General features: G+C 55.7%; 2 protein-coding genes and 1 long non-coding RNA gene across 15 annotated transcripts; 2 read left to right on the top strand and 1 right to left on the bottom strand.

Moving 5' to 3' along the window:
- Positions 1-10,778: 10,778 nt before the first annotated feature.
- OLFM1 (olfactomedin 1) lies at positions 10,779-54,408 on the bottom strand. Of its 3 annotated transcripts, none has more exons than XM_078350737.1 (6): positions 54,104-54,408; positions 39,605-39,754; positions 34,443-34,598; positions 31,357-31,576; positions 23,094-23,200; positions 10,779-12,443 (listed from the first exon to the last, which is right to left on the bottom strand). In XM_078350737.1, exons 1-6 carry the CDS (start codon positions 54,167-54,169, stop codon positions 11,769-11,771), a joined length of 1,374 nt encoding a protein of 457 aa, XP_078206863.1. In that variant the 5' UTR covers positions 54,170-54,408; the 3' UTR covers positions 10,779-11,768. The 3 variants fall into 3 exon arrangements, with proteins under 3 accessions (XP_078206863.1, XP_035118154.1, XP_078206866.1); XM_035262263.3 differs by lacking the exon at positions 54,104-54,408 and adding an exon at positions 41,847-42,305; XM_078350740.1 differs by lacking the exons at positions 10,779-12,443; positions 23,094-23,200; positions 31,357-31,576 and adding an exon at positions 31,756-32,081.
- On the top strand, positions 12,849-32,083 carry LOC118145468 (uncharacterized). Of its 11 annotated transcripts, XR_004730581.3 has the most exons (4): positions 12,849-24,113; positions 24,210-29,213; positions 29,495-29,558; positions 29,765-32,083. XR_004730581.3 is itself a non-coding variant. In XM_078350768.1 (3 exons), the coding sequence occupies exons 2-3, from the start codon at positions 23,704-23,706 to the stop codon at positions 24,823-24,825; spliced, it is 1,026 nt and encodes a 341-aa protein (XP_078206894.1). In that variant the 5' UTR covers positions 12,849-12,917; positions 18,217-23,703; the 3' UTR covers positions 24,826-32,083. The 11 variants fall into 11 exon arrangements, 6 of the variants coding, with proteins under 6 accessions (XP_078206894.1, XP_078206886.1, XP_078206883.1 ...); XR_004730577.3 differs by having other exon boundaries at positions 24,210-25,536; positions 26,024-32,083; XR_004730567.3 differs by having other exon boundaries at positions 24,210-26,180; positions 26,543-32,083.
- Positions 54,409-54,692: 284 nt separating the features above from the next.
- On the top strand, positions 54,693-57,791 carry LOC144579528 (uncharacterized). Its single transcript, XR_013527288.1, has 2 exons — positions 54,693-54,923; positions 55,765-57,791. It is a non-coding gene; the product is annotated as an uncharacterized LOC144579528 (long non-coding RNA).
- The last annotated feature ends 10,680 nt before the right edge of the window (positions 57,792-68,471 follow it).

Here is a 68,471-nt window from a genome sequence, read left to right as displayed (position 1 = left end):
CCTGGACTCACTCCCTGGCGACATCCCGAGCATGCTTCTCCTGCAGCGGCCTCCTCTCTCTCTCTGCCACCATCAACCTCTCCCTGCCACTGCTTTCCTGCCACTCACCACCCCTGACATTGTCATCCACTGACCTGCCCCTTCCATTTCCCCTCCTGCATGTGAGGCCCAGGCCTTTCTGACTCAGTTTCCCACCATGTTCCCAGGCCCAAAACGTCATCAGGAACAAAGGGTGACTCCTGGTTATCTGGTTAGGGAGCTGATGAGTGGATGAGCAGATACCCATGGCCTGGATCCAGCAGCCGTCAGCCCATCCTGGCAGCTACAGCACCATGGTGTACTCTGGCCATTTACAAGGGCAGGAGTTCCTTCCTGCCCGTGCTGGGCGGGCAGCTCCCGCCTGGAGACTTCCACATGGCAGGAGCCCCGTGAACAGGATGGAATGCAGAGTGGCAGAAGGGAAGGGCCTTAGACCTTTGAGCAGTGACCCAGCCACTCAGGAGGGGAAGCCACGTGGAGACAGCCACCGGCCTCGGCAGTCCCGTCCAGGGCAGGTAACCCTGACCCACATCCCAACTCCCCGCACACTGTCCCGTGTTTCACCTTTCATGGTTGTGTGATGACCAGAGGTCAATGGTGCATCTCGTTCTCTGTGACGCCTTGACATCCGGTGCTGCCCGGACCCAGGCCCCGTGCCCACACCCCGCCCTACCTGCAGTGGCAAGTTCTAGACTCCCGAGGTCTTTGCGGGGTTTGCCTATTATCTGCACAATTGCTCTGCCCCCACTTTTTCTGCAGGGAGTGCCCTGTCTAGGGGCGAACATGAACCTTCGCAGCTAAGACTAAATGTGCGGTGCATTTGGAGACGGCCCCAAGCCAGCAGCACCAAATTTGGGATAATTTCACAATAAAGGGATGTGTACAGTCCCAAGCTGGCATGCGATGTGCCTCGAGGCTGGCCCTGATTGGGGTGGTGGAGAGCCATGGCTTGGGGTCAGGGGCACAGGCTATGGCCAGCATTGGTGCATGTAGGAGGTGCTCCTGCTAGATAATCAGAGGTGCAACTTCCTGCGCTCCACAGGGAGTTATTACTGCGCACTTGCCATCAGCCGGCCAGACGTGTGGCTGGGACAGGACCACACAAGTCCGAAGGACCTGTGCTCCCTAGAGTCAGTGATTCAGCAGGGTTGCCATGACATGGATGTCAGCAGGCCGGGAGCCAAATAGCCTGCAGAAGAGTACAGGGTTCTCCAGAAAGCTGTCGGGAGAAAAGCAACGTATGAGTATTCTTCTTGGAACCAGTGGTTGCATCTCATCAAACAGTGTTTTCCCGAACTCGCCGCTAATATGCTTCCACGATCAGCCTCATGAGTGCTTTCAAGCTGGGACCCCTTTATGATTGTTCGTCTCAGTCCTGCCTCTCACTTTGGCTGCTCTGAATAATTCACATATACCAAATTGCTTCTTCTACTGCCTAGACACAGGAGGGAGGGTCTGCAGGGCCAGGCTGGGGGCCAGCGAGCGGAAAGGAGGCACTGGCTTCCTCCTCCTGGTCCCTGAAGAGGGGCTGTGGACCATTTCAAAAGAGGGTCACAGGGCCAGACTCCATCTTCCCCAAAGGTTTCCTGTGTCAGGAACTCGGGGCTTCCTGGGTGCTTCTTCTCCTTGTACGTCATGGCCCAAGTCTCAGTTCTGAGAGGCAGAAAGGAGAATCCACACCATGCCTCAGAGAATCGCAGCCAAATGCACAGGGCACTCGGAGAAGCCCCCATTCCAAAAACGGAGTGTCAAGGTGAAGACAAGAGCCAGGACCAGCCCAGGCCCTGCCTCGAGGCAGGTGAGCAACCTCTTCCCAGTCCCACCCCCGAGGAGCTCCAGAAATGGACGTTAAGTTGCAGTGATGACTGGAAGGTTCCAGAAGCCCACACTGGCCACCCCCAGGCGTGAGTTTGCATCTGAAGGCCATCCAAGCCTTGCGTGCCTTCTCCGTGCTTTTCAGTGGGAGGTGTGTGCTGCCCTTCGTGTACTCAACACAAACGGACTGAGAACCTTCATGTGCAGGCACGGGGTGGTCCCGGGACCAGCAGAGGCTAGCAGGACCATGGGGTCTCCCGTCCACCCTGGAGTCTTCTGCAGACACTCAAGAGTGGACTCCTGTGAGGCAGGGAACCTGAGGCTGAGTCATGCCAACTTTTTTTTTCTGAGTCATGCTGACTTTTTTTTTAGTCTCGCTCTGTCACCAGGCTGGAGTGCAGTGGCACAATCTCTGCCCACTGCAACCTCTGCCTCCTGGGTTCAGGCAATTCTCCTGCCTCAGCCTCCAGAGTAGCTGAGATTACAGGTGCCCGCCACCATGCCCAGCTAATTTTTGTATTTTTAGTAGAGACGGGGTTTCACCATGCTGGCCAGGATGGGCTCGATCTCTTGACCCGTGATCCGCCCACCTTGGCCTCCCAAAGTGCTGGGATTACAGGCGTGAGCCACCATGCCCAGCCCACGCTGGCCTCTTAAAACTAAATCAAAAGGAAAATCCCACATCTCCACGCCCAAGGAACAAAAGGCTCAGAGGCTACCCACTTTGCAACTCTGCACTTTGCACAGCCTGGCAGAGGAAACATGGAAAGTACCTCTGATTGGTCCCTCCTACAACCAGTCAGACTGGCTGCCAGCCAAGTCTTCATTTGCATAAGGGTGTAAACTTGTAACTCCACTGTAGCCTCTGATTGGTTGCCTCTTGTAACAAATCAGATTGGTCTTGGGCCAATCTGATTGTACTTTATTTACATAGAGTGTAAGCAGGTAACCAATGGGAAACCTGTAGACGGCATTTAAACCCAGAAAATTCTGTGACTTGTGGTCTTTGAGTCACTTGCTCCAGCCCGTTCTCACTCTGTGGAGTGTACTTTTGTTTCAATTCATCTGTGCTTTCCTTTTTGTTTGCGTATTTTGTCCAATTCTTCGTTCAAAATGCCAAGAATCTTGACAACTCGTAGTCAAGACTCTCCACAGGTGACACCTATGGACAGTGCTTGGGAGGACCTGAGCTCACCTGCAGATGGAGTAGAGCAGCTGCCAGGCCAGTCCATCGGTGTCCCACAGCATGCCCAGCCCAGGGACAGCTGCGGCTCCCTCCCCAGCAGGTGGACTGGATACCTCACAATGGAGCCAACACCTGAGCTGCCTGTCTGGGATGTGAGGCTCAGTGGAAGTCACCTAACTAGTCCCAGCCTTAGTTTTCGAATATGAGAAACGGTGCTTGGTGGAGTGATGAGAGGAGGTAATGAACACAAGGGCTCAGCTGGCAGCCCAGTGCCCCCCTGCGCAGTGAATGGGGATGACGAGGAGCCGTGAGCAGTCAGCAGCCCCCAGGCCTGCACCTCACTGCCCCTGCATTCCCACCACCATCCCCACGGAGCGTTGGTGCACACCAGTCTCGGCCCCTGCCCTCTCCACCCACTGTTCCAGCCCCAGCACCCCGTGTCACCCTACCACCACCATCCCCACCCCACTATCCCAACTCAGGACCCTGTGTCACCCTGTACCATCCCCACCCCACTGTCCCGCCCTAGCACCTGGTGTCACCCCCTGCCATTCTGCTTTTCAGGGTTGGCTCAGGGCCTGCTCTCAATGGTCCCCGGGGTGGGTCCTGTGCGAATCCCATTTTACAGATTTGAAACCTAAGGCCCATTAAGCGACACACAGAGGACCTGATGGGTCCTCAGTATCCCCAGCCCTCACCCCTCTCAGTGTTCACAGAAACTCTCTTGGTGTTAAACGCGTGTGTTTCTTTTTGCTTTTTTTGAGGAAGATGGCTCCCCCAAAAGCCTGTGCCAGTGAGGGGAGCAAGAGAAGGTGAAGGGGTCTAAGAATAGCATGGTTTTATCCATAAAATCACCTTTCAGATTAATCTCGGCCTGTATGTATAGAATGGGTAAGGGCCCAAAGAGGCCGCCTACATCTGTCTGTGACTTTATTGCACTTGAATGGGCTAAACTAGCCGCTGGTTTCATAGCCAAGAACTGGAGACTCAGGAGCACCTTCTGGAATTGCCTGTCCCTGTCTGTGTCCTCTGTGCTGGACGCAGAGCGCCTTGAGGCGGGGGTGTCTAGTTCGAGCCCTTGGCGTGGAGCTGTGCGGTCATTAAGCCTCTGCAGAGCTGGGCTGCAGGGTATCCCCATAGAACCGTGCTCCCCTGGCCTGCCTGGGACCAGGGCAGACTGACAGCCTTCTGGTAGGAGGGACCCAGGAGAAGCTCCCCTGGCTATCACTCATCTCCAAACCTCAGGCCAGCTCCAGAATTCACTGGCCAGGCCAGGAGCCGACGGGCTGCAGTAAAAGTTTAACTGAATCTCTCCATTCCCAGCCTTTCTGGACCGCATGTCAGCTTCCTTTAATGACCTGATGCAGCCTGTTTTTCTTCTTGATTATGGCTTGCCACAGCCATTTTAACAGGGACAACAGGAGCCAGCCTAAGCGAGACAAACAGCCTGAGCACTGACCGGAGAGCCCATCCTGCTAACCACAGAAACGAGGAGGCTGGACGCCAGGAAGCTGCGATGCTGATGGACAGACAGCTGGACCTTTCAGGGTCTGCTGTGCTGGGGACAGTGCTGGAGGGGTCTGTGCTGGAGGCACTAGCCAAAGAAGGCACTTTTCAGGGAATCTGGATGAGCCATTGATGTCCTTGAAAGAAGCAGCTGTTGGGGGTGGAGCAGCGGCCGAAGGCTGGGGTCCACCAGGAATAACAATTCAATAAGCAAAAAAAAAAAAACTGAGGCAATGAGAAATGTGCAGCAGCAATGTCATTCTTGGCGACTTTGTTTTCCAGCCCTTAGCGGGAAGGGAAAGATCAATAAGGAAATTGCTGTTTGTTTTCATAGAGTCAGCTGCTGGAGTCTCCAGTGTTGCTACAGCCCAGCCTCTGGGGCCTGACTCGGGAAGGAAGAGAGTGGCCTCCGGGGCAGTGGGCTTCTGGTCCCCAGCAATTCTCAAAACTGTGGCCAATTAGAAGACAGTTGCTTTGACATCACACCAATTTCTCCAAACGTAGTTCTTGGGTAACAGCTCGAGGCTGGGTGTCAGGGGACTTGGGTTCCATCTCAGGGCCTCCTCTCCCTTGCTGAGCTAACTTGGGCTGGTGTTAACTGGTCTCTCCCGGCCTCGATGTCTCTACTTGCCGAGTGGGGATGACAGTGCCTTAGGGGCAGAGCCAAGGGCTGTGGGAGCCCCTGGAGGGAGCAACTGTGCCGGCTCAGGAGAGAAAGGTGGTTTGCCTGGAGGCCAGGAAGAGTCCAACTTCGAAGCCTTTTCCAGGTAAAGGGAGAAAAGGGACCCCTAAAGTCATCTGATGTGATGCCCAGTGCCCCTGCCAGCCTGGGGGGAGTTGTCACAAGAGTCGTGGCTGGCACTTCCACAAATGGGGAGCAGTGTCTGCTAGCACCAGACCCATGCTTCCCCAGCACAGCCCCTCACCATGATGCCAGCGTTGGCATCCTCGGGTGTTGGGCAGGGAAACTATGGCCCAGAGCGGGCTGCGTGTGTTGGAGGCAGGGTTCGAGCCCAGGTCTGGGTGACTTCATGCCCAAGCTTTGCTCCTCTTGCCAGGCTGGGGAACTGGAGCAGTGGGCAGTGAAGCCATGGAGCAGAAGTCTGCCAGGAAGCAGGCAGGGTGGGGTCACCACTCCTGTTTTCCAGGGAACAGATTAGACCAGGGAAGCAAAGTGAGTCTGTAAGCCCTGCTCGTTAACCTGTAGCTGCACCACTTCTGGTGGGGTGCTCGGTGTTAGCTGGGGTGCATGCGTGTGTGCGTGCGTGCGTGGGTGTGCCTGCATGTACCCATGGCCGTGCAGGTGGGTGTGTGTGGTGGAGCATGGGGATTGAGGGCGTGCAGAGGAAAAGGCCCAGCTCCGCCATCAGCAGAGGGCAGAGGTAGAAGTGATGCCGCCTGCTGGCTCGGCCTTCCTTAGCCAGAGCCTCACCTCCCTCTGCTGTGCTACTCCATGCTGGCAGCAGTGACTCACCAGCACAGAGCCTGGCTGGGCATGCCATTCTGGCACCTTCCGCTGCCTGCTGGGTGATGTATAAGTGACTGGTGACTCACCAGCTGGAGGACATGCCATGGGTGCCAGCAGGCCGGTTGAAGGCGGGAAAGAGCAGAGCCCAAGCTGGGCATCCCCAGGTTCGTACCCAGCACTGTGGCTTATCAGCAGGTCTGGGCTGCTATGTAATCTCCCCCTGCCAAGATGGAGGTCATGCCACACCCCGTGGGGTGAGGGTTTCCCTGAAAGATCCTTCCGAGGACAAGAACTCACCTTGCCATGGAATCCTGGCAGTCTCTGGAGTTAGGCACTTGGTTTAGACAGCCAAGAGTTGTGTCCGAGAGACCCAGCACCCTGGAGCCACTGCAGTCTTTACTGACCCGACAACACTGGTAGAGGCGAAAGATGGAGCTCAGGTTTCCGGATGATTCCTGGAGCAGGGCCTGGCAAGGACAGGGCTGAGGCATCATGATTCATAAGCTACTTAGAGATCACTTTAAAGAACAATGCAGGGCCAGGATCAGTGGCTCACGCCTGTTATCCCAGCACTTTGGGAGGCCGAGGTGGATGGATCACTTGAGGTCAGCTGTTCAAGACCGGCCTGGCCAACTGGGTGAAACCCTGTCTCTACTAAAAAAAAAAAAAAAAAAAAAAAAAATTAGCTGGGCATGGTGATGCTTGCCTGTAATCCCAGCTACTCAGGAGGCTGAGGCAGAAGAATTGCTTGAACCTGAGAGGTGGAGGTTGCAGTGAGCTGGCATCACGCCACTGCACTCCAGTCTGGGCGACAGAGCAAGACTCCATCTCAAAGAAAGTAAAAAATTAAAAATAAAAAACCGTATGGGAAGTGCTCAGGGTACTTCGTGAGTGGGTGCCTGCGGGAAGGCCCTGCCCCAGTGTGTCAGTGGGTCCTTGCCGTCTGGACGCAGCATCCAGCGCAGACCCAGTGAGAGGGCCCGGGGATGGAGCGCAGTACAAAGCAGGGGAAAAGCTGGGTCATTGAATAAATAGCACTGGGGCCAAGGAGCAGCCTTTGGAAGAAGACAAAACTGCTCCACATTCCACACTATCAACACCAGGGCACGGACGGCCCCAGGGTGACCAGGCAGGCTTCCTGAGAACCAGAGGAGCAGGGCTCACCTTGGGAAGCTGGCCCTAACTGAGACCCCAAACCGTGAGCATCACAAGGATGATGGATAACTCTGACTACACACACACACACACACACACACACACACACACACTCAATGCATAGCCAAAATCAAGAGATGAATGACAGACCAGACCGTACAGGCAGCTCGGACTGCAGAATCACGAAGGCTGACTTTCCACACACAGAAAGAACTTCTAAAATCTGAGAAAGTAAAGACGAACAATTGAATAGAACAAAATGGGTAGAAGATAGGAACTGAAAGCTCACAGGAAACAGAGGGCCAAGTCAGTCCTCCCCGCTGCCCTGGATGATGGCTTCCTCCTATCCCACACCCCGAAGGGTGGACACAGGTAAAATTATTCACTGGCCAGGCCTTGTAGGAGGCTGGCCCAGGACCTGACCCAACTCCTCTGCCTCCCGGTCCTCCTTGAGCACCAGGAACTGTCTGCTGTCCCTGATCACAGGCTCAGCTGATCTCCAAGCTTCAGCTTGCTGTTCTAGGCCCTTCTCCATGCTGGGCTGTGCTCATCTTGTGGACTGTGGCTCATGGGTCGGAAGCCCAGTGACCCAGGGAAACTGCTGGTGCCTTGGACCCTTTTCCCATCTAGCTCAGGGCCCGATGCCTCTTCAATGGGGCGGTGGGGTCCAAAGGCCGCCGGGGGAGCAGCATCTGCTCCAAGCTGCCCCTTGCTACTTTCAAAGGGAATTAGGTGAAACGTTCCAGTAAAAACGTTTTCATGCTCTACAGCTTCGTGGACTATGACTAGATGGCCAAAGGGTTTGTGGGTTGAAGAGTCCCTTGGGCTGAGACAGCCGGCCTGTTTGTGCTCAGAACCTGCCCCAGCGTCTCCTGGCTTGCTGCTGGCTGTTCCAGAGTGTTAGGCTATTGGAGATAACAGTGCCTTTCCTTTCTGGATCCCTTCCAAGGACAGAGCCGGGCTCCGGCTGTCCACCCAGCTCTTCCCAAGCATTGCAGAGACAGAGCACCCCACCCAGGGCTGCTACTCAGAGCTGGCCCTTCCTGCTCCCTGGTTCAGAGAGCAGAGCTGCCCACACCTTATGTGCCCCCACCAAGTGCTACTGAGCACCTGCAGCTCTGACGGGGCCAGGGAGGATTCCACGGGTTCCTGTGGGGCCACTCGTCACAGGCTTCCTTCAGGAAATTAGGAGACTGTCAGACCCAGCTGCTAACAGAACTGCCTCTTGCGCTGGTCTCTGAGCACGGTGAATAAATGCTGGATTTTGATTCTGGGCCAAACTTTTAATAAAGAAAATTCATCCACAGATGTTTCACCATCAGCCAGTATATTCGGTTATTGGAATCCGTGAGATTTAACGGCAGACTGGTTATTTCATTTGCTCTCTGGGTAGAACCATTTTTCTCGAGCAGGTGATGTCCTGGAGGAATGTTCTCCCCGGCAAATCCTCAGTCTGAGGCAGCAGATCCGTTCTGGGCCGGTCCAACCATTGTTTTGTCTTCTGGTGACTCATAGAACAGGTATTTGAACGTTTGTTTTTCACTATGTCATTAAGGGGAGATCACAAAGAAATCAGCCTGTAATCACAGCCTGTAATTACAGAATAGTTCCCACCTGATTCTGCTTGGACGGGTTTCTATCTCGTCAGGAGTAAAGTCACGGGCCCGCTCAACTGAGTTATGATTTGATGGAAACTTGGGGCTTTGCCGGAATATCCACTCCTGTGCCTTGCAGGGGTGTTTTGCATGGCTCTGCGCTCTGAGACAATTTGTAAACAGAAGAGTGTGGGTGTGCTTCCAGTCCTGAAGGCTCTCACTGTAAGGGAGTGTGAGGGCTGCTTTCCCGCCAGCGAGGCTGCAGGTACGGATTAGCCGTTTGTGCCCCACTCCCTCCCAAATGTTGGGGCTTTTTGTCTTGGGTTTGGAAATTCACCTATTTTGGACACTCTCCCCAACCCCCCAAATCCCAATGAACCCATCATGTCAGGTGCAAGAGACTCATAGACACTGGACACAGGTGCCCGTGAGAACCCGGGAACGGGATGATGGGGCCCCGGAGGAACGCAGGGCCAAGGAGGAATGCTCCCTACAGGTGAGAAGGAGTCACTTCCAAAATCATGGCCCCTGAGCTGGCCTCTGGGGGAGGGAGACGGGGACAGCAGGGTACACAGGGCAGGTGAGAGGCTAGGAGGCAGGTGGGGCCTGGGGGAGCAGATGGGAAGTAGCCAGCCCAACCGGGAGAGTGTGCAGGGCAGAGGCAGGCACTGAACCCGTGCAGGGGGTTCTAGGTAGCTCGGGACTGGGCTGTCACAGGCCCACTCCACCCACTATAGAAAGGTGACCCTAGTGGCCGGAGGAAGGGACCTGGGGCAGACTTCGGCCCCACAAGTGACCGATGGCCATGGGCCTGGGAGCCGGGCTCTGCACCTCTGCAGACACTTGCATCTCCTTCCCTTCCTGTCAGTGGGTTGGGGTTCACCTGTGCATTTGTCACCCGGTTTTCCTGTTTTCCAGGGCCAGGAAACAAGGGAGCTAGGCATTGTCCCTGAATGTCCCCAGCTGCCTCCTTCCCTGACAGGTTCACTGTTTCCGTGGCCCCAGCTTCTGTGTGGTTTCAGGAGCTGGGTCCTACCTTCTTGGACATTCTTGGATTTGGTTCCACCTTTGTCTGACTAAGTGCCATCCATGATTCCACCTGGGTACTGCCCGGCTGTCATTCCAGGACAAATGACAGAAATGCTGGAAGCTCATCCACTCACCGGTTTGAGCAGGTGCCACTGGGCCAGGCTCACAGGGTTGCCCGGCTTTCCCCAGTGCCCATCACTGACTTGCCATCTACCTTGTTAGCGGTGCCAGCTGCCCCGGAGCAGAGGGCAGGTGAGAGCAGGGTGGCTCCCAACCTCACACTCTACCTGGGCACCCAGATGAGCAGCCCTCTTCTGCCAAGTTGGTGCCAGAATGTTGTGTGGTGCAGGGAGCTGCTCTTTCTTCCTTCTCCAGCTGGCAGGAAGTTCCCGTACACTCCGGGAAGGCTGTGGGCATTGAGATACAGCCTGTCCTGTAGAGACTCAGGGCTTGCTGAGTGGCAGGGGCTCCACAAGGCTCCCAGAATCTAGTCCACGTGACACCCTGGGCTGCTCAGGGTGGCCAAGGGCCGCACACACCTGGCCACAGCCTCCAAGGCCTGGGGAGATATGGGTCCCCGACTGGGCACCACTCACCTCCAGGGTCTGCTGTAGCCCTAAGTGAGGGAATGTTTCCTCAGCAGGGTCTCTGCCCACCACACCAGGGCCGCCCCAGGCTTCTCCAGCGGTGACTGTGGAGGGAGTGCAGGGTGGAGATGGCGTGTGGGTGGGGTCCCCTGTGTACGGCCCAAGTTGGAGTAGTGCCCCAGAGTCACCTAAGGGGCTGGGGGCAGATTCTAAGCTGCTTCTCCAGGTTTGGGGGATGGGACGTTGGAGATCCAGCAGGGACATGTCCGTGGCCTCTTCCGAAAGAAAGGATTTGCTTCCCTTTCTGAAAGGGTCGATCAAACCCGGGAATGCGTCTGCAAGGACCTGCAAGTCTCAGTCACTTTAAAATCCCACAGAAACGACAAGTGAAGCAAACACATGTCCTAATGCTTTTATTGTTCCTTAGGTAACTGACAGTACAAAGTCTTCCTTTTTTACTTAAAAAATGTACTTTCTGCACACTGTGGCCCGTGTGACCTTCCCGTCCCATCGGGCAAAAGTTTCCCGACGCGAGCCCTTCCTATCCTCGGTTACATGATTTAGCTAATTTAACAAGAAGAGAGTAATTCCTTTGATTATTATCAACATGAACTTGACTATGTCTCTATAAGGGTGAACACTGATTTTTTTTTTTCTTTTTAGAAACAAAACCATCCACTTATTAATCCAAACTACGGCATTGCATTTACAACAATCATTGCATAAACTGAACATACGAAGTCACCACCTCAAGGGACTAACAGAAGGACGCTGCACAATCTATCTAGGGGGTACGCAATTTCAAACAACGTGGGCACAGCAAATGCACTCTACACACTCTGACCATCGCTTTAGTATGTACTAGACACGGTCCAGGAGCTACGTGGAGTCGCAGCACAGTTAGTCTAAGACACGGCAACACAGTCAAGAAACGGCACTGCGATGGGAGGTGAGTGACACTAACCTACGGCTGGGTGCGGCCCGGAGCTCCCACAGAGCCCGGACGCCGCTTCCCTCGGAGCTGACCACGATCTAAGGAAAGGTCCATGCGATCCTAACGGTGGGTTGTTCCCGGTGAGGACTGGCCAACAGTCACTGCCTTGCCTCTTAAATATGTTGTCTGACCAGAGGGGGATGGGGCTGGGAAGAGGACCGGGGCGCCGCGGGCTGCAGTTCCAGCTGCAAATACAGGAGTTTCTACCGACGTCTGTGGCCCGCCGGCTCGAATGGGAGAAACATAGAGGTAATGCCATCCCTCGACGTCAGAATCCGCACTGCTGATGATTTTTCACAATTCGTTTTGTTAGTATTGGTATCTTTTTGGCAGCGGTTTCACAGGAGTTTCCTCGCGGTGAGGACGTGGGCCCCTGGCTTCCAGGCGGAGGGAGCTACAACTCATCGGAGCGGATGACGTGGAAGAGGGTCACGTTGTAGAGGATCTGGTGGCCGTTGTTCCAGGCGTACAGCGCGCGGTCCTTGGGGTTGTAGTCCAGCATGGAGATGTGGGAGTATTTGTTCTGGAAGGGGATGTCGATGTACTCATAGGTGGAGGCATTGGTCTGATAGGCGTAGTGGACCTTGGTGCCCCCCGAGTAGCCGTTGGTGACATACAGCGTGCCGCAGATGATGAACGCCTCCCCGGCGCTGCGCTTGGGGTAGCTCGTGTTCCATGTCTGCAGCGTCTGCAGGGACACGGGGTCCAGTCTGCTGACCACGATGTTGCCGGCATTCTGGTTGGTGGCGTACACGGCCCACAGCCCACTCTCGTCCACCATGAGGTCGATGTCTGAGTGGCCGCCCCAGGCGTAGTGGTACATGTTGTTGTAGCCGGCATAGTCCAGGCTGCGGGTCTTGAGGATGGTCTCTGTCTTCAGGTCGAACCTGATGATGATGTGGCTCTGGAACTTGTTAAAATAGATGGACCCGTTGTACACCACCTGCCCCGTGCCTGACCAGGGGTGGGGGAGGCGGTGCGAGGTGAAATTGTCTGTGTTCATGAAGTCCACCATGGACTTGTACTCACGCACGAAGCGGTTGTTGTGATAGCCATCCATGTACCACACCTGCAGAGAGGGCAGACACAGTGGTGAGCGCAGATACAGGCAGTGAGCACTTCAAAAGACGCAGTGAGCGCGCCGCAGACCCAGCGAGCGCGTCCACAGACCCAGCGGGCGCGTCCACAGGCCCAGCGAGCGCATCCACAAACCCAGCGAGCGCGTCACAGGCCCAGCGAGCGCGTCACAGGCCCAGCGGGCGCGTCACAGGTCCAGCGGGCGCGTCCACAGGCCCAGCGGGCGTGTCCACAGACCCAGCGGGCGCGTCATAGACCCAGCGGGCGCGTCATAGAACCAGCGGGCGCGTCCACAGACCCAGCGAGCGCGTCACAGGCCCAGCTAGCGCGTCCACAGGCCCAGCGAGCGCGTCACAGGCCCAGCGAGCGCGTCCACAGGCCCAGCGAGCGCGTCCACAGGCCCAGTGAGCGCGCCCACAGGCCCAGTGAGCGCATCACAGACCCAGTGAGCGCGTCCACAGACCCGGTGAGTGCGTCCAAACGCCCGGCGAGCATTTCCAAAGTGGGGCAGGACAGGCTCCTTGGGCAAGAAGCCGTTCCACAACTTGGAATTCCCTGGGCCTCAGGAGAAGGAGCTGAAAGAGCCAGGAAAGAGTAGTCATGACCAAGGGTGCCGCCTGTTCCCTCCAAACCCAGCACACTCCTCAGAAGGAGACGCAGCTACTTTGCTGTCAGAGAAAGGACGGCCCAGCCTGAGGACAGGATCTGGTGGAAAGGTGGGATGGGAATACACAGGGCTGCAGCTGCCCCATGCCATTTGCCCCAACTCTGCCCTTTGCTTGCTTGGGATGCCACCAGGTTGTGAGGCAGCTGCTGCACCTGCCTGTTCAGCTACCTGCTATACCCCCAGCCAGGGACCTGGCCTGTAGAGGGGGTCACACACACGTGTAAGAAAGGAGCTCCTTCATTGCAGAACCCAGAGCTGAAGGGGGCCTTCGAAGGGGCACAGCCGCCTGGCTGAGAGCAAAGGTTCACAGCACCGGGCAGCTCTTGTCTGCAGTAAAGACTGGCTCTCAAGGTCGCTGGGAAGGGCCAACTCCCATACACCAACAGGACACCAGGCTTGAGGCCTCTCCTCCCACCAGGCTGTGGCAGCACGGATTGAGTCATCCCGTCTGCAGGGCGGAATGTCATTAACTTGGCATTTCGGGATGCTGTGTGAGTGTAATCACTCATTGTCACCCCTAATCCAGGGGAAAGCGCCTCTCCAAAAAGAATGCAGGCTTTGAAGAAGGCTCTGGTTGTTGAAATCAACCAATATAGCAGACCCAGTAAGGCACAAGTTTGGGGTTAAAGAGGAAGGCATTTCTGATGATTGCTTCAACGCCAGTTGACTTGAGAACTGCCTGGACTTTGCACAAAATGCGTTAGTCATTTCAACCAATGTGGGAGCAAATTAGAGAGCAATGCCTGAGGCAGAGGGAGCCTGGCAGGCGGGTGCTGCTCCGCAGGCATTTGCCTGGGAATGAGACAGCCACTTTAGCCATTGAGGGCTCTGAAGCTGTGGGAGGCTGAGGCTGAGGGAGCTTTCAGGCTTGGCATTACACATGCGCTAAAAATTAAAAGAAATTATAACCTTCTCCTCGAGACATCCATTCAGACACTTAGAGGCAGATGCGCTTTTTGTTTTTAATGAGATTTTTTTTTTTCAGCTGGGCCTCATTTGAAGCTATTATCCTTAGCCTTCCACAGACCAAACCTCAATGATGTAGGTCACAGAGTAGAACCGGGAGGGGTATTGGAGGGAACGGGGCTGTGCGCTGAAACTCCTTAATGACACCACTGAGAAGCTGTCCTCTTGCCCCCTCTTCGCTTGGCTATCTCCCCGGACAGGGAGCTCAATGCTTCTGAAACTCACATCCAATGCCATTCTTCCCTGAGTCCTCTCCTGACCTGCCTGGAGGGGGACCACCCCTGCCATCTCAGCGTGTAGAGCACCTTTGACTGTGTTCACTTATCAGCCCCACAGGCGAGCCCTTGACTTCGGGGACCTGGGGTGACCCACTCCGATACCCTGGATCCAGAGCCTCCTTCCCGGGGGCAGAACAGGGGGATGCCAGCATCAAGTTGCTAAGGATTTTTAAATCATCTTTTCTCCCAGTACACCAGCAAATCAGACACAGGACACTGTGAAGATGTAAATGGGGGCAGGAGGGAGAATTGGCACACAGTGCTTGGGCCCGGGCGGGGTTCAGGGGAGGCTGCTCTGAGCATTTGTCAGTTTCTGTGGAATAAAACTCCCTCAAGGCTGAGATCCAGTTACCAGCGGGAAGGTACCCATGCACAAGAGAGGCACACAGAACCCCAGAGGCCTTGGGGATAAGGAGCCTTGTGCTTTACAGGAGACTCCCCTGAGTTCATTCCCTTACCTTCTCATCTGAAATGCCTTTTTCTTCCCCTTTCTCCAAGTCCCAAGGCTCAGATCAAATCCCATCAATGTCTGCTGGTTTCTCCTCTGGGGAGGCGGCCCCAAATACAATGCTGGCTTTTAGGGAGATTAAGCACTTGCGCCTCCGGGCAGAACCTATCCGTTCTTTCTGAAAAGACCCAAGGGCACCAGGCAAAAGGCCAAGGGTGAAGCCGGGCTGCCTATGCCTGCTCACTGTGTAGGCATTCACTGTGATGGAAGCTGGCATCATCTCCTGCCTTCCATCGCCACGTGAGCCCGTGCACCCAGGGAGCCATGATCACCCCATTTTTAGATGAGAACATGGAGGCCAGGGAGGTCTGGTGACTTTCCAGTGGACAGGGCCAGGAGGGGACTCCAAACTCTGAGCTTGAAACCACCGATCTGGCCTGGGGTTCTCAGCCGGGGGTGATCTGCCCTGGAGGGCAGTGGCCATGCCTGGAAACAGTTTGCAGGAGGAAAGTGCTGCTGGTGTCTAGGGACAGAGGTCAGGGGTGCTGCTGCCCATCCCCACGCACTGACAGCGCCCCGAAGTGAGGCATGATCTGGTCCCAGAGGTCAGTAGGTGAGGCTGAAAAGCCCCAGTGCTGACGCGCTGCTGTCCACGCCATGAACTCGCCAGGTAAATGCCTGTTTCCCTCCATCCACTTATCCTTTCTGTCCCCAGGGGGACCTGCAGGGCAAACCCTGTTTCACACCCCCACTGCCCCCCCCATCACCCACCAGGCCTGGCCTTGGGCAAGCAATCCCATCCCGTGCTGGGCAAGTGGGGCCTGGCCAGGTGACGCTTTGGCTGGCCTTCTTCCTCTCCCTATGGAGGCAACCTAGTCGTGGACATGGGTTTGAAGGCCTGCGTGGTAAACCTGTAGGTGGGTGAAGATGGCACCCCTGGCTGCAGACTTCAGTGGCACCCACACTACAGGACATTTCTTTCCTAGCAGGGCTGAATTACAAAGAAGTACATTCACCCTTGACCTTTTGTGGCCCTAGCGGTCTTAAGAAAAGGCTCTGTGTGTGTCCAGCTCCGGCGGGGAAATCGTCCCAAATAGAGTGGACTCATTTGCAGGAAGAAGCTTGCTGCTCCTGCCTGGTCTCATCTTTCCTGCCTTAGAGTGGGGGTGGGTGGGGGGCCTGGATGACATCAGCCCCGGGAGACCACACTGTGCCATGTGCAAAGAAGGCTGTTCCCCACGAATATGGGAATAACCCATGTCCAGGGCCTGGTTCCTGCCCCCTCACTCCTCGGTGGTGCTGGCAGCTCCCTCCTGGCCCCTGCAGCTCTGGTGTGGCCTGTGTGAACCTTCTAGAATGCCAGTCCAGCCTGTCCCCCTTACCCAGTCCCCTACACACACCCTTCCAGATCCCAAACTCCAAAATTTCCTGCGCAGCCAGCACCTCCCTTGCTCCCCAGCCTGCCTGGCCCTGTCCTCCCGTCCTAGAGCTTCCCTCTCTTGCCCCTGTGCCTGCGGGAGCCACCCCACCACCCGGTCCCCCTCCCTGCCCCAGCCCACACTCACCCCCTTGGGGGGTATTTTCTCAGCCCCTGTGCCCGCAGGCAGGCAGGTGTCCACTCTTGTAGTCGACTGAATAGTGGTCCCCAGAAGACAGGTCCACATCCTAGGTCCTGAAAATAGGACCTTATTTGGGAAAAAGGTCTTTGCAGATGGGATTAGGGATCTCAAGATGAGCTCATCCTGGGTTAAGGTGAACCCTAAATCCAGTGACAAGTGTCCTTAGAAGAGGCAGAAGAGGGGACACAGACACGGGGAGGAAGCCAGGTGAAGATGGAGGCAGGCACTGGAATGACGGGACCACAGCCATGGAACACTGGGAGCCACAGGAGAGCAGGAGGGGCCTCCCCTGGCATCTTCAGAGTGCGGTTCTGCAGGCGCCCGGGTCTGGGGCTTCCAGCCTTCAGCACTGGGTGACAGTGACCCCTGTGGTGTCACCTGCACTGTGGCTGTGGGAGCTCCTGCAGCAGCCACAGGGCCTGGGGGCCTGTTGGGCTTCCACACCCGTGTGCCATCCTCCCTGTGGCTGGGGCATTGGGCACATGTCACCCACCTGATCGTGAGCCCAGAGGGGAGGCCTCGCCACCTTACTGTGACCCAGCACCCCACTTGGCTCGGGGCACACTGCGGGCCTGCCGGAGCTTTCTGGCCTCCCAGGCACTGCTACTCTGTGGATCCCACAGAGGGATGGGTGTCCACGTGGCTGGACTCCTGTTAATGTGGCACCACGAAGCGCCACCACCGCCAGCCTCCAGCGAGACCCAGGAGTTCCTACCCTTCTCTGTGCCTCAGTTCCTTCTGCTGTAAAATAGGCCCTCTGAGGACCTGCCACCTGCAGTGGTTCCATAAATGTCAGCTATCATTATTTCTGTCCTTAGCGCAGGACTGCAGTGGCCTTGGTGGCTCTGGGTGGGCTAGACACAGCCCTCCGAGCTTGCTGAGGCTCACCAGGCCCAGGCACCATCCAAAGGAAGGCGGCTGTAAGACCACCTGTGGGGATGTGGCAGTAGGGCCAGCCCATCCGAAAACAGACCACAGGAGGCTTGGTCTCCAGACTAGCCCAGGATGCAGCAAGACAGGCCATGACACCCTCCCTCCACAGCATCACAGAGGCTTAGGGACCCCGTGCCCAAATCCCCAATTCAGAGAGGCCCAGAGAGAAGGAAGGCCTCTCTCAGGGTTGCGTGGCCAGCTGTACTGGATGCCACCTGCTCTGTGCATTAGGAAGCGTGCACACTGGTCTAGGTCCCACACAACCAAAGCCTGCCCTGACCCCGACACGGCTCCTTTCCACCCAGGTTCCCAAGGCTGCTCTCCCCCACCCCATAAAGCGGCTTCCATCTATGGAGATAGCGGCTCCCCCAACCTGCTCCATGCTTGTCCCATTTTTCAGGTGTGGGGGACACAGGCCCTGTCCTCTCAAAGCTCCTAACCTCATGAGGGGCCGTGGCTCCATGCAAAAATCTGCTGGAAGAATTTTGGAGTCCCCCAGGCATAGGAAGGGGAGACTGGGGAGAACATTTTGGGAGTAGGAAGCCAGTGCAGCCTGGAGGGGACAGGGACCTTGGGCAGCAGAGATAGGAGACTCTTCTGTAGGCACCTCTCCTAGCTGAGAGTCTTGCAGGGTGGGCGGCCCCAGGGGCTGTCTGTCCACAGAGGCCTCTTGGCAGACCAGTGGCCAGCATGTGTCCCTCCTGCCCTAGCTGCTCTTTACTCACAGCTAGACGGGCTTCTGTGTGCCATGGGCTGAAACCTGGTGTATTAGAGCCACTGGTGCTGCCACCACCGAGTGTACTGAGAGCCCCCTGTGCAGCTGTGCCCTTTCTGATCATGACCCCGAGGAACAGAAGGTTAAGAATGTCCCAGAAGTCACAGAGCCAGGAGGGGCAGCAGAGAGACACAGACTCCAGTGTGCAGTGACTCGGAACCTCTGCGCCCAGCTCTGAACCACGCCGCCCACGGGGACCCCACGCAGGAGCTCGCTGGTGACATCTGACATCCCCAACGGCTCTGCAACACCTCTGTCCTCAGCACAGGCAGGAAAGGTCAGACTGGCCCAGCCCCATGGTCTTGGAGGAGCAGGGAGCCAGGGCGACCCCACAGTCTAGGAGGAGCGGGGGCCAGGGTGGGAGTCGGGCCTCCTGGAGGTTATAGGGGTCTCTGCACACCAATCATCCTTCTCTAATTCAATGGGCCACGAGCTACAGTCCCCGAGAGCCTGCGGCCTGACGGTGAGTGAGGCCACCCTGCTCCAAGCACAGCCTCACTCTAATTTGAAGACACAGGCTGAAAGGCCCCAAGTTCCTGCCCAAATCTCCTCCCCACCCATGAGGTGCCTTTGCTGGAAAAGATAAAATGAAGCAACGGGTGGGTTCTTCCTTCTCATACAAACACACAATGCGTTTGTAAATACCGTGCTGTCAGGGGACCAAGGCCCAACACCGCTTCCCATGTAAGAAAACCTGGCCGTCTCCATCTCTGGACCGTGTTCCATCCCAGGCAGTGCCGTTTACCGAGGATGTTCCTGATTGTCCTGATGACTTGCATTGGCTTCCCCGGTGAGGAGGGCCTCTCGGTTCAGGGCAGAGCTGGGTGGTGGGCATGGATCTGGCACCGCCTTCCCAAACGCCTCTGCTGCAGCCCCCGAGGGGTGGGAAACAGATGCTATTTAAAGGGTTGTGGCGGAGGGACTTGGGCCCACACTGGCACTCCTCCTTGGTTTGGTGAGCAGCTGTCACATGTCCTCCTGACAGAATTGCTAACATCAAGGAGCCTGGCCGCTGTACGAGAGGCCAGGAAGGGAGCTGTAGCTGAATGGGTGGAGGGAGGGAGGGAGGTGGGAGCCGCAGCTGGGTGAGTGGAGGGAGGGCGGGGGGCACGCTGGCAGTTCCTGCCAGGGCTCCACCAGGGTAGTGAAGGCTGAAGGGAAGCAGACAATGAATCCTGACCCTGGCAACGTCCCTCCCAGCACTGAGAAAGGATTTGAAGAGACGTTCATGTTTACTGCACCACCAGCAGCGGGCTGACCACTGCCCGAACCTATACGGTTCTGTGCATTTTGGATATTTCCACTTTCTGGAAAAAAGATGTCGTCAGGTCCTTGTAAAATATCTCGACGGCCTTGACGCTGTTGAGATGTTGGGAAAGGACCGTGACACGCTCAGCTGAGTTCACTGCTGTTTGTAAAATGACAGTGTTCTCCTGATTACATCGACCCTTCCAACATGAACTTCCTGGGGTGGCGGGAGCAGCGCGGCCCCCTTTCTCCCTTTCTGGTGTCTGGTGTCTGATGTGAGCTGACCTGAGACTTTACAGGAAGCAGGCCAGAAAGAAAGAGGGCCGATATCAGGCTCTGGAAGGCAGCGATGGTCAGAGCAGGCCAGGAGCCTCTGAGATGGGAAAGGGGTCCCAGAACTCACATGGCCTCCCAGCGGGCGGGGACACAGCCTGGCAGGGCATTCATGCCTCAGGTGGAGAGCTGGCCAACCTCCACCCAGCCCTTCCCTCCTCCAACACTGAGGCGATGGGACAGGCCAGGTGGGAAGGAAAGGAGGGGCAAAGAGGGCTGTGGTGTCTGGTGCCCTGGGAGGCGCATGCAGGGCTCTGTGCTGAGAAGCACGGGGGTGGGGTGGGGGGAGTTCTCAGTGCTCAGCACAGGCCAGGCACACAGTTGGTGCTTAATAAATGGAGAAAGGTCTGATGCAAAGGTATCCCAAGCTAAACTTGTTCTGACAGCTTAGCAAGACCCTGTAGGCTGGCTCAGGACTGTCCCTGCTGTGAGATTCTGCAGGTCCCCCTGAGCTGGGCTCTCTACGAGGGGGTCCCACTGCACTTCCTCCCCGCCCTTGGCCACACCCATCTTACAACGCCCTCCATGGTAGCCTGTGCTGAAGCCGACATCAATTTCGTTTTCTTTTTTTGAATCGAGTTATTGGTCTCCTGTGTGTGTGATCAAAACTGAATGAGGATCAGAAAATATCAAAACAAACCAACCACGGCTGGCCTAGATCAATGGCGGGAACTGGGGACATGTCACTTAGCACACTGGGAGCTGGAGGCTGTGCGGAGCGTGTGGCTGGGAATGGTCATGGCCGAGCGTGCCCTGAGCAGTCCCCTGGAGGCTCCTCTGCCAGCCCCAGCACTCATTGTCCCTACTTCCCTGCCAGGCTCCCTCCTCCCGGGGCTGCTTCTCCCCACACTCTACCCGCCACCAGAGCCTCTTTTCCTGGAGGGCGATTTAGTCATGAAGCAGAAAATAGATGTCTAATTATCGAAAGCATCCATCAGCACCATGACAGCTTTGCAAACCCACACCCTCGCTGCGCTGTGCAAAGCAAACAGCCAGGGCTTCCGGGAGCCCCAGATCCTTGGTACCCAGAAAATGAAAACTTGACTAGGCTCTCTATGACAGAGGCCAAGAGGCACATACCTACAGCGTTAGACACAGACAGAGCACTCCCGTCCTGGAGGGGGCCACTGCAGCAGCCAGGCGACTGCTTCCTGCTCACAGATCTCAGCGTGGACAGCGTGGGTTTGTGGGGTGGTGTTCCTGCTCTGCACAGTGGGGTGGCCCAGACTTCAGGCAGGTGGGAAGGGCACTTGAAGGGGGAGGGTGGTAAAAGGGGACTCAGCCTGGAGTGTGTGTGCTGCAGACAGGCACTCCACACTCCTGAGACCCTTCTGCTCCTGGGGCTGAGAAAACTGTCTTGTCATTGACACTGAGATGCTGATGACCATGCCACTGGAGGGTTCCAGGGAGGACAAGCCAGGAAGGGCATGCAGGTGGCTGCACTAAGGCCCCATCCTTCTATTAAGGGAGTTAATGCATGAAGAGAGAGTACTTCGGTCAGCGCCTGCGCACGGGACCTGCTTGCTTTCTTTTGTTTTGTTTTTTGAAACGGAGTCTCGTTTTGCCACCCAGGCTGGAGTGCAGTGGTGTGATCTCGACTCACTGCAACCTCTGCCTCCCGGGTTTAAGTGATTCTCATGCCTCAGCCTCCTGAGTAGCTGGGATTACCGGCATCTACCACCATACCTGGCTAACTTTGGTATTTTTAGTAGAGACAGGGTTTCATCATGTTGGCCAGGCTGGTGTCGAACTCCTGACCTCAGGTGATCCAGTTACTTCAGCCTCCCAAAGCTGGGATTACAGATGTGAGCCAGCACGCCCGGCCCTGCTTTCTACGTGCTGGGATTACAGGTGTGAGCCATGGCACCCAGCCCTGCTTTCTAAGTGCCTGCTGGCATCACCTGGTTTGCACGTCTGCATTCGGATCATTATCACTAACATCTGTAGCAAGAGCAAGTTCCTAACTCAACGTAAGTGGGGTTTTCCAGGTGGGGTATGGACTAAAAGAGTGGTCAGAGCCTTCACAGACAATTATAATGTTAGAAAACTTCCAAGCATCAGCTGTCACGATTCAGAAAATAGGACAGACAAATCTTCTCCCCTACAAGCACCCAACCCCAGTAGTGTCCCAGCTCTGCAGTCAGGCCAGCCCCTCCAGGTGGGGATGGGGGCTGCTCAGCAGTGGTGAAAGTGGGAAGCTCCCTCCCATGGGAGGCCGGGGGATCAAGACAAATGCACCAGGCTCCAGCCTGCCAGGCCTTGCCCCTCCCCACCTGTCTTCCTAGAAGGAGGGAGTGTGCCAGAGGCAGTGCCCCCCATGTTTTAAATATGAGATTGTGTCGAAATGGTGGAAATGGTGAAGGAGGGAGGCAAAGAGATCAGAAATCCGTGGGGGGAGAGCTGGGTGCATCCCTTCCATCAAACCCGCTCCAGATAAAGCCTAGAGGATCTCACATCACATTTCAAAGGCCCTTTCTCAGTCAGCCCAGGGCAGAGCTGGGTTGTTTGTTTTTAAGTGTTTATTTTCTAAGCGTCCTGCCAACCTCTGAAGAAAAGGAGGCTGGGTGAGCCACGCCCCTAACCACGGGGCTGCCCATTCTGGCAGCCAGAGGTGGGTTAGCAGATCACCAAGGGACAGCAAAGCCCAGACAGCTTCCCTCCTCCAGCGGGAGCCTTTAGAGGGTGCTCACTTTGGAGGGAGGAGGTACACCCATGCTGCCAGTGTCCACGGCCGGGTCTGGGGTCCTGGGGCCGAGTGGGGCTGGGCAGCCACCCTCACCTTCCCATTGTTCAAAGGGGGTCGAACAGTAAAACCCAACCCCCCAGATAAAGGCAAATATGGTGCTTGTTTCTCTCTCTTCTGAGGTTTCACCCAGGGGGGAAAAGCCTGGGAAAAAAGAACATGGCCTCTTTCCTAAATCAAAAGGAACATGAGTCTCTATCAGCCATGAAAGGAATGGCAAATGAAATACAAATGAGACGTCATTAAAACAAGAAAGGCCTAATGGATTCTCTTCCTGAAGCAGATGCAAGGACCAGAAAAGTCAGGGCTGGGTTTCAGCTCCAGAGAAACGGACTCGGGGCACCAGTCCAGCCCACTGGAGCCAGGGAGGGGGCCTTGAAGGGATCAGCGACCAAATCATGGACTACCATCATCCTCAGGTCACTCTCCAGTCCATGATCTACGGCTCTGGATCTGCACAGAGCCCTGGGTGCCTCCCAAAAGTCTTCTGGGAACAAACACCCCCAGGCACCAAGCTGCCCAGTCCACAGACCCTGGAGGGTGGGCGTGGCTGGTACCCATGCCCAGGGCCCACCAGGTATCCGAGCGTGCCCTTGACCAAATGACCCCCTGTGGGATAAGGGGACACTCACCCGGTTATCGCCTTCGGGGGCAAGAGGGTCTGTCATCCAGGATCCAAACCTCGAGCCGGAGGTCTTGACTGTCACGGGATCACTGATGCCCGTCAACTTCCCGCAAGCTGGAAAAGAGCACGCAGGTCAGGAGAGGGAGGGCAGGGGCCCTGGCCAGCAGTGGCCACCCAGACCTCGACCGCCCAGAGCACACCTTCCTCCTCTTGCCCTCTGGGTCTGGGGTGCTATGGAAAGCTGCTCACACCCTTGTTTTCACAGACTATACCCCTAGCCTTGGAGAAGCCACCTCCTCCCCAAAACAGAGCAGCTGTGGCCAGGATGGCAGGAAAGAGCCATGGGCGGGCAGGCAGCCGCCCTCCTGGGCTTCACCCCTCCTCAGAGAGCCTGCTGGACCCATGGCCTGGGGGTGGGGGTGCCAGAGCAGCACCTCTAGGAGAGGGGATCAGCTTTGCTAAGACTCAGTTTTCTCCTCTTAGAAATAGGACTAACAGCAGCTCCACCCCCAAGGGCATTAGAGGTCATACCCTGGCACAGCCCAGCCTGTTTGGGGCAGTTAGACCTAGCGTGAGACACTCCACCCAGGCAGGCCCTGTCCCACGACAGAGCAGCAATGCCACCAGTTGCCCCAGAACTGACCAGGACCAAGGCCATCGCCACCTTCCCACGGCGAGGGCCAGGTGCTTCTGTCTGTGGGAGGAGCCCCGAATGGAGTGCCGGGATTCCGAGTACCAGGGTGGATGGGACCCTGGATGTGACCTCAACAGCCCTCACCTCCTGCCTCACAGAAGGCTGTGGAGGTGACGAGGGACACACCCGGGCCACCCGGTCATTCGGGCTGAGGCTGGAGCCCCCTACACCCCCCTGGGCTCAGGGCGGCTTGCACACCCACTGCTTTGGAACTCCCCCTACCCGGAACCTGGCATGTCTGCACGGCCACGCAGCTCTTCCAGAATGCACGCGCCTCGGACACCCTCTGAAGGGCCAAATGCTCCTCATTCTAACAGAGACCCTGGATGGGAAGTAGGTGGCTTCCTTGCGGAGGGCAGAGGAAGGGCCCCTCCATCACAAGGCCCTGCACCCTGTCCTTCCCAGCCAAGCCTGCCGGTGACTTCCTAGGTCTGCGTGGCACCCTCGGTGGAGTTACATGGGCACATGTACATGGTGGTCCGCAGAATTCAGAGGCCATCCACGTGTGTGGGGAAGACTGTGGGTGAGTGTGCCTGGACCTCGGCTCTGCCAGGATAATCCCATAGGCAAGCAGGGCGGGGCAGGCTCCAGGCTGGCCCCCAGGAGGACGAGGCCCAGCCACTCCCATGCTCAGCGCAGGTCTCGGATGAGACCTCCCAGTCTCTCCCATGCTGAAGTGGCGAATGTGCCTGCTAGTGGCATCACACAAGACCAGAAAGATGAACCCTCCAGCCTCACATGGTGTGGAGGCATCTCTGCTTTTGTGGGTTTGCAGGAGAGTGTGCATTCGGGCAACAGAGGCTTTCTGAGGGATGAAGACCCCACTGCCCACAGAATAAGACTGGGTTTGCCCCCAAATTCCCATCGAGTCAGGCTGCACTGCTCCAAGGCCTGGCAGCCTGGGGAAAGCAATGTCACAGCCCTCTGCCTCCCCTCCTCCTCCATGTTTATTCCCCCGTCCCCACTTTCAGGAGGAACTATGAGCTTTCCCATGTCTACACTGTCCCCTCATGGGGGGAGGCTTCCCGGCAGTGGGGCTGGGTGAGAGGCTGCCAGGGTCTGCTCAGTCACGGTCCACACAGGCTCTGGGCCAGGACCATGCTCCCCATCTGTGGGAGGAGAAGAGGCAGAGAAAAGGGATGGAGAGGAGATGGCCATGGCTGACCTGCGTCTACAGGAATGAGATGGGGGCTCTGGGAAGTCTCACGAGAGGCTCCCCGGCCAGGAGACCCGGCCCAGCTTTTTACCCCTGTGCAAATCGGGGGTGGGGATGGGGGGCTCAGGGCAGTTTCACGAAGGCTCCTGTGCCTGGAGGAGCAGGAGGTGGAGGCGGGAGCCGTGGCTGGGCTCACCTCTCACCCTCTGGCTGCTTCGGATCCCTGGGCTTTGCGGGAGACAGTAGCTCCCTCAGCACTGGGCGCCGGAAGAAGCCCTTCACAGCCCCTCTCCAGCCCTCCCTGCTGTCTCCTAAGACAGCGTTGTGGCCCTGGGAATGCCCCGTGAGGGCTCCCCACACCGTGGTTCTGATAGTTGTCCTGAAGGAGAAGGCTAGACGGGTGGTGGCCCCACGCTGGGCTGTCGCTCAGGCTCTGACCACTTCACCCTCCTCAGTCAACACGGGGTTTTCTGTGACGCTGACGCACTCGAATGCCCAGTCCCATATCCGCAGCAGGCTGCTCCTGGCTGGATGACCTACCGGGAGACCAGGTGTCTGCCCTCCATCTCGCAGGCAGCTGGCAGAGGCCAGAGATGGCAGGTCAGCACCAGGCTCCGCTCCGCCACCTTGCCCGAGCCCTGCCCTGCTGGCCCACGCAGCTTTGTTCCAGCTGTCCCTCCACCTGCATGCCAGCCCCAGCCCCGCCTCCCCACCCATCTTCAATGGCTTGCCCCACTGATGCCTCTGCCTTAAAGATGTGTCCCTCCTTCACTCCACCCTGCCTGGCCTGCCTGGCCTTCGTGGAGCCAGAGCCACCCTCCCACCATACATCTCCTGGGGCTGCCAAGGAATGTCTGTGTCTTACTGCCCAAGGGAAGAAGTTTCCTGTACTCACCCTGTTTCCCCCAAAACAGCCTGGGGATTTGTACAGAATGAATGAATGAATGAATGAATGAATGAATCGCTCATTGCTCAGAAAAGCCTCCTAAGTCTAAGGCTTCACTCTGCACCTCAGTGGCAGGAATAGTTGGCCGGGGGAGGGTGACTCTTCCCTGGGGGATGCTCTGTTCTCCCTCTCCTTATCTAGAGATGGGGTAATAACAACAGTGCCCCCTTGGAAGGCTGCTGTGAGAATTAGGGCAGGGACCACCAGAGAGCTTCCGGGACAGCACCTGCCACAGAGTCAGTGCCCCACACAGGTCAGGAGGCATCATAGAGCTTCAGACTAAGGACGTGCAGAAAAGGTGAGTACAGGTCACATGGTCTTCACCTGTCCCACTTCATCCCGCCCACCCTGGACCTCGAAGGTCTGCTCTCCAGGGGATGGCTCTGCCCCAGGTTCACCCTGCCTGGGCCGGGGCTCCCTCCTCCCTCTCACACTGGCTCAGGGCTGAGTATCACCCTCTCCAGCTCCCTCTTTTAAAGGCAAAAGTGACCCCTTGAAATGAGCCTTAAAATCCTGGCTTAGTGAGGTCAGGGAGGGGCGGGGCTGGATCTGCACCCAGCTCTTCCAACTGCTGGCTGCAGGCACAGCTCCCAGGGCCCCTGGGGCTGGAGGCCACCTGCCCTCCTTGAGTCAGGGAGTTATTTTTGGTTCTCCATCCAGATCGCTTCTGCCAAGACCTCAGGAACTGACAGAATCTAAAAAAGCCCATGGCAGAGCCTCAGCGGAATCTTGGCACATCCAGTCCAGGAAAGCGCCCCTCTCTAGTCACGAGCACTTAGGATGCACTCACAAGGAGGGGAGAAGAAGGGAGAGGCAGGAGAGGGCTGACCAGGCTTCCTGTGCCACTGGAGGCTCAGAAAATGGCCTGAATGGGCTCCATCTCCCAGGAAGGCCTGGGCAGGGAGGGCCAGCATGCTCAGCTGGAGGGACTGGACCCTGAGGGCCCTGGATGGGCTCAGAAGGCAGGGCGCTGTTATAGGCTGGGAGCCTGGACAAGCCGATGCCCCTGCGGATGAGACAATCTGCCTCTTGCTATTCCCAGAAGGAAGCCACTTCTGAGCAGCAGCCTGAACGATCTCAGAACAGGCTCAGGGAGAAGCCTACCAAGGACCTCAGGTCGGAGACGGAGGGTTTTCAGGCAACCTGGAGACCCCGGCCATGAGGCTGAGTGCCTGAAGCAGGCTGACCGGGTTCCTGGCCTGCCGCCCGTCCTCTCAGCCTATCCTCCTTGGTCCCAGCTTTTATCGCCTGCAATCCAGGAAGACAAGCTGGAAACCAAGCACCATGTCCTAACCACGTCTGCAAAGCTGGGAACCTGGACAAACCAATGTCCAAGATGCAGATGAAGGAAGTTGTGGACCATGCAGCATCCCCGCCAGGTCTCGAGATCAGACCCAGGGCCTGGGGTGGGACGGCCACTGAGAAAAGGGTCACGGCAGACCCTCCTCCTCTCACAGCAGGGAAGGGCGGGCCTCCAGGAGACTCTCAGGGCCTGTCATCTGGAGAATTTCCTGGGAGGGGCCCTGGTCGCCTGGACTCCACTCAGTCCGGGCTTTTGACCACACTTTAGATTTCGGCTTACTTCCTCCCCGTCATTCTAGCGGGTTTTCCTTCAGAATCCACTGGCAAGGGCTTAACTCTCCATCTTTGAACGCACCATGTGTGCTGGCGACAGTGGCTGTCTAGCTCCATTCAGGGCCCAGGGCAGGGGAAGACAACTGCTCTCTCTGCCTGGCTGACCCTTTCTTACATCTCAGGGTCAGGGAACAAGTGGTAGGCTTCAGATTCACCTCCCCCAGGACAGAGTATAGGGTATGATGCCAGAGCCAAGCGCTATGTCCTGACCATGAGCTGAGCTGGGACAGGGGCCTGCAGCTGGACTTGCGTCAACCTAGATGCCCAGGTAGGCCCAGCTCCCGGCTGCTGTCAGGGGAATCTGAAGCCAGAGCTGATGGGCTTTGATAAGCTGTGTTCAACGGAACAAAGAGACCCCGATTGACCCTAAAGCCCAGGCTGTCTGTGCTTATGGGTGTCTGAGGGCTTCCTTCTCACCCTTTGAGGGGGAAAAAAAAGAAACAAAAGAAGGCTTTAGCAGCAGACTTCCAGAATGGTATATCTGGGAGGAGCACTTAAAATCAGCTGCCCCCCTTATTTATAGAGAGGACCACAGAGGCCTGAGAGCAATAGGCACAGGACACGGCCCGAGGGGTCTATGGGTAGAGTGACACCCTGCATGGACCCTCGCGCTTCTGGCTTTGCTCAGCTTTGCTGCTAGGGCGTCCGACTCTGCAGGCTCCCCTGGACAGGGAGCCCCACACCCAGAGGATAAAGCCAGGGGCATGGGCAACTCTGCCTCTCCCCTTACCTGGCAACAAGTCTTGCTCCAGGGGAAGTGAAAAACTGCCTCCCTTCCAGAGGATGCCTGAGAGGAGAGGTTCAGATTCAAGTTTCCAGCTGGGCCATTGGGAAAATCATATAACGCATTAATGTAATGCATTAAAAGAATCGGAAACAGAAAGCTGACGGAGCCCCAGTCCTTGTTTTCTGTGTTTCTGAATAAGTTCTGGGGTCAGGAATTATCACAGCAACAGTGACTAGAGGAAGGGAGCAGCAAGGAGAGAACCGATCAGGAAGACTTTGGGAAAGCCTCTCCCCCAGCCTTTCCCCAGGAAGGGAGCCTGGACCCTATTCACTGCAGTCAGGCCTCACAGTGCCAGGTGCAGCAGGCACACCAAGAAACCACAGGGTCCAGGACAGGGGAGGAAACTGCCCACTGCTGGATGCCATGTCTCTCAGAAGCCCTGCCCACCTGGGACGTGCCCACTGCTGGATGCCATGTCTCTCAGAAGCCCTGCCCACCCGGGACAGCCAGCAGTGTGTGCTGGCTCCACCGTGCAGAAGGCCGGTCTCCTCGGCAACCTCCCAGTAAGGAAACAGGCTGCCAGGACCATCCTGAGATGGGTGCCTATTTGCAAGGCTAAAATCAAGCTAAATTAAGCAGCTGCAGGATATTAATTTGGTGCTTAAGTTACTGAGCTTGAACGGAAGCCTGGAGAGGGAGGAGGAAGATCAGCAGCTGCTAAATCTTTCTATCTGTGTGTCTATCAATCAATCGATCAGTCATTTATCTATCTACCTATCCAGTTATCAGCCAGCTGTCATCACCTCTCTATCTATCTAGCTACCTGCCTACCAGTACCTCCTCTGCCGGGCCCAGTGCTGAGCTCAGGATCTGAATGACTGCCACGAATTATCATTCCATGAATTACCCCAGCGTCCAGGGACTCCCTGCACCATTTTACAGATGAGGAGGCAGCTGAAACTCGTGAGGGTAAATGCCTTGGGGGAGTCACACAGCTATCGAGTGGCGCTTACTATCTTACAAAGCTGCCTCCTCTAACGCTGTGGCGTCAAGATTAGCCGGTGCCGGCTACAGGCAGATACCAGGGCCCCACCTGCAGACGCTCTGATTCAGCAGCTCTGCCTATGTGTCACAGACCTTCCAAAGAAAGAATTCAACGCAGAGGTGAAAGCAGGCAGCTGTACTCCAAGGGTGGGAAAAAGAGGGCCCCTGGAGTCCTGTTAACCATCTCTCTTTCCTCCCAAATCAAGGTGTTAGCAACCCAAGGGCAGCCATGTGATCTCCTGCACAAGACCCAAGACCATAAGCTGCAAGGTAGACTCACCCAGCTACTAAAAATAGGCCAGGCACAGATGGAAGGCCAGCTCGTCCGGGAGGGGTGGTGTCTCTCGGAAAGGCCCTTGGCTTCTCACCATTTGCAACTTTTTACTCCAAATCCCCACTTTGCTCCCTTGATTCCTCCATTGGAAAATGTGGAGGTTTTCTCTGCATTTCTCCATGATGTTCCCTGTCTATACCAGGGAGGAAAGACGCTGCTCATGCAGAAATATGTAACAACAACAACAACAAGACCCTGCCGCTGGGTCCGTCGGAGGCCAAGGGAGACCCCTCAGCGGGAGCGTCTGGAGGGCCTGGAGAGAGCAGCAACCGTGAGGTCACTCAGTGTCACCACGGGTAGCAGCCCAAAGATAGTACCCAATGGAAACAGTCACATCGCCCCATGACCGGTAGTACAGCTCTATCAGCATCAACACTCACACCAATGCCTAGAAAGCCAAGCGGTCACACCCAGTCCTAGAAAGTCAAATTGGGAAGCCATGGTAGAGGCCATCTGGCCTAAACCCCACTCCTGGGACCATCTGAGGTCACCCAGCCATGGTCACACCAGGGCTGGGCACCTTGGAGCACGGAGCTGAAGAATGCAGTTAGTGACCGCCATGGGGCATAGCCAGCATGCACACACCAAAACAGACCAGTTCTACCACTTCTGGCATGTCTCACTGTCTCTGCTTTGGAACTGGGGAACTTAAAGCTTTGTGCATTCACTGAGGACACCTAGAACGGCATTTAAAAATCACCTAAAGTGAAATCTGGGAAACAAAAGGGTTTGGTTCTTACCTTTCCCCTTGAATATTGTTTCACCTGACTAACACCACCAGAGATTTTAAAAAGTGTTCTTTTTGGATGTTTTAGGTTTATAATAAGGCACTAGGAGTGGGTGCGGGGAAGGGAGCGGAGAAATAAAAGGGTAACCAAGTTAAGAACATCGGATAAAGCCTGAGATAAACTCCATCAGGCAGAAATCACCCTGAGTTACCCCAAAAAGTAGGTAGTATGAAAACCACTACCTTTGTGGTATCAAAAAACAGCTGGTAAGGAGGGCCGGCTAATATTTCTTAAGAAAAACTAAAAGTGAAATTGGGATTTGAAATGTGCTATTTAAAAGTAGGCTCAGAGACTCATGTATTAAGATTTCTCCTAGTAATTAACTGGAAAGTTGATAAGGTGAATGGATAATCAGTCGGAAATAAGAATCCAAACAGGTCATCCCACACTGGGGGTCTTTCTTAGGAGACACACCAAGGAAGGGGCTTATTCGCTCAGAGGCTCCTCCCCTTCCAGGCTGTGTGTATGGGGGCTCCCTCCTGTGCTGTGAATGGCAGCTCTACTGTGATGCAATTAAATTTTGTTCCCTTTATTATTCAAATTATGCATGATTCAATATTTCAGGAGCTCCACCAGCCTCGTTCTCAGTCCAGAGGAATCTGAGATGTGTATTTCCATCCCTATTAAACTGGTGTTTTAAACACACACACACACACACACACACACACACACACACACACGATCCGCCAGATGGTATGCTATTTCTTTCCAGATGTGCGGCTCAGTGGGGTCTGTGGCCTCTGCACGAGACGTGGCTCTGAACGGTGCCCTAGGCCTGCGCTCCTCCTCTGCTGTCTCTCAAGGTAGCCCTGGCCAGGAGCCCTAATGCAGCCAAAGCCTCGCGAAGCCAGGCTGGCGCTGTCCACTTCAGCACCACTCCCTAAGCCTGCGCGTGTGCCGGAAGGTGGGCAATGCAGCGCCACGTCCCGCAGGGTACTGGGCCTACCTAGTTTTTGCATGCATGCACGGAGCCTTTCTTCAAGATTGGACACTCTGCTCTGAAGTTCATCGTAGTCATAGGCGCCAATTTCCTCTTGCAGCTCGTTAAGCACTGACGTCAGATTCTGGACCTCCTCTTTAAACTGCAATACCAATTTGGCATCGGCCTTGTACTCTTCCAACACAGGTATCAAAGGCCTAAGTTCATCCATTTTCGCTTTTATTGCCTGCAAGGTTAAAATAAGCTGGTTCAGTGCGATGCATGCAAGAACTCTCACACCCTGCCTTGGCCTGGCTTCTCCCTAGGTGAGGGAAAGTGTGTATGTTCCCACTTTATTTACAGGCTTATTTATTCTGGTCCAAATGAGTTAGAAGAGCGTATTAAACAGTCCTCAGAACACCAACATATTTGGGAAAGGTCTTTATTGTCAGTTTAGAATGCAACATCTTAAGGTTACATGCTTTGAGTCACATACACGAAGTTTTTTTTTTCTTTCTTTTTCAAAAAACGCATTGACAAGGGTTCAAACTATTCATGAAATGCAGCTACAGTCGCATGCAAAGGAGGATCCTGGTTGTATTCAAGGTTCCTTAGTGAAATGGTGCTAAGTGTTGGAAAATGATAGTAAAAATGCATGGTGCAAAAGGCTCTCTGGCTCTCTTTCATGGTTACATAGGAGTGGACTGCCTCTTCAGTCACTGCAGCATTGAAAAAACTCTTTTAAGTTAGCCCTGCAAGTAAGAAAATGAAATACCGTTGAAGAACTAGCTCACTAGCCTGCCTGAGACAGACAACCATTAGGAAACACGTATGCACACGGTCACTTGGAGAAATCCCACTGTCACACTCAAGCCAGTCAAAGCAAACTGCTGTAAGAGTTACTGAGATTCCCTCATCACAGTTTCTGTTGGAATTTTTTAAATGCAGTTTAGCACAGTCAAGGCAAGCGCTTTTCTTCCCCCAGAGCCACAGCGCCCCAAAATTGGAAACTCAGAGAGATGCGTGTGTCAACAACATTTGCCAGGACGAGCTAACTCCAAGCTGCTGAAGACACCCCGCTCTGAAGTAGTCTGTGGCCATGGAGAAGGGAATGCCATCTGAGACATAAATGTGTTTTGGTCAGACAGGTCAACATCTCTCTCTCTCCAGAGTAGTTCACGGTGACCAGCCAGATGCAAGGACAAAATGTCCACCTGCCTCTGACGAGTGCCATGGCTCATTTCACCTCAATGGGATCAGGCCCACTACTATTTTATTTAGGATACAGATTTATAACTTCATTAGCTTGCCATTTCATCTATTTAATGTATTGTTTTTAAACGAGAATGAGTTCTTGCCTCATGCAGGGTCACATCAAGGGAAAACATTAGCACAAAAAGGACGGGAAGACAGAGACAGAGTGTGTGGGCAGTTTCCAGCCGGCGAGGCCGTGAATTCCGCCTGTTCATTTACATCTGGGCCGGGTTTCTAATTAAAATGCATGTATACCTTAATTAAGGTGGCATATCATGTTTCCATCGAGTCTTACTGAGATGGAGTCAACTGTGGGCAGAGCTCTAGCTGGCTGCACATCTGTATATATGATTTTAGGTCACACAAACGCCAGTTTTCATGTCCAGAGTCACCAGGAGAAGCAGAACACTTCCCGCCAGGTGAAAAGGAGGTTGGTGTCTCTCTCCTGCATCTATGGCATGCCTTCTCCTGGCTAGAATAGGTCAGATGTGAAAAACTGCCCTGAGACATTCCTGCTCCAAAATGGCTCTCATCAATTAAGCTAATCCTCGCCTAATTCGATTTACCTGAAGCAGCTGTGGACTCATGGTGTCCCTGCCCAGCTAATAATGAACTTTGCTCGGGCAGCAAGGAAGGGATCTCAGACCCTGGCTTCCCAACCACACTGACGGGGGCCTGGGGGCGAGTGTGTGCTGCCCCGCCAAGGTGGCTTCTGCAGACCAGGGTCAGGTGGTGGCCTCCCTACTGCCAAGGGCAACAGTCCTTTCAAGGCACAGAGTAAACTTTGCTGTGCTTCTCCCTGCCCCAAATGACCATTTCTGTAGGGAAAGGGAAAGCACACCCAGCCTCAGAGGAAGAGAAGAAGGAGAGGAAGGAGGAGGGGGAGGAGGAGGAGAGGGAGAAGGGGGAAAAGGAAGGAAGGAGGAGGAGGAAAGGGGAGGAGGGGGAAGGAGGAGAGGGGGATGGGAATGAGGAGATGAAAGAAGAGGAAGAAAAGGAGGGGGAGGAGGAGGCTGAGGGGAGAGAAGGAAGGGAGAAGGGGAAGAAGGGGGGAAGAGAAGAAGGAGAAGGGAAGGGGGGAGGAGAAGGGAGGAGAGGGTGAGGGGAATGAGGAGAAAAGGGAGGAAGAGGAGAGGGGGAGAAGGGAGGAGAGGGGACAAGGGAGAAGAGGAGAGGGGAGGAAGAAGAGAAGAGAAGGAAGAGGAGGAAGAGGGGGAGAAGGAGGAAGAAGGGGAAGAGGAGGAGGAGAGGAAGGAGGGGAGAGGGGGAGGAGGAAAGGAGAAAAGAGGGTGAGGGGAAAAGGAGGAGAAAGGGGAGGGGGAGGAAAAAGGGAAGGAAGAAGAGAGGGGAAGGGGAAAGGGGAGAAGGGGGAGGAGAGGGGACGGAGAAGAGGAGGATGAGAAGGGGAGGAGGAGAAGAGGAGAGGGGGAGTGGGGGGAGAGAGGAGGGGGAGGAAGAGACCAGAAGGAGGAGGAAAGGGAGGAGGAGGAGGAAGAGGAGAAGAGAAGGGAGGGGAGAGGGAAAGGAGGAGGAAGAGAAGGAAGATGAGGAAGGAGTAAAAAGAGAAGGAGGAAGGACGAGAAAGAGAAGGAGAGGAGGAATGGGAAGGAGGAGGAGGAGAGGAGGGAGGGGAAGGAGGAGGAGGAGAGGAGGGAGGGGAAGGAGGAAGAGGAGGGGAGGGAGGGAAAGGAGGAGGAGGAGAGGGGGAGGGGAAGGAGGAGGAGGAGGAAGAGGAGGAGAAGGGAGGGGAAGGAGAAGGCAGAGGAGGAGGAGAAGGAAGAGGAGAAGGAGAGAAGGGAGGGGAAGGAGGAGCTAGAGGAAGAGGAGGAGGAGGGAGGGAAAGGGAGGAGCACACATACCTTGAACTGCCTGGCCAGGTGTTGCTTATGACTCTCCTCCACCTGTTTGAACTTGGACTCCAGTCCTTTCATTTGGTTCTCCATCTTCTCCACGTACTGCAAGTCTCTCTGGGTCCTCCTGTCCAAGACCTCTATGGATTGAGACATGTTCTGCACCTGTCAAAAGGGCAGCAGGTTCAGCGAAAGCTGCAGTAGGTGCCAGACAATCTTCTCTGCCTGCTCGCACTGACGCTGCCCTTTCCCACACAGCTGGCACACAGGGACCAGAAGGGGCCCATGCATTATTCACGAGGCAATCGCCAGTACCGGGGACTGTGAGGACCCAGAACTCCCCAAACACAGCAAACGGATTGGGTAAACATTTCCTCTGCCAACGGGTTCTTATCAACAGGGATGCGAATGAGGGGTTCAGGAAACTCAAGTTCCTCCCTGGCTGTTGCCCCAGGCACAGGACTGGGCGAGTTCTCTGGAGCTCTCTTTTTTTAGTGGTGGGCGAAGCCTGTTTCTATTCTCTTTATGTTGCAGGACCGAATCAGTTAGGCAAGCATAAATACCGACAGAGAGGAAGGGCTTGCTCAGGCTGCCCCGCCCCAGATATAAATTCTCCTTCCTCCTAAATCTCATTGAGTGCCTTGCTGATGAGGTTGATTACTTAAGTGCAGAGTGAAGGAACGAGGGAGCCGCTCTCCCTGACTCTGCATCAAGCTTTTCCCCCCATCTCCTGCGCCATCCATCACAGCCCACAGTATCACAGGTAGATGACTGCTCTGCAAACATGTACATTCTGAGCATAGAGTCAGGAATCAATCACCCAGCAAATGAAGAATAGCTGTTTTACATCTTTACAGGCAGATCTGAATTGAGTCTAGCCTCAAGATGGAACTTTAATATTCAACAGGATTCCAGGGAGCTTAAAAGAAAAACAGTTTCAGTGCAGCCACCTGCCAGTGCATTTTATTTGCAGGGAACTGGCTTGTGCTTCTGTGCAAATGCATTCGGGGCTGCGGGGAGGTGGAAGGAACCAGAGGATTGCCGCAGTGGCGTCTGGGCCATTTTCTCAGAATCTAATGCAATTACTAGGGAAGAAGTTACCTCCATGACGGCAAATCTTCACTCCTGATTTTTTTTTTTTTTTTTTGCTAAATTTGAAAATACTCTCCCTTCTAGGAAAAAAACCATTTGGGGACGAGGCTTAGCTTTGCCTGGTCAGTGTGAAAAGAGGACAGTTTCTACTTCTTACTATACGTCCTCCACCAGGGCAAATACAGTGAAGTAAAATACAAAAGAGCAAGCCAAGCCTCCTCAGTCGGGGGAAAACCACTACTGTCAATCTCAGCACCCAGAAGTGCAAGGGCTTTCACATCCCGTTATTAGAAAGTAACACAAACCCATCCCGCAATTTCAAGTTCGTAAAGCACACAGTGGCACTGTAGATCCCTCTCACCCCTTCTCCTCTCTGGGAAATGGGAGCATTCTTCTTCCACCACCTGCCTGATTCCCTTGCTCCTCTTGCTCTGTCACTTTCAATAGCTATAGCACCTCTTTCAAGAAAAGATACAAAGTTTCATTTTATCATCCTTCAAGGCCCAGCCCAAATGCCACCTCCTCCAGGGAGGCTTCCCTGATGAACTGAGTTAAAACTATTTGGAAACAACGTCATCTTGTTGGCACAATGTCTGCCCAGGAGTGAGCCATGAAGCTGCCCCCCGACCCCCCACAGCCTGTGGACAGGACACTCAGGGAGGGAGTGACACTGGGTCTCATGCACATCTGTAACCCCTGCACGAAGTCCAGTAAATCTAGTGCACTAGAGTGGCCCCCGTGGCCACACGGCTGAACAATACAAATGACAGTGCCAGCGCAGACCCCTCTCCCCATTCCCCTCCTGGCAGGATCCCCAGAAGTGAAGGCCCACAAGTGCCAGGAGGAGCTGCTGAGCTCGGGCTGGCCTGGGTCAGGAGACCACACACAGCACCACAGGCTTTTCCATCCCCAGAGAAGCCATGCTTTTAACAGATTTCAAAGATCAGACTTCAGATCTGAAAAATTTTAAAGATACCAAGCTATTCCGCTGCCTTGAAACAAAACAGTTACTCTCCTATAGTTCTTCTAACCGTGACTGCATTTTCCTTTCTGGCCGCTGACAAGGCCCAGGCACACGGTTCGCCTCCAGGGTTGCAATCACAGGCCCATCTCCCCGCCCTGGGGAGGCCCCTCCTCCCGGCACAGCCCTTCCTCTGAGCACCTTCATTTTCCTGCCTGCAGGACGTCACTGAGAAGCCAACTGGCACGGTCAGTGTCACAGATACAGGATGACACAGTCTACCCCATGCCCCACGCAGGTCGGCAGCCAGCATTAAGAAGCGGGAGGGGGGCCAGCAACATGCAAAGACACACCTGGCCTCGGGGTAACGAACTGCTAATAATTACCCACCCTCTCCCGTGTTCCAGGCACTGCGCTGAGCCTGCTGTGGTGTTATTCATCTCATTTGATCTTTACAAAACCCTGGGAGCTAAATACTATTTTGAGTCCCATTTTACACATAGGGAAGCCAAGGCTCAGAGAAGTTAAGCAACTTGCTTACTGTCACACAGCCAGGCCTGCCAGTTCAAGCTGGACTGGCTCCAAAACCTACACCCTCAAACCCAGAGCCCAGTGCTGCTTCAAAGAGAATGGAGCCTGAGCCTCAGGTCTGTCCCCACAGTGCTCCACCCTAGCTTCATGGCACTGCCTGGTGAGGTCTCCAAGGCACTAGTGCCCAGGATCCCCACAGGGACTCAAGGGCAACAGAAATCAGACTCTGGGGGTGGGGCCTAGGACTCAGCACCTCGCAGCCTCCCAGGTGGGTTAAAGGTGAAGCCAGGCCGCAGAAACACCGACCTAGCTGGAATACGCCCAGCTGTGACCCAGCCCCACCCACAGGGCACATGGGCTTCGGTTTCTGGAGCGTCCTGTCCTGCTTCTGCCCACGAAGAGAAGGCAAGAGAAGAAAAAAGAAAGAGGAAAGAAAGGAAATAGCACACAGACCAGGGTGTGCGGGGGAGCTGGGGAGGGAGCCTCCTGCTAAAATGCACAGTGCATTAAGGAGCGAGGGCCCTCTTTCTCTTTCACAGCGACTGGCTCATGCCCTCTGAAAATAGAGTGTCCGCTATGGTATCAAATGGGGCTTTAAATTTTTAAGCAGTAATGCTGTGGCACGCACAGGCAGGAAGGAACGTTCCAGAGCCTGCAGTCCCAGGGGCTCATGGAGCATTCTGGAATCCATTTTCCAACTCTCTGCTCTCCCCGCAAATGCCTCCTCCCTGGGCTCAGGGTTCTGTTCTCCCCACCTGACTCTGCCCGGCCCCCACAGCCCAGAGGCCCCTCCAACTGCCGCCTCCCTCCTCTCCGGTTGTGAATAATGAAAGGCTCAGTTAGGCTTTGGTCCAGTTTGTTGTTAATAAATGTTTGTGGAATCTGTTACATGGATCTTACTTTAATTCTTTTAAAAGGATCTGCTCAGGTGGCTAAAGAGAAAAAAAAAAAAACATTCTATTCCTTCAAGGGGAGCGTGCTTTACAAACTAGGCCAGCTTCCCTGGGCACCACAATGCACCCTTCTTGCCCAAGAAACGAGCGTCCCATGGCCATCCATTCCAGACAGGGACAGGGGCACAGACAGGAGCAGGCAGTGACTCCAAGCCTTCAGCGCCTGTCAGAGCTGAACGGGTGCTTGGAATCTCTAGCCCCCTCTCTCCCTCTCCAAGAAAGGGAACCTGCTCTGTCCAGAGCTTCCTGGAGGGTTTGTGCTTCAGCACCAGGAATGCTGACCTGAGTCAGGGCAATGCTGTCCTCTCCTCAGGCTGCTCCCACCTTCTCCAATGAGGTGGGCAGTAACAGCAGCATCTGTCCCCCTAGAACAGAGCCACCCCCGAGTCACAGGGCCCCACACCCCCACAGGCCTCCTTTCATACTCCTGAGCTAATGCCCACTCCAGAAAGTGCAAGGCCAACCTGTAGTTACTGGTGTGTGTGTGTGTGTGTGTGTGTGTGTGCGCGCATGCGTGTGTGCGCATTTGTGCACGCGTGGTATATGTGTGGGGTGTGTGTGTGTGTGGTGTGACCCCACTCCCTCAGGGTGGGAAGGTTCCCTGCCCCGTAGGTGCCACACGCAAATGCCCCTTTCTTCTGAGGTATCAATGGGTGGAACAGAAGGGCCCACCATTTCTCCTTGTTCCCTTGGTAACTCTCCCGGGGGCCCCCAGAACCTAGGTTAACCACAGAATACTGGGTCCTTGGGAAGAATGTGCCAAAAGGCAGGTGGGCTGTGCCTGTTGGGAGAAGGCACCCTGACTAACGTGGGGAGTGGAGGAGACTGAAGCAGGTGATGAGCTCAGCCACGTGGGTCTCAGTGCCCACTTCCCTACTAACAGCTGTCTGGCTTGGGACAAGAAAGTCCACCTCTAGGGAGAGCCCAATTTCGCCTTCTCGAAATGGAGTGAAAAATCCCACCAACCTCACATGGTTCTTGTGAAGATCACGTGAAATAATGGATTTGAAATGTGTTATGCAAACTCCACCCTGCTGTTCCCATGTGGGTTCTGAAGGTGGCAACGTTGCCTGCTTTACCCCAGGAAGGCGTTCATGGTGATAAGCACCTGAGCAGCCAATGGCCAGGTCCACCCATTCAAGGGCAGAAAAAAGACCCCATCTGGTAAAATCCAAATGGTCACGCATTCCTGGGCCCATGGGTGCTCTCCAAAATAGCTGCTGGGTGACAGCCCCAGCCCTGTGCACACAAATATGACATCACTCTGAGACGAGCCTTGTGTCCTGTCTCACCACACCCATGAGACTCCTCAGTGGAGCCTGCAGTGAAAGGGAGGCAGGTCTAGACTCTCTTCCTGGGCCACCCTTGGAAGTCTCAATCCACTTGTCCATCCATCCACGAATTCAGTCATCCACCCATCCCCACCCATGCATCCACCCATCCATCCATCCACTGATCCATCTGTCTATCCACTCTTTCATTCATTCATAAACACTTTGAGTGGAGACAAGCCAGGAAAGGGCCGAAATGGAGCCTGCAAGCTAGTCAAGCCTTGGTGCTGGTGTGAGCACACAGGCATGGATGTACACACACACACACACACACACACACACACACACTCCATGCAGACTCACCTTCTCCAATAGCTGCCTCAGCTGTTTTGTGCGGGCATCCCGTGAACACATGGTCTGCTGTGGGGCAACCACTGTGCAGATACACCTGCCCTCGCTGTCCTGGGCAGAGCTGTACACCTGCCAGCTCTCCTCAGGGTTGGTGGGCAGCACCTGGAGAGGGCAGGGGTGGGGAGGAAGAGAAAGGGAGACCATGAGGTTGTGCATCAGAGCCAACAACCAGGGGAAACTGTCCACATCCAGTCCCAGGGAAAAGGCAGAAGGAAATGGCCCCAAGACATGTTTGACCCAAAGGGGAGAAAGGGCCCCTGGGAACAAAAAGGCACAGGTCTCCCATTAGGGGGCCCAAGGCTAAAAGGAAGTCAAAGAGGCAGGACCCTTTACGTTCTTAAAATTCAGGTTCAATTCAAGGGATGTCTAGAGTTTGTCATCTGGCCAAATTGATCTGCTGGGTGGGTGGGAGGGGCAACTAGAGGCCACCGGCTGGACGAGGAGCAAGGCAGGAAAGCAAATGCCTGGTGGCTTGCGGAGGGCACGTATTTCAGAAACAGGATATCCTTCCCGTAAGTCATGCATGGGTAGCTGGCACCACCAAGCCTTGCCCTGACATTCCCTAACACTCACAGATGAAGTGTTCACTGTAACAGCCCCAGCTCCAGCAGCCTATTTGCCCAGAGCAGTGATGAACCACGAACCACCACAACCTCCCTGCCAGCAGCTTGGCAAAGACTGACCCAAGAAAACACTAGGTTTCCCATTCCATGTGGGTTCCACCCACGAGCCATTTGGTGGATGTCACCAAATTGCTGGTGACATGTTGTGCAGGGGTCACCCCAACCCCAGTCCTGAGGTTTGCCCAAAGACCACCAAGAAACCAGGGCTGCCCATGTCTGGTGTAACCTTGCAATCCAGCCCTGCCAGGTGCTGGGGCGGGCACTCCGGAGCAAACCCGCTCCACCCTGCTGCTGGCCCCACTGTTTCCAAGCACACTCCCCGCCGGTGGCTTCAGGTCACCTCTCTGCTATTTTTAGCATGAAGATGGGAAGAGAAGTTGGGCGGGGAGAATCTATAGTAGTCATATCTTTAATCTCATTCATTCCCGACTGCACAAGATCGGGCCGGCGGCTGGAACAAAGTCATCATGGAGGAGTCGCCCTTCCATTCCTGAAGGAGCAGGGGGTGTTTTCAAGAGGGGTCTTAGGAGGGAGCCACACCACAGAGCCCTCTTTGCAGAGCACCTAACCTCTGGCAGCAAAAAGGGAGAGGGAGGGAGACTCACGTCCTTCACCTCTCCTTTCAGCCTAAAGGGGCAGTGGTCTGGGGTGCGTGTTCGCAGCGGCAGCCCCTTCCACGCTCGGCCTTCCGGGTGGGTGGTTTCGGCTCAACCTCGCTCAGTCATCTAACTCAGAACAGCCCTGGCCACGGTTCCCCCTCCCACTAAGCTCGGGAGGGAGACCCGATTTCAATTTCAGAGGCCAGGAGGGAGGGGTGCGCGCGGAAGACGGAGGCAAAGGCGACGGGGTGAGCAGCACCCAAGGGCAGGCCCCCAGGGGCCCCGCCCCAGACCCTCGGCACCGTTCTCCGAGGGGAAGGGACGAATCCTTCATGGGGCTGGGGAGGAAAGGGCGTCTTGGGAGTTTGGGAACGCAGGCGCGGGCAGCAGCTCCGGGGGCCCACCGGCGGGGCCCCACTCCCAATCAGGTAGGGCCAGTCTGGCTTTTACAAACTAGGGCGGGCTCAGAGTCCCAGCTGGACAGAGCCCAGACTGAGGTCTAGCGGCGGCTCCACCCCTCACTTGCTGAGTGTGACCTTGGACAGGCCCCCAAGTCCCCAGCCTTAGTTTCTTAACCTTTCAATGAGGGGCTCACAATTCGTGACCCAGGACTCCAAGCCTCCGCGGCCCAGCAGGCTCCCCGGACCCCGCTGCGAGGGGCTCAGGCGAAGGAAACGCCGCCCTAGGGGCGCGCGGGCGGAGACGGAGTGGCCCAGGCTGGGGGCGTGGGGAGCAGGGTCTTCACCGCTGCGCCGGCGCGCGACCCCGGTCATTGCCCACCCTGATCCCCGCCGCCTTCCAGGGCGACTCAGGTCCCGCGCGGCGCCGGCCCAGCCCCGGGCTCAGGACCGAAGCGGGGGAGGGGAGGGGAGGGGAGGAGGAGGAGGAGGAGGAGGAGGAGGAGGAGGAGGAGGAGGAGGAGGAGGAGGGAGGAGGGGGGGCCGAGCCAAGGCGGCCGGCGGGCGCACTTACGCCGGTGCTGCGGTCCAGCGTCCCGCCGCCGGCCGCCGAGAGCTTGGTGGTGTTGAGGCCCACCAGTGAGGGCAGCGTCTGGGACATCCAGTTGGTGATCATGGCCATGGTGCTCAGCACGACCCCGATCTTGAGCAGCGGCACCGACATCGCGCCTGGAGCCGCCTCCAGCGCCCGCTCCGAGCTGGCACCGGCTCCCGCGCCCGGGCGGCCTTCAGGCGGCGGGCACCGCGGCGGGCAGGGGCGCCCGGCTGTGTCCCCGCGCCCCCTCGGCCCGCCGCCGCCCGCCCGCCGCCGCCGCCGCACCGCGCGCCCTGGCCATCGCCGCTCCTTCCCCGGGCGCCAGGGAGGGTGGCCAGGCGGCCGCTGCCCGCCGCGCCCCAAGCCCCGCGCCGCCTGCCCGCCCCGCCGAGTCCCTCCGCGATTCGCCGCCGCCACCGGGAAGCGCCGCTCGGCTCTGAGCGCTGCGCGGGCTGCGCGCGGGGGCCGCGGCCGGGAGGCGGGGCTCGATAGGGCGGGGCCGACGCAATCCGCCCAGGAAATGGGTGGGTTTTTCCTGCACGCGCGGCTCCCCGCCGCCCCCTGGCGCCGGCAGCGAGATCTGCAGACTCCGATCCGCCCAGGAGTTGGGATCGGGGTGACTTGAGGAGACGAACGCGCCCCCGCCCCCGGCTCAGAAAATACCCCGCGGCGGCGGCGCGGGGACCCCAGCTGGGGGCACGGACCGCGCCCTCCCGCGCCGGGCTCCCCCCACCCCACGCCGCGGCCCCTCTCTGATCCCCGAAGAGGGCGCGCTCTGGGGCAAAGGTTGCCCGCGGGGAGACGGCCCCGTCCTGCCTACCGCGGCCCCTTTCCGCGGTGGTTCGAGGGGCCCAGCCAGACTGGGCCGTCGCCTGAAACCGGGCCGGCTCCAAAAGCAGCTGGACTCCCGAGAGTCTCCAGTGCCAGCGGAGTCGGACATCGCTGCAGAGGGAAAAGCGCCCTGCGAGCCCTGGGCGGCCGCGGGGCCCTGAGGCCTCGGGGGAAGGAAGGGCCGGACCCGCACTCCCGGCACCAGCGCTGCTGGGGGTGGCCCGCGGAGCTCAGAGATGCGCCCAGGAGGGCGCACGTGGGGCAGGACCCGCGCAGGGCCTGGGCCTCCGCAGCTAAGAAGGCCACGCCCAGGGGCGTGGTGTGGGGCGGTGGGCGTGGGGGGCGGGGACTGCCGTCTGTGATGGGGGCGTGGGTGTGTGGGGCGGGGACTGGGGTCCGTGGTGGGGGGTGTGTGTGGGGCGGGGACTGGGGTCCGTGATGGGGGCGTGGGTGTGTGGGGCGGGGACTAGGGTCCGTGGTGAGGGGCGGTGGGTGAGTGGGGCGGGGTCTGGAGTCCGTGGTGGGGCGGAGTCTGAGGTCAGTGATTGGGGGCGTGGGTGGGTGGGGCAGGGTGTGTGAGGCAGACATTGGGGGCCGTGGTGGGGGTTGTGGGTGGGTGGGGGGTGTCCTCACTGGCTCCCCGCGCCCCTCTCGGGGGTGGGGCTCGAGTCCTGGCCCCCAGGCTCGGCTGGCGCAGCTGCCCGTCTCCCCGGCCCTCTCGGTGACCGCGGCGTCGGTGACCGCGGCGGGACTCGCGCGCGTATAGGTCCCCACTCCCCCGGAAGCGCAGGCCTGACAGGGTCCGCAGGTTAATAGGCCTTTTGCATTTGCAGAACGCTTCTGATCAGAGATGAAAGCCGCTTCCTCCGGGCCTGCCATTAAGCTTTCCCAGCCGTTCGGGAAGACTCCTTGATCACTCGCCGCACTCTTTTCTGCCTGGGTGGAAATTAGTCTCCTTCCTGGACCGGGTTGGAGAGCCGGAGCGCGCCTTGCTGGGACTTCTCTCTGTGTGCGCCGTCCGCGGCTGTGGAGACGCACCCGCAGCCGGAGGATCCCGGCCCGAGAGCTGGGCGTGGGGCCCACAAGGTAAACGACCCCTCGGATTTGCTTCTGGGATGAATGCGGGAGTCCAGGCAGCCGGGCTGCGTGCAGGGCCCGGAGATTCCAACTATTGGGGAAGGGCGCCACCTCCCAGTGTCAGCGGGGACTGCAGGCCCTGCGCACAGAGCGGGAGGCCCAGGCTCCCAGGTCCGGCAGGTCTGGCGGTGCCTCCCTCCTCCGGCCACGCGTATTTAATACGGATTCAGGGCCACGAGCCGCGTCTGTCCAGATCACTCACGCGCGTCCCACTGCGGAAGGACAAGGACCACTTGTCTGCTGGAACAACTTCAAATCCAACCCAATCCAATCCACAAAACTCAGGCCAGCTCAGAAGCCACAGACACATGTAACTCCACAAAGTACAAGATGGACCTGCACCTGGGCGGCTCCAGATTGCACCTGAGCTGCTCTAACCTGCACCTGCTCCAAACGATCTTGTCCAGTTTCTAAAATCTGTGATTCAGTGGGAGTGCTTACTGTAATGGTTTTAAAGGGTCGTCAGAGGAGGCTTGAGTAGGTGTGATTTGATTTAGAAGGCCGTGGAGCATTTCACAAGGAAACTATGGATTCGTGAAGAATGAATGCATTTGGATCAGAGAGTCCATGGCCCCAGCCAATACCAGGTGTTCCTAAAGAGGACTTTCAATCCCAGTTTCTGCACGACTTCTCTTAAAGCGAGGGCTCGTGACACCTGCAGCTCTGAATAATTGTCCGAATACCGACGGGGCAGGTGCTGTGCCCCAGATGGCACTGGGGCTTTGCCATGCCTGGCACCCAGTCCTTTCTGAAGCCGAAGGGGTGGTGGCGTTGCTGACTCCACTGTACAGATGAGGAGTCTCAGGCCAAGAAAGATGACAAGACCTGTCCGAGGTCATATGGTCACAGTCTGTTTCCAGGGTTAAGCCCACAAATGAGGTAGCATCCTCGTCTCACAAACGTCATGGCCATAGTGAAATCTCATGAGCCCCAGAAGTGGCGTGAGTTGTTGGCATGAGCTGTGTGGCTGCAGAAGCCCTAGCAGTCTGCACAGTTCCATGAACCGCAGAGGCCTCCGGAAAACGTTCCTGGGCCCTTGCATTCTACGCTTGAGAGAAGGATAGGAGGCTGCCCACCTCTCTGAGTGCTGGTGTAAGCCTGCACCAGGTTCCCTGTCATGACAGGTTAGACCAGCCAGGTCTCTGTCCTCACGTCAGCCACTTAGAGGCCTTGACCTTGGTGGACTCTGCACAGTTTCACTGACGCACATAAAAACAAGCATACCCCCTTCACATCCTTGGGCTTCATAGCTCGGAAGACACAAGTGTTACAGGGTGCTCCTGCCCAGCTTGCTATAGACCTTACAAGAGGCGGACACACATGGGTTGTTGGAGAATCACCTCCGGAAGCCACACGGGGAGCTGGGAGGCCACAGATGACCACCGACACCCACGGTCAGAATAGTGAGGTCCGTAGGATGCTGACCTACTCAGAGCCAGGAGCAGCTGCTTGGAGGGAAGCAGGTCTCTGGGACACTTCCCAGTGCTCCTTGGCAAAGGACACCCCCAAGAGACAAAGTTTGGATGCCTGGTTGCTGTTTAAAAATACGAATACTGTCCTCAGGCTATTGGCAAATAGCTTGAAGGGAAACAAGGGGAGGGGGGAAGGAAGGGAGGGAGAAGGGGAGAAGAAGAGGGAGAGAGAGACAAAGAGACAGGAAGACAGAGAAACAGAGGAGGAGAGAGGAAGATAGAGACAGGGGAGGAGAGAGAGGAGAGACAGGGAGGAGAGAGAGGAGAGACATAGAGAGAGGAGAGACAGAGAGAGGAGAGAGAAGAGAGAGAGAGGACAGGAGAGACACAGTGGTTCCACGTGGAGCCACCTCCACTTCTTCTACCCTGTATGTACCTTTTCATTTCCTTTCTGTGCTGGAAGATTCCTGGAGCAAGGAAGGGACCCGGCCTCCAGCCAGGCAGCATGGAAGCCACGGGTCTCCTGAGCAGTCCCTCCTGGCAGCCACAGAAGACCAGCTTGGGCCTTCCAAGCCAAGTTTCCCCCACACTCCCCTCCTCCGAGGCCTCTGGGTACACACATGGGTGGAGGAGTAACTGCCCCTCAGCCCCTTCCCTGGAAAGGATTTCCATCCTGGCCTGGCTGTGTGCCTGGCAGAACCTCCCATGAGCTGAGGCGCTCCCAAACACCACCTGCAGCAGGTGTGGCTGTGCCACCTGCAGTTTGGACCAGGGGTGGGAGAAAGGCTAAGGCCATGAGGACTGAGCACTTTCAGAGCCAAATGTCTCCGCCACGCCCTGGCTTTTTGCCTCTGTCATGAGGAAAAAAGGTCCAGAGAGGGCCCCTCCCTTGCCCAGGGCCCCTGAATGAGAGGATGTGTGAGCCAGAGCTGCCCCTGGGCAGCCTGTGCCCTGGGAAGATGTTCACTATTGCCATCATGAGCCACTTCACTTGTAAGCACAGCTGGCCTGAGTGGCCCACCCAGGAGACTCAACTCCCTCTGAGGCACCATCCTTCTCCCTTCCCCTCGGTGTCAGCTGTTCAAGTCCCCCCTGTGACGGTGACAGGGAGCCACTTCCCCTGGGGAGAGCGTCCCACAGGCCCATGGCTGTGGCTGGGGACATTTCTTCCACTGAGTGCCTGCCCTGTGTCCAGCTCCCGGTCCTAGTTCCTTGTCCATCCCGAGAGCTGACTTGTCCACAGCCCCATACCCCCAGGCCCCTCATGCACCCTCCGCTCTCTCCCTGGCAAGTTCCACACCTCTTTCATGGGTATCGTCTGACTGGCCACAGACCATGGGAAGCCACAGCTCTGCATTACCTTAGCTGCCGAACAGAAAAGAGGCCAATTCTGGGAGCACCACTTTGAAGAAGAGGGATAAGATAATTTAGCAGACACATCCCCCTCTGGGCTGAAGGCATGTTTTTCAGGGACCCCCCACATACGATCCTTTCCTACTTCTCAGGTGAGGAAAGTCACTCTAATTGAGAAAGTCTGGTTGCTATGGAATCAGTAATTGATCCGACATGAATTAAAAAGTGGCATCACAATGAAAAACATCTAAGAGTCAACCCCAGGGTCCAGCTGGTTGTGTAGAAAGTGCCCCAGGTGGCAACATTTGCTTAGAGCCAAGGAGTTGGTGCTGCCAGATGCCAAGTGAAGTTCTTTGCACCCAGACCACACTGGCCTCCACACACAAGGATCCCAGGCACTGCGGTTGGGACCCATCCTGCGGAGCCTGGACTCGGCCTCAGGAACTTTCTGAGCCAGCTCTCACGAGACTGGTGCAGCCCCTGGAGGAATCTCCTGTTTCATAATCCTTTGTATTGCTGATGAAACAAAGCACCCCTGAGTCCATAAATACTGCCACCTGCTGCCACTCACAGCTGACTCAGTCTGTGCATCTATGGGACAAGAGGCTGAGGCTGAGAAGCTCCAGGAAAAGGAACCGTGTGTGCATACTGGGGGCTAGGCAGGGGCTCAAGGACTCAAGTGGACAGCCAAACTTTGGGCACAGCTGGCTCCCCACTTCTGAGCTGAGCCCTGCTGCCCTGTCTAAAAGCCAGCAAGCTTCAGTGAATGGAGGGAAGTTATTTACCATCCACTGCTGTTCTTTCTTTGACCCTCAGGCCCCAGAAACATCACCAGAAGCAAGTGGGAGAGACTTTCTTTTCGGCAGCACTCAGGAGAGCCATTTTGCATGGTAGGGAAATCCCTGCGGCAGGGTTTAAACTCCCCGAGGACAACTTGTGAGACTAAAACCGCTAGATGGAATGGAAACACTTTAGTGACGGCCCCAAGCAGGTGCTGTGAATGCTGATCTGAATGCGGACAAAGGCTGGGGAGGCAGCGTCGTTCCGTCTCTGCCTTGGCTCTTCTGTCTCGGCTCTTCGTGCCTTCACACTCTCGAATCAGATTGTAACCGTCCCTGGACCGTGCGTAAGGGACAGACCGGCCAGATCCCTGCTGCCAGGATGTCTTTTTGGGGCAAGCAGGTTGGCTAAGGCACATCTTCTAAACACTGCAGCTGCCATCACCAGCTGGAACCCAGGCAGGGGCATGAGCTTTGACCTGGGCACAGAAGAAGCAGGGACAGGAACCTTCTCCAGGTGAGCGGCCACACACAGGGACAGGTCAGGGCAAAAGTGGTGCATTCTCTCCATGGCGGCCCCCCAGCCTCCTTGTGCAAAACATGCCAAGTGTGACAAAGGGTGTCACCAGCCCCATGGGCATACCAGGTGGTTTACAGCCGCATCGAGAGGCCACCTTAGCTTGGGACCTGTAGGTCCTGTTCCTTACTTCTTAGTCTCAAACTCCTGGACTCAAGTGATCCACCCACCCCCACCTCCCAAAGTCCTGGGATTAAAAGAGTGAGCTACTGCGCCCGACCCCTATTTTTTACTTCTTGGATCTCAAGTTGTCATACACATGCTGGGACATTTGAAGGGCACAGGGCTGCCTATGTGACCGCTCACCTTACGCCCGAGGGAACTGAGGCAGTCAAGCAGGCACTCCTAGACAAACCCTGTCTCTGAGGGGCAGAGGGGCTGCTGGGGTCTTTGATCTGGATTGCTAGGATCTTGGGGGTAGCCAGGAAACCACAAGCTGATCTCCTTTTCGCCCCGCTTTCTCCTTCAAAAGCCCGTTTTCAAGGTCAGCAGCCGGCAGCGTACGTGTCCACACAGTGGGAAAGGCACAGCTGATGGGCTGTGCAGTGCGTTCCACAGAGGCCAGCGACCCGAGGCAGCACCGCCACCGCCTTTACGCTGGTGCTAGTGACACTGCACTGTTTTCCAACTTCGCATTTTCTTTGTCTTAACAAACACCAGAACTCAGGATTTTCAGGCGTCAGACAGACCTGGAGCTCCATCTGGGGGTCATCACTTATGTGCTGGGTGTCTGGGCAGCTGCTTAACTCCCCCACACCAGTGTCCTCAGGTCACGAATGGGGACTTCCCATTCGCCCAGGATAGCTGGGACAGCCACGACGCGATAAGGTTTCTGCTCCTGACACACGGTATCAGCTCTCGCCACGGGCAGCATTCCTGGGGCTTTAACTCCTGATCCAGCTTCTTATATTATTTATCTTGTATAGTATATTATTTATTATTTTTATTTATAATATTGGTTGTCATTTTAAGAACCTAAAAAAACCTCGGAGGTGTGCACTCTCACTTCCTGTTTTCTCCTCCCCTTTCCTCGGTCGATGGCCAGGATGGCACTGGGGTTTCTGGGTGAGCAGGCATCCAGGACTCATCTTTCAGAGCTGGAAATTGGCTGCTCGCCCCGTCAGCCTGGCTCGTAGTTGCCGTGTATCTAATTCAGTTTAGCTAGTAATTAGTTTTGTATTACTTTACACGGTGATGTTAATGCTGATTACAGGGCCTGGTAACTTTAGTAATAAATACAACCCAAGGCAGGAAATTACCTTTCTTCTGATTGGGGATGGTTGAAGTCAGTGGAACGAGAAGCAAATTGTTTTAGGAGACAGAGCAGCTGCCTCCTGGGCAGGATTGACAGCTCAGCCCCCGTCCCCTACCCCCACCCCATGTCAGTAGCCTTTCCACCAGGGGAGGCACTGGAGGAATGGGAAGGGGAACACGGCCCTCTCCCTCTCTGTGTCCAGAGGTGTCACCATCCCCAGAGACCTCAGCCAACTTTGGCGCAAAGACTGAATGAATTGCACGCATTCTGAAATAATTGGTTTAGGAAAAGGCCCCAATTCCACCTGAACTCCTCCTTCTACCCCCGCACTCCACCCCCCTCTACAAACCCTGTATCCTCCCAGCATGTCCAAGACGAAGGGGGGCAGAGGAGCTGGAGAGGGGGAGGGCCTAGCAGGGAGATAAGACGGGTCCTTCTGACCACCTGGCCCAACCTTAGGTTGCAGCAGGTAAAAGGGTTTAGCTGTTTCTACTGGTCTGATTTGTTCGGGGGAGTGGGGTGAGGTGTTCAGCTCCATCACAAACTAAATGGGAGTTTGAGGAAGGGATTCAGGATGGGCCTCGCTGAGGTGCTGAAAGGCTAAGTCAGCATCACCGCCCTGGTTTTCTGTCTAGCGGGTTCACACCAACCCGCAACTCCCCAGGTGCAGTCCAGGGGCCGCCCACATCTCACTGCAGGCACCTAGACCGTCAAACAGCTGGCCCAACTCCAAGACCCAGGAGTCACTCAGAACAGCCTGAAGGCAAACCGTCACAGTGACGGCTGCCACTCAAGCCTGTTCTGTGTTCACTGACAGCCTGAACCCCCCAGGGAAATCCAGGGACGTCGCATTGTAGGAAAGGCCCAGCCCAGCCTGGGGATGCATGGCTGATGAGGACAGCTCGGCTTCGGTCTTCAAACACTTCAAATACCCTCAACCCACGTAGACTGAGCATTGGATGTGAGAGTCAAGGTTTCCCTCCTGGCCCTTCTTCCCGCTACAGCCTCTGTCTGCAGCCGTTTCTGTCCTTTAACTTTTTTTTGAGACAGCGTCTCAATCTGTTGCCTGGGCTGGAGTGCTGTGGCGTGATCTCAGCTCACTACAACCTCTGCCTCCCAGGTTCAAGTGATTCTCCTAACTCAGCCTCCCAAGTAGCTGGGATTACATACAGGTCCCTGCCACAACACCCTGCTAATTTTTTATATTTTTAGTAGAGATGGGGTTTTACTGTGTGGGCCAGGCTGGTTTTGAACTCCTGACCTCAAGTGATCTGCCCGCCTTAGCCTCCCAAAGTGGTAGGATTTACAGGCATGAGCCACCATGCCTGGCCTCTGTCCGCTTCTTCTTCCCCCTGGCTCATTAGTGGACCCAGGTGCAACCTTGGGCCCAGATCAAATGTCCTCCTTCTCCAGAGCTCCCTCCAGCTTCCGAGACAGAACTCACTGCCCGACTCCCACCCAGAGCACTTGGCACAGACACTTCTTGTGCCATGGAAATACATGATTATGGCAGAGCCTGGGGTCTCCCCTCAAAGCACGCCAGCTCCAGGTGCCAAGCAGCAAGGGTTTGGACTCACTTGACATTGTAAGCCCAGAATTGACTGAGTTAAATTCAACCAGCTGGTACCCAGGAAAGGCTTGTTTAAGAAGAGGATGAGTGAGCCAATGAAAGAATTGGGTTGGGGGTCTGTGGCAGGAAGGGATCTTACTCAAGAACCATCTTGTTTAAAGTCCTCGTGAAACAAGGAAGGTCAGGTTCAGAGGGGTTAAAGGGCCTTTCTCAAGGTCATGCAACCAGTGTCTGGTGGGATCGGGGTGACAGTGAGTCCATCTGGGTTCAAGGTTGTTGCTATAAAGCTTCCCAGCCCCTTTTACCTGATCACATACAAAAAAGGATGTTTCCCTCTGAAGGGAAGGCTAGGGGGTGTGGAGGCGAGCCTGGAGCTCAGGGAGCCCCTGCCCTGCCCCACCTTCCCCAAGGCCCAGAGATCAATGCCTCTCTACCCTGCCGGGGAAGCTCTGTACGACGCCACTTTACCCTGCTTCTCTAAGACCATGAAATACCAGCCTTTTATTGAAAATCACAGAGCAAGACCACCTAAAATGTCTTTCTGTCTGAGGACAAAGTTGACCTAGTCCCACAGCCTTGCATGGAGCAGGCTATCAATCAGCAGCTGGTGTTCGATTGTCTCCTCCTAAGCAAGCTGTCGGGAGAGCAGAAGGCTGGCCGTGTGCTCCAGTCCCCCTGCCTGTCCGCCCAAATCCTTCAGGCAGCATTTATTAAGTGCAGGTAGGATCCATGCATTTCTGGCATGTTCTCACATCGATGTATGCTGTTAGAAACACAGTGGCCCTAGAATCGCATGTCCATCCCTTGGGCAGAGCTAAAAGCAGGGATGTGGCTTTGGGGAGCAGTTTCCCCACAGTGAAGTGGGAGATAGACACCAGGCACTCCAGCACCCTTTTCTGAAGCCCAGACACATTTCTTCACTCACTCACAAATGTAAGCAGCATTGCTCAAGACACCCACAACATGTAACTTTGGAATTGAGAAAGTAAGATGCTTGGGGATGGATTTCCTCAAGTAGCTCTTGGAATCAGAGCAGCCTGGACCCCCACCCACATCCACTCCTGATCCCAGGTGCCATTTTAGAGGTCAAAGGTGAGAGTCACCTGGCATAACTCCAGCGGGGCCCACCCAGGTGGGACCAGGGTAGCCAGACTCCCAAGTGCTAGTGCTGAGCCAGCCACTCCCTGCCCACTTCAAAGACTCAAAAACGTTGAAGTGATTTTACCTGCTGAGCCTTTTCTCCAAAATCCCACATTAGGGATAATTGGCCTCCAACGCAAGATTCCGAAAGCACAATTTTCAGAAGCCCTTCAGAAGCCGGCCCGGAGGTAGAGCCTTACGGAGACGGTGGGAGGTGCCTCCTGGCTGAGTTCAGGGACACATTCCTCTGAACCTGTGGCTCAGCCTCAGAGAGGAACCTCCCAGCCAGCAAAGAAAACAGCAACAGCACTTCCCTTCCTGACCCGGGGAAGCTGTGGGCTGGTGGAGCTGACCAGGGTCCTGAAGGTGGCGGGCTGGGCTTTGACTCCAAGGTCTGAGGATGCGGGGGTGTGCGCAGGGGCTGGCTGAGGTTCAGATGTCCAGCACCCTTTGCCTGGATGGACAAATACTTTCACCAATGAGACAAAGCTTCTAATTGAAGTTGAACCAAAAGTTTCTCCCCAGAACAGGGGATCTTTAAAAAGACACAAAGAGGAGAACTTATGGAGGAAAAGCATCTTTTGGCCTGGAATGGAGGCTTAAGGGTGCCATTTAAGGCTTGGAGGGGCTGTGTCCAGGACCACCCAGACCCAGCCATCTCTTTGCCAAGGTGTCTCAATAAGACATAGGCACAGCCCTTTCAGGGCAGCTTGCCACTAATCGGGACCTGGTTGGCTCTTCTCTGCAGGTATGTGCTCCCGTGTGTGTGTGTGTGTGTGCGTGTGCACGTGTGTGTGTGTGCGTGTGTGCGCGCGTGTGTGTGTGTGCGTGTGCACGTGAATGAATGCATCTGTCCAGCCACACTGCACAACCACCACCCCTCCACCAGGCCCTCCTGGGGCCAAGAAAACTTCTCTCCCAGAGGCCACACAGAACCTCTCCGGGGGGCACCTCTCCGGCCCATCATCTGGGCAGCACCAGGAGAGGGCCTCTGAGGGTAATTGGGACCACATAACGCATTGCTGGATTGGGATATGGACTGCACGTCCTGGGCAGAGCCAGGGAGCCAGCAAGGGCTTCCAGGCAAAACAAGGGAAGCTGGATCAGCATCTTTTCTCCTGTGGTCTTCCTCTTGCTCTCTGGCCCTACCATCGTCTCTCCTTTGTTTCCTCTTTTATTCTGAGGGGGAGGGAGGCAGGGAGGAAGAAAAGGAGGGTCAGGGGCGGCTGGGGCTTGGGGCCAGGGTGCTGGCTGCCCATCGTTTCCTGGACTTGCAACTCCAAAAGGCCAGAGTCTCCCAGTTCAGAGCATGGCACAGTGGCATCATTGAAAGGGCATTTTAATGTCACTCCCAAGCAGCCCGGCTTCCGAGGCTGGCAGGCTGTTCTGAGCACCATGGTGCCAAAGCAGCCCTCCCAGTTCCGCGCTCACAGACAGCCCTTCTCCTCCCCCAGACCTGCCAGCTCCAAGATGCATCTTTAAAATGGAGAATAGCAAGCAAGAGACCTTTCTCAGTGGAGCCATTGTTCAGGGGAAGACGAGCCCGTGTCAAATGCCCACGATCCCCACACAGGCACACCACCAGACTCCTCAGTCCCCTCCTGCCGGCCCGGCATGTGGCCACAGCCCCCCACGCCCTGCACGTTAAGCCAACAATGCACCCAGCTGGCTGGCACGCTGGCTGCCCTTCCCAGTCACAGCCGCACAGTTCCCACCGCCTGTTTCCGGGGCCCCCAAGGGCAGCGTGATGCCCAAAGGGAGGCTGAGCCACGCAGGAGTGTGCTGGGGGTAGCACTGAGGTCCCGCCACCTCGGAAAATGCCCGGGGCTCGGCGATCCGGCTCTCGCTCTTTCCCCCTCCAGATGACAATAGCAGTCAAAGCCCCCTTGGAGCTACCCTTTGAACTTCTCAGCAGGGAGTCCTAGGAGGAAGGGGGCAGCTGTCAGCCCTGCTGGGCCGGGGCTGGGGGAGCAGCGTCTCTGCTCAGCCTGCACCCCTCCCGCCCACCCGGGTCCGGCCCAGAGCCTCGGCCCCCCTCCCCGACAACCCCGGAGCTCCGGGAGCCCAGGCCGGGGGCGCGGGGAGACGCGGAGCCGGAGCCGTCCCGGACTTTGTGGGGCTCCCGGGGTGGGGGCCGGGCCGGGCGCCCGGCGGGGAGGAAAATGGCGTTGGATGCACGTACTTGAGTGAGTTCAGTGCCCATCAGGATGAGGAAGAGGAGGCTGAGGAGCTTCCGGGCCGGGTGCATGTCTCGCTGCCACCTCCAACGACCTGGCGCGCAGGGCCCTGGGTGCTGGCCGGCCGGCGGCTGCGTAGACGCGGACGCGCTCCGGCTCTGGCCCCGGCGGGTTCCGCGGGCTCCGGCGGCGGCGGCGCCTGGCTCTTGTCCCCGCGCCTGGATTCAGCACCCGGAGCGGGCGGCGCGCGGGCTCTGTTGCGCGAAACCTCCGCTCTGCATATTTATCGCGTCCCGGTTCCGGCGCGTCTGCCTCCGGGCAGGGCTGGGCAGGGCTGGGCTGGGCGGGAGCTGCGCCCTCCCCTCTCCTCGCCTCCTAATGGCTCCCCCGCGCGCCTGGCATTGGCGGAGAGAGGCGCGCCCTGCGGAGCACGAACGCGCGCTCGGCGGCGGTGGGTGCCAAAAGTTTGCTCGGAAGGGGCGGGGGCGGGGGTGGCGCAGAGGGACCCGCGCGCCTCGCTCTCTCCCGGGGAGGAGGAGGGAGGGCGGCGGCCGCGGGCGAGCGGGCTGGGACAGGATGTGACATCAAAAAGGCGGGGGAAATTGAACTGGGATAGAGACTCCATCCTGGCCGGCTCCAGGTCCCCGGAATGGGGACAGAGGGGCTGCACGCGCTGGGGACCTGGGCCCCTGGACAGGGGTGGGCGGAAGATTGGGGAGGGGAATGGCAGCTGGGGGTGGGGGGAATTGGATGGAAAGTCTTGATGTCTGCGGAGTGACAGGAGATAAAAACTGAATGGATCCTTGGAAGTCACCCTTCAAAGAGGTAAACTGAGGCGGAGACAGGAAGGATGTTACCAGGAGGAGGGTCAGGGAGGAAGCCGGGGTTAGAACCCTGGTCCCCAGGCACGCTGCCCTTAGGGGTGGGGAGGTCAGCAAAGGGGTGGAAGCGGGAACAGGCATTGGGTATTGGGCTCCTGTCCCAGGCAGGGCAAGTGGATGAGGGTCTGTCTGTGCTCCTGGGGGTGGACACACACGTGCTGGTGAGTGAATGAGGGTCTGTCTGTGCGCCTGGGGGTGGACACACACATACCCGTGAGTGGATGAGGGTCCCTCTGTGTGCTCCTGGGGGTGGACACACACGTGCCTCTAAGGGACCCTGTCGTGCATTGGGTTGTGACACAGCTCGGCCCGCCCCCGGGGTGCCTTTTCTGAATCAGGAACCTGAGAGAGCAGCTCTCCCACCAGGATAGGGGCTGAGGGCACCAGGATGGACAGAGCCAAGAGCATTCTGGAAGCCTCTGGCCCTAGTGGGAGAGCTGCTCTCTTGGGTTCCTGGTTCAGAGAATACACCCGGGGTGGGCAGAGCTGTGTCCCAACCCAAGGCACATAACAGAGCCCCTTACAGGCACAAGCGTATTCACCCTCAGGACTCCCTTGGCTCTGCCTGGCCTGGTGCCCTCCTCCCCTTTCCCCTCTTTATGTCCCCTCCCCTCCCCCTCCTTTCATGTGTACTCAGAGCCTTTGACCAAAGGACTGTCTTGGGGGCCACGTTTTCCGTTTAAATTCCCCATTTTTGGGGAGGAGTCCCAAGCGCCTGTTTTCTGAGAAGCTAAGGTTGCAGCAGGTGTCTACAAGCCTCTCTCCTGTCTGTTCTCCTTGTCTAGTCTTTAATCTATGGAAAACAAACTCTTTAAGAGAATCTCTGACAAGAAGAGACTCCAGACCCGATAATTGCGGAGAACAGAGCTGCACAGGGTGATGTGGCCCAGCCCCCTGGGTCACTGTTGAGGCCTCTGGAGTCCGGGGTGTCACATACTGGGGTCACCCAGGGAGATCCAGAAAAAGGACGATGCCACCTCCTTTCCCTGTCACTGTGCCACCGGCATCTGGGAGGCATTCCCTGGGCATTAGATGCGGGAGCTGGGCATGTGTGCTGAAGAAGAGAAGATGGTAAAAGGGACTTTCTGGCATGGTCCTGGCACCCTGAGGGCCTTTGCTGCACGGACTCTGTTCTCTGAGCCCCAGAGAGCTCCCTCCAGGGCAGCCAGGGTGGGCTGGCTTGGTCTGGGTGGGCTTGCCGGCCCTGGAAGAGTTTAAGAAGTGGCATTCCTGGTGAGGTGCCATAGCCCCGGAGGCAGGGTGGCCCCCGAGAGTCTGCGTGTAGATGGTGCTGGGAAAAAATGGGGAGGGTGCAGCTGTGGGGGTGTCTTTTCTCTCTGCCCCCCTCGTGTTACTGCTCTCAGTGTCCTTGCTGCCCTTGAATGGAGGAAAGCTGCCTGTAAGCCCCTTGGGGATCATTGAGAGAGGCAGCAAGGGGCCGGAGAGAACCCTACATTTGGAGCCGAAGGGCTGAGGCTTGTCCTGCCTTTCTGGGTAGTGGCTGTCTAAGCCTCAGTTCCCACATCTGTCCAGTGGGAATGAATGATGCATATACTGCAGGTCTCGGGGGCCATTGAGGAGACCCAGGGTGAGAAGAAGCCCATTTTATCAATGCGTAAGAACTCTACAGCATTTTCTGAGCATGCAGGGGGCACACGCAGCACACCAGGCCTCAGCCCAAGTTTCTCCTTTTGCCTCCACATTGACACTCAAGGTGGCCACTAGTAAATGTCTGGCTGGGGGAGACACGTGGCTGTAGGGCTGGAATGCCAAGCCCTGTCTTTGGGCTTTTGTTCCTGTGGGCTGGGGAGGAGGGCTGCATAGATTTGCTCGGGCAGACTGAGACCTCAGATCCAAGTTTAGCAAGGATTGTTTTTATTTTTAAAGTTACACAACACGTGAGCTGGCAAATCCTCTTCTGAGTACACACCCGAGGGAATAGAAAGCACACCTATGTTCATGGCAGCATCATTCATGAGAGCCAAAAAGTGGGAACAGGCCGGGCGCGGTGGCTCACGCCTGTAATTCCAGCACTTTGGGAGGCCGTGGTGGGCAGATCACCTGAGGTCAGGAGTTCAAGACCAGCCTGACCAACACGGTGAAACCTGGTCTCTACTGAAATACGAAAATTAGCCAGGTATGATGGCCCGCACCTGTAATCCCACCTAGTCAGGAGGCGGAGGCAGGAGAATCGCTTGAACCTGAAAGGTGGAGCTTGCAGTGAGCAGAGATCATACCACTGCGCTCCAGCCTGGGTGACAGAACAAGACTCCATCTCGAAAAAGCAAACAAGAAACGTGTGAACAACCCCGGTGTCCATCAACAGATGCATGAACACACAAATGCACTCCATCCATCCAACAAACCATTACCAGCCACGGAGAGAAGGGAAATTCCCACACCTGCAGCCACATGGATGGACCTTGAAGACCTTATGCTCCGTGAAATCAGCCGCCCACTGAAGGACAAGTTCTGCAGGACTCTGCTTTTAGTAGCAGAGTAGTCAGTCCAATTCCCTAGAGCAGTCCATTCAGAGACCGGAAGTAGGTTAGAGGTTATCGAGGGTTAAGGGGAGACAGGATGGGAAGTGATTAGTTAATGGGGGCAGGTTTGAGTCTGGAGTGATGACAAGTTTTGAAGTTGACATGGTGATGGTTGGACAATATGGTGAATGTCCTCAGTGCCACTAACCTGCACACTTAAAAACGGTTAAAACAGTAAATTTTATGTTATGCCTATGTAACCACAGTTTAAAAAATATAGTGATATAATATACCAAAAACTATTAAATTGTACACCTCAAATGAGTGAATTGCATGGTGTGTAAACTGTATCTTAATAAAGCCGCTTTTTAAAAAAACACAGACTGGAACAGCCAGTATTGGCAATGCCACTGTGTCACAGACATTCTTCTGCTCATTTGATCTGAATGAAAATGTGCGAATGTAGGAGGGCGGCCTCTGAACTCAAGCGGTCTGGGGTACAAGCCAGAGTCTCCCTCTTGGGAGCTATTGAGGCCTGGGGCCAGTTTCCCTCTCTGGGCCCCATTTATCTCCTGGGGGTGGATTGATGATGGCAGCCCCACCTCAGTGCCCAGCTGAGTGGCATCAGGGAGCCACAGCCATGCAAAATACCCAGAACCGTGCCTGGCCCGTGGCAATGGCTAGAAAGAAGTAGGAAGCAAGCATGAGCAAACGCTGCTGTGAGATGAGATCATCCTTCCCAGGCTCTGCAGCCTAGAAATATCAGATTGGACCGGAATGTAAAGAAGGAAGAGGAGCCCAAGTCAAGCTGAAGATGCTGCTGATTTCAAGCGCGTTTATCTCCACCATGCGAGGCATGGTTTCCTAGAAGAACCTTCTAAGGTTGAGAAGGGAGAGTCTGTGAAGACCATTAACCATTTGGAATTAGACGTTCTCTATCCCATGGTCCCGTTTCTGACAATATCGCCCACTTCCTTTTTTGAAAAGCTGGGTAATACTCAGCTCTCTTTCTCTGACCACCCCGTCCCTCCTCTCAATCTGTATTGCTTGTATTATTTGTGTCTTGTTGGTACTTTTAATACTTACATTTGCTCCTGCAACCCAAGCTCCTAACTGTTTGGCTCTAGTTCTGGATTTTTGGGGATCTGGTGTCCACTCAGGCCCCTCGAGGAGGTTGCTCTGAGTTCACCGATTTAGAGGCTTGTCTTTTTCCTCTTCCCATGGCGTTCCTATCTGCAAAGTCAGGAAGCTCCCCAGAGCAGAGGCTCCATGAAGCGGTGGGCATGGGGCCTGGGTCCCAAAGCTCCACTTGGTCTGGGGCAGCCATCCACCTCCTCCACGTGAGCCCTGAGACCCTGAGCTGCCCTGGGATGAGGCCCAGTGGGTACCCAGCATCGGCCCCGCCTCGCTCTTTGGTGAGTACTGTGGGTCCCGGGACACCCCCCACCTGCCCCTCCCCTGCTGCATTCCCGATGGAGTGCGGGCAGCAGACACCCAAGCCGCTTTCCCACTGAGCTGCCTCAGGACACCAGCAAATCGATCTGCTTTGTGCTCCACTAAGACCAGCCTCCTTCTACTGCTGAGCCCCATTAGAATGTGACAGAGTGTTGCCAAGGCAACAGCACTAACTCTCCCCTCCTTTCTGCAAATTTCCTAGCAAATGGGACCCAAAACCCACGCGATCGGCTGCCTGTGCCCTGAGCCTTCAGGCTGCCAGCTTTACCCTCTCCAAATCCGGCTGAGCCGAGCGAGCACCCAGACGGCCTCCCTGGCCCCTGGGGACACTGGCCTGGGGAGGGGGATGAGGGTGGACAGGCTGGCAGAGGACTCAGACCACCCTTCCTTATCAGCTCCCTGGACTTGTGCACGGTGACCAGCTGCTGCTGTCTGGAAGCCATCAAGCAAGGAAAGGGTGGCCAGCTCTGCTTCTAGGAAGGCCTGGATGGTTTGAAATTCTCAGCCTGACTGTGTGTTGGGCACATGCTGAGCTCATGCCATTCTCTCACTAAGTCCTTGCAGCCTGGGGGCACATCTGATGCTCACAGGAGCCATTTGTGCGCTTGCCGATGTTCAGCCAGGGCCCGGCAGCACCAAGCCCAGTGCCATGGTCTCCCCCTCATCACTTTCCCTGCTTGTCCAGCTGGGACGCCCTGGAAGTCAATCCTGCGTTCTCAGCTCCCTGCCATTCCCCATCCTCCCATCTTCAAAATCACACCACTCTGTGGATAGGTCCCTGTTTGAATTCATGACCTCCTAGCCCAAGGGAGTCCTGAAATCCTGCCTCAGACTCCCCCTGCCCACAGTCCCAACTCCCTTGAAGGGGCTTTAACTCATTCTCCCTGCCCCTCGACCCTCCTTACACCTCTCCCCGGCACATGCACAATTCTCACCGCACTGAGGAAGGCCCAGCCCAGCTCTCAGCTCCCATCACAAGATCCACAGCCCAGAGCCCTGCCTTGCCCAGCCTTGCTCCTTGCAGGAGGTGAATCGTCTCTGCCCCGAGGCAGGACCAGTGTCCTGTGGGCCTGGGAGCTCGTCCCCTCCCTATGCTCTCTCCCTACACCTGTCCTCCTTCGCAAACATGTTGCCATTTTTGCCCATCTTCACCAAAGAAATGTCTTTTGTTTCCTCCCCTGCAGCCAGGCCCCGGAGCTCTGTCCCCATTCACAGAGATGAATGTCCACATCCTGTCTCCAGTGTTCAGGCCAGCTCCTTCAAGCTGTCTCCACTGCATCTCCACGTCCTTTGCTCCTCTGCTTGTGTCCCACCCCCTTCACGTGTCTCCCCTCTGTATCCCCACCACGTCTCTGCATGGTGTGCTCCTCCATGCAGCTGTGGGCAAGCTCACCAGTGACTTCTAGGTCACCGAACCCAAACACAGGAAGGCCAGCTTCACCTGACCCGAGGGAACCAGTGGCCCTGAGCACAGGCTCTCTCCCTCCGCCCTGGAAGCCTTGCTTCCCCAGGACCCTGCTCTTCCCCAGGCCTTTTGCTGGGCCTCATCACCTTCCCGCCTTCTACAGGTTGGGTGTTGCAGGATTCTGTCCTCTGTGGCCCCCATCAGGTGCCTCCTCCAGCGCAGGACAGGAACTCCCAGGGCTGTGCTGCCCCCACCTACACCTCAGCACAGCCTCTTCTCTGAACTCCCAGGTTGTACCGCACCCCCGTGCCCCACCTGACAGTGCCCCTTGGTATCTAAAGCTCTCATGCACCTGGCCAGTCTGCAGCATGGCCCTGTGTAGCCTATCCCAGACCCAGCCAGCTCCTGCCCACCCCCCCAGTCCAGGGAACAGCAGTTCCGCCCTTCCTGTTGCCCAGGCCCAAAGTTCAGGAGCTATGCTGGGCCACCCGCTTTCTTTCAAACCTCAGATCCTACTCACATGGAAGTCCTTCAGGCCAACCACCAGAATTATTCGGTACCGCCCCACACAGCTGTGAACCACTCAACTGCATCCTTCCGGCCTTCGCCCTAACCCTGCAGCCAAAGTGGATTTACAGAAGCTTTCCCGAGGTCCCCACCCTGCAGAGGCTTCCCACAGGCTGAGAGCCCTCCGTCCACTGTCACGAGGTCCCCACCACCTCTTGTACTGGCCCCCGTCCTGTCTCCCCCACTCAGTCCTGTCCCGCTGCACTGTCCTGCCCTGAGGCTCCTTGGGGACATACCTGCTATCCTGCCAGGAGCCTGCTGTCCCCGGAGCCATGTGAATCCTGCCCCAGCTTCATTCAGGCCCTGCACTCTGCTTTGTTTTCTTAGCTCTTCTGACTGTCTGTGTAGTAAGGCTCTCTATCCCTCACTAGAACTCCCTGAAGGCAAATGGAGCCCTAGCGAGAGAGAGCGTTGTTACATCAGACAGGGCTGATGGTAAGAAAATATCCCAACCCAAGAAGCTTCAGGCAACCGAGATGCTTTCTCTCCAAGTTTTGCAGGCAAGAAGTCCGAGATGAAGCTGTCGGCAGCGCTGACCTCCCTCTAGAGGCTACAGGGGAGGATCTTCCCTGCCTCCTGCAGTTTCTGGGGGCTCTAGGTGTTCCCTGACCTGGGGCTGCTCCAATCTCCAGGCCAGCTCCTTCAAGCTGTCTCCACTGCATCTCCACGTCCTTTGTTCCTCTGCTTGTGTCCCACCCCCGTCACGTGTCTCCCCTCTGTATCCCCACCATGTCTCCTATGGTGTGTGCCTCCCCCCACCCTGCATGTGTCTCCCCCGCATATGTCTCTCCCCCCAAATGTGTCTCCCTCCCCCATGTGCGGCCCCCTCCCCCGCATGTGTCTCCCCTCCACGTGTGTCTCCCCTCCACGTGTGTCTCCCCCTCATGTATGTCTCCCCCTCTGCATGTGTCTCCCTCCAGCGTGTGTCTCCCCCACGGCACGTGTCTCCCCCAATGTGTGTGTCTCCCCCCAATGTGTGCGTCTCCCCCCAATGTGTGTGTCTCCCCCCGATGTGTGTGTCTCCCTCCAATGTGTGTCTCCCCCCGATGTGTGTGTCTCCCCCGCTGCGTGTGTCTCCCTCCAGCATGTGTTTCCTGCCCTGCATGTGTCTCACCCAACCACAGGTGTATCCCGCCACCACATGTGTCTCCCCTGCCTCTTAATAAGGACACTTGAATTTCACACCCACAGGGAGAAGCAAGGAGGCTCTGAAGACTCTGGACATGGCCACATCTGCAGCCCACTTCTTCTGAATAATGGCTCATCAAGGTTCATGTCCAGCTTTAGGGATGAGAACGTGGAGACCTTGGAGGGCTGTTACTTAGCCAACTGCAGGGACAGATGGAAAACAAACAGGCAGGCAGATGGAAGAATTTGGTACACAGCAGCCATGGTTGAGTGCTGTGAGCCCAATGAATAGAATGCTGGGCCCAGAGTCACTTGGGAGAGTTTTGAGGAAGGTGACCCATGAAGAGGGGAAGAGTATCCACACAGAGGCCTCGGGGTGAGAGTAGGTGGCTTTGGGGAAAGGTTTGGGGTTGGTGACAGCATGACTACTACAGGGGGAGGTCATGGGGAGCAGGCAGGGCCTTGCCAGCCCTGAAAAGATCATTAGCTGTTGGACTCATCAAAAGGCAGCCACTGGGGTTTTGAGTCAGGGGGTGACAGTGTCTGATTTGTGCTTTGAAAACCCGCCTATTTGTGGAGAACAGATAAGGAGGATTCACTGGGAGCTACAAGAAGTGGGGCTGCAGTCCAGAGTTCACTGGAAGGAGTCACATGAGTAACAACACAGCTTATATGTTTGGCTTGGGGGCTGTGGGTGGGTAAGGGGCTTTCATTGCACAAAGAAAGACAGAGAAAGTCAGGGTAAGGGAAGGGAGGTGAGGAACAGTGTGAGGCATTGCAGGTGTGAGAGCCTGGGAGGAGGCCCCAAGTGGAGATGCCAAAAAGGAGGCTGGACATGGTTGTCTGCTGTCCAGGGCCCAAGCACAGGGGGAGACTGACTTGGACATGACTGTGTGCTGTCCAGGGCCTAAGCACAGGGGGAGACTGACCAGTGGGAAAGACAGCACCCCTGGGGCCGGAGGGGCTCCCCTGAGGGCAAGCAGGATGGGAGGATGGGAGCCTAAGGGCAGAGAGAGGTCCTCCGCAGAGACCAGGTCCGAGGCTGTGGGGCTGGTCAGGGGCCGAGGGGCTGGTCAGGAGCCGAGGAAGCAGCCCTAGAAACTATCATGGAGGATGCTATGTGGACAGCCTCAGTGGGCTGCACTGAGCTGGCATGGTGCCTAGCAGGCTAAGAGGAGGGCTCAGGTCCCAGGTCACAGCCCTGGCATGGTTCTTGTTATTCAGAACCAGTGTGAATCCCAGAGGGAAGTCCTGCCTGACCAACCCTCAGCCAGGACGTGTTGCTGAGTTACCATGGTTGGACTGGACGCCAACTCAGTGCCTCCTGATTCTCGCCTGAAAGCGCAGCCCAGATCCTCAAGTGAAGGGCTTGATGGGTGGTATGGTTTGGCTGTGTCTTCATCCAAATCTCATCTTGAATTCCCACATGTTGTGGAAGGGACCAGTGGGAGGTAATTGAATCATGGGGGCAGGTCTTTCTCATGCTGTTCTCATGATAGTGAATAAGACTCATGAGATCTGATGGTTTTATAAGGGGGAGTTTCCCAGCACAAGCTCTCTCTCTTTGCCTGCTGTCATCCATGTAAGACGTGACTTGCTCCTCCTTGCCTTCTGCCATGATTGTGAGGCCTCCTGAGCCACGTGGAACTGTAAGTCCTTTAAACATTTTTCCTGCATAAATTTCCCAGTCTTTGGTATAAGTTTATTAGCAGCATAAAAACAGACTAATATGGTACATTGGTACCAGTAGAGTGGGGCGCTACTGTAAAGATACCTGAAAATGTGGAAGTCACTTTGGAACTGGGTAGCAGGCACAAGTTGGAACAGTTTGGAGGGCTCAGAAGAAGACAGGAAAATGTGGGAAAGTTTGGAATTCCCTAGAGACTTGTTGAATGACTTTGACAAAAATGCTGATAATGATATGGACAATGAAATCAGGCTGAGGTCGTCTCAGATAGAGATGAGAAAATTGTTGGGAAGTGGAGCAGAGGTGATTCTTGTTACATTTTAGCAAACAGACTTGGCAGCATTTTCCTTCTGCCCTAGATATTGGTGGAACTTTGAATTTGAGAGAGATGATTTAGAGTATCTGGTGGAAGAAATTTCTAAGCAGCAAAGCATTCAAGATGTGACTTGGGTGTTGTTAAAGGCATTCAGTTTTATAAGGGAAGCAGAGCAGAAAAGTTTGGAAGATTTGCAGCCTGACAATGTGATAGAAAAGAAAATCTGATTTTTCTGAGGAGAAATTCAAGCTGGCTGCAGAAATATTCATAAGCAACAAAAACACAAATGTTAATCCCCAAGACAATGGGGAAAATGTCTCCAGGGCATGTCAGTGGTCTTCACAGCAGCTCCTGCCATCACAGGCCCAGAGGCATAGGAGGAAAAAATGGTTTCATGGCCTAGGTCCAGGATCCCCATGCTATGTGCAGTCCAGGGACTTGGTGCCCTGTGTCCTAGTCATTCCAGCCATGGCTGAAAGGGGCCAACATAGAGCTTGGACCATGGCTTCAGAGGGTGCAAGTCCCAAGCCTTGGCAGCTTCCATGTGGCGTTAGCTTGCAAGTACACAGAAGTCAAGAATTGAGGTTTGGGAACCTCCACCTAGATTTCAGAGGATGTATGGAAACATCCTCTGGTGCCTGGATGTCCAGGCAGAAGTTTGCTGCAGGGGCAGGGCCCTCATGAAGAACCTCTGCTAGGACAGTGCAGAAGGGAAATGTGGGGCCGGAGCTCCCACATAGAGTCCCCACTGGGCCACCACCTAATGGAGCTGTGAGAAGAGGGCCACCATCCTCCAGACCCCAGAATGGTAGATCCACTGACAGTTTGCACTGTGTGCCTGGAAAAGCCACAGACACCCAATGTCAACCCATGAAAGCAGGTGGGAGAAAAGCTTTACCCTGCAAAGCCACAGGGGTGGAGCTGCCCATGACCATGGGAACCCACCTCTTGCCTCAGCATGACGTGGATGTGAGAAGTGGCATCAAAGGAGACTATTCTGTAGCTTTAAGATTTGACTGCCCTGCTAGATTTTGGACTTGCAAGGGACTTGTGGCCCCTCTGCCATTTGGAAGGGCTGTATTTACCCAATGTCTATATCCTCATTGTATCTAAAAAGTAACTAACTTACATTTGATTTTATAGGCTCATAGGCAGAAAGGACTTGCCTTGTCTCAGATGAGATGGTGGACTGTGGACTTTTGGGTTGATGCTGAAATGAGTGAAGACTTTGGGGGACTGTTGAGAAGGCATAATCAGTTTTGAAATGTGAGGACATAGATTTGGGAGGGGCCAGGGGTAGAATGGTATGGTTTGGCTGTGTCCCCACTCAAATCTCATCTTGAATTCCCACATATTGTGGGATGGACCTGGTGGGAGATAATTGAATCATGGGGGCAGGTCTTTCTTGTGCTGTCCTCCTAATAGTGAATAGGTCTCATGAAATCTGATGGTTTTATAAGGGGGAGTTTCCCAGGACAAGCTCTCTCTTTGCCTGCTGCCATCCACGTAAGATGTGACTTGCTCCTCCTTGCCTTCTGCCATGATTGTGAGGCATCCCTAGCCACGTGGAACTATATGTCCATTAAACCTTTCTCCTTTATAAATTACCCAGTCTCAAGTATGTCTTTATCAGCAGTGTGAAAACAGACTAATACAGTGGGTTTCTGTGGTGGGATTTCTATGCTGGTAGCCTGCCTGGTACTCAAGTTTCCTCCTGGGAGAGGCAGAGGGGAGGAAACGTGCCTTTACTAAAACTGAATGTGAACCATGGTGCTGGGGGCTGTGAGTGTGTTTGCCTGTGCATTCGTGGAGTGCATTCTGGCTTCATGTATATTCACGCCACCGTGCTTCCTTCTTAAAGTGAGGAAATTGGGTCTCAGACATACTAAGCTCGTGCCCTGGGATGTGGCAGAGCCGCAGTTCTGTTGGTTTCTAGACCTCCTCTTCTTCCCTGATCCCATGCCACCTCATGAAGGCCAGGCTCAGCTTTGATCTTGTAACCCTCACTCCCAGGGCTGGAGACCTGCTTCTGAATTCCATGCTTGTAGCCAAGAGCCATCTGGGACATAAACAGATTGTGAGAGAACCACGGCTTGCTGAACAGTTAACTTGTGCTGGGCCTTAAGCTGAGCTCTTCACAGCAGGAATCTTCTCCCTCCTTGCTCTATGGGGAGGGCACTGTTATTGCTTCATTTTACAGATGAAGAAACTGAGGCAGAGATGGAGAATTGCTGACTCTAGGTTATAGGCCCAGGAGTGGCTGAGGCTGCCTCAAACCCAGGACCCTTGGGATCCAGAGCTGGTATATGCCCTCAGCTCCCCTGTGACAGCCTCCCGCTCCTCCCCTGGGATCTCCCTCAGCCCCAAATATCCATTTGCCGAGATAGCCACTCAGAGAAGTCTAAAGTTTCACCTGTTTGGTTCCCCAGGGTGCAATCTGAGAACAAAGCTCTAAAAAAGTCCAAAGCCTATTAAATGCACTAGTGAAGGTCATTGGTTTAAGAAAAACGCAAAAGGAAATAAGACACATCAATTTAAACGGCCTTTCCGGCTAGCATTTTGTTAGCACCAACCCAGGGGAGTTAACAAGAACAACAAGAATGGAGATGGTCTGATGATTCTGTACCAAGCCTGCTGTTTAGGAAAAGCCTCTGGGGGCCTTCTTGGTGATGCCAATGCATGGAAATGAAGCAGGCAATCGCTTGACCTCCACAACGTCCTCTTCTAAATCTGTGCTTAAAATGAAGAGGCTCTGTGGAGACTTGAGTGGCCGCTGCGTGCAGATGCCGGGGCTGAGACTGAACAGGAAGTGCTTCTGGGGCTCGTGAAGTGCCCACCCTGTGGAAAGGCTAGCAGGAGGCCCTTGGTGGACTTTGGTTTCATGAATGATGGTTCAGCTTCTGCTGGTGCCAGCATCCCATTTGCTTCTGAATTCACTGGCAGGGCACAGATTCAGGGGAAGTGCTGGGCGGCGGGGGCAGGAAGACTGAGGCTGCGGTGGTGGTGGCCTCTGGTCCTTTGTGCCTGGGGTTGTGGCCCCAGCCCCATCCTCTTCCCGACAGCATTGCAGGACTCCGAGGTTACTGCTGGGACTTCATGTGCTTTGCACAACTAAAAAATTAATAAACAAACTGGACACACAGACTTCCTTAAGGTCAAGGGTCAGAAGGCCTGTGGGATCTGGGAATATTTATCTGCCAAGCACCACTTCCATTGTTATCTTTCTGTACCAGTACTGTCCTGCTCTACCAGGTTGTCTTTCGAGGATTAGGCTCAGCTTTCATCTTGTTATTCCCACTCTCAGGGCTGGAGACCTGCTTCTGAATTCCACCCGTGTAGCCAAGAGCCATCAGGGATATAAACAGATCGTGAGAGAGCTGCTGCTTGCTGAACAATTAACTTGTGCCCGGCCCTGCCCTGAGCTCTTTGCAGCAGGAATCTCCTCCCTCCTCACCCTGTGGAGTGGATGCTCTTTCCCCTGGACCACAGGGGAAGGGAAGGGGTTCTGGAATCCAGAGAGCATTTGGTTGGCTCTGGCCCATATGGGAATTCCATGCAGGTCCCGGTCTCTGTGCTGTTGAGACAACCCTCCTGGCTGGGTCTGCCTGCTTCACTTTGTTGGGGGCACGTTCCCTTTGGCAGGACCATGGGACTCTGCATCCTGGGAAACAGGTGGGCATTGGGAGAGAGGGAGGGGAAGGCAACAAACAAGGCAGATGGTGCTGAAATGCCAGGTGGAGAGTCCTCCTCATGTCCGAGTCCCTCATTCCTGGGCCAGCCTCATCCTGTGACCGAGTTGCACTTAGTTGAGACCCTGAGTCAATGACATCATTGAAGTTCCTTTCCTCTGCAAGTCCCTCTTCCCCTCTGGGACTCTCTAAGAGTGGCTCCAGGATGACGCCCAGGCTTCAGTTGGAGTGGCCGGAGCCACTGTGTGCCCTAGTGAAGATGGCCCCAGCAGTGCCTTCACAGTCCCCTGGTCCACCCTTGCCCCACATGACCAAAGATACTGGCCATCATCTTGTGTGCATATTGGCCCTGTGCATATGCTCTTGTGATGTGTCCAGCCATTCTGCCCATTTTATAATAGAAATTTTTGCCTTCTCCATGAGTTGTAAAAGTTCTTCCTATTTTCGGGGTATAAGTCTTTTGTCAGATAGATGTATCTTCAATACTTCCTTCCACTCTGTGCCTTGCCCTTTGTTTTATTTATTTGTTTTCTTAATGGTGTCTTTCAAAGAGCAAGAGTTTTCAATTTTGATACAGTTCACTTTTTCAATGTATATTTTGTGGTTTGCATTTTTGGAAATGAATCTAAGAAATCTGTGCCCCACAGTTGCAAATATTTCCTCCTCTGTTTTCTTCTAGGAGTTTAGTATTAGCTTTTGCACTTTGCCCTATGACTTGAGTTTTGCTTTTGTATATGGTGTGAGGTGAGGATCAATGTCCGT

This window comes from Callithrix jacchus, chromosome 1 (genome assembly GCF_049354715.1).
Source record: "Callithrix jacchus isolate 240 chromosome 1, calJac240_pri, whole genome shotgun sequence".
NCBI classification, from domain to species: Eukaryota; Metazoa; Chordata; class Mammalia; order Primates; family Cebidae; genus Callithrix; species Callithrix jacchus.
This window is presented reverse-complemented; position numbering and strand designations above follow the sequence as displayed.

What these genes read in the sequence shown, in the direction of transcription:
- LOC118145468 (XM_078350768.1), top strand. Translation starts at nt 23,704, where the DNA reads ATGCCACCAGTTGCCCCAGAACTGACCAGGACCAAGGCCATCGCCACC. An exon ending in ACAGAGACCCTGGATGGGAA is followed by an intron (nt 24,114 to 24,209) that starts GTAGGTGGCTTC and finishes GTGACTTCCTAG; the next exon opens with GTCTGCGTGGCACCCTCGGT.
- OLFM1 (XM_035262263.3), bottom strand. Translation starts at nt 41,996, where the DNA reads ATGTCGGTGCCGCTGCTCAAGATCGGGGTCGTGCTGAGCACCATGGCC. An exon ending in TGCATGCATGCAAAAACTAG is followed by an intron (nt 23,201 to 31,356) that starts GTAGGCCCAGTA and finishes GCTCTTTTCCAG; the next exon opens with CTTGCGGGAAGTTGACGGGC. An exon ending in CCCCCGAAGGCGATAACCGG is followed by an intron (nt 12,444 to 23,093) that starts GTGAGTGTCCCC and finishes CCCTCTCTGCAG; the next exon opens with GTGTGGTACATGGATGGCTA.